General features: G+C 41.6%; 1 protein-coding gene across 5 annotated transcripts; it reads left to right on the top strand.

Moving 5' to 3' along the window:
- Positions 1 to 21,736: 21,736 nt before the first annotated feature.
- IPCEF1 (interaction protein for cytohesin exchange factors 1) lies at positions 21,737 to 60,603 on the top strand. 5 transcript variants are annotated; one of them, XM_074580457.1, is made up of 10 exons: positions 21,737 to 21,958; positions 22,103 to 22,139; positions 22,806 to 22,975; positions 32,113 to 32,186; positions 33,995 to 34,066; positions 37,042 to 37,103; positions 40,742 to 40,827; positions 46,237 to 46,603; positions 55,793 to 55,983; positions 59,464 to 60,603. In XM_074580457.1, exons 1-10 carry the CDS (start codon positions 21,863 to 21,865, stop codon positions 59,662 to 59,664), a joined length of 1,356 nt encoding a protein of 451 aa, XP_074436558.1. In that variant the 5' UTR covers positions 21,737 to 21,862; the 3' UTR covers positions 59,665 to 60,603. The 5 variants fall into 5 exon arrangements, with proteins under 5 accessions (XP_074436558.1, XP_074436557.1, XP_074436559.1 ...); XM_074580456.1 differs by having other exon boundaries at positions 46,234 to 46,603; XM_074580458.1 differs by lacking the exons at positions 21,737 to 21,958; positions 22,103 to 22,139 and adding an exon at positions 22,225 to 22,336 and having other exon boundaries at positions 46,234 to 46,603.
- The last annotated feature ends 7,094 nt before the right edge of the window (positions 60,604 to 67,697 follow it).

The following is a 67,697-nucleotide window of genomic DNA, read 5'->3' as shown; positions in this document are numbered from 1 at the left end:
TTGCCATCTGGGAACGTTTCTAATTTTTTAGTCCCTTCCCCTACCCCATTTCCACTTGGCTTGGTTCTGGTATTAATAGTTCTGGCAGGCACGGCTTTTAGCACTCGCTTTGATGCCTGGCTTCTGGTTTGTGTAGTCATGACTTGTAAAAGACATCAGTTTCCTCTTGGGCAATTTCAGCGTTGCAACCAATTTCTGTAAGAGTTTCCTCTCTGCTTTGTGAGGTGTGGGAGTTGACAGGGCAAGTGTGGCTGTTCATCAGAATTCCTTGCTGGTAAGGTTGTGGCTCATTTCTTTCCTCTTAAGTGGCAAACAGTAGTTGTTTCTGTCTAATGACATCTACTTTCCTTTTTTTATTATTTTTAAATATGGTTTTAGCTGATGAGAAACAACGCTTACTTGGTACAATAAAGGAAGTTCATGCTGGCAAGTAATTGCCCTTTTTTAAAGATCTTATGCTTCCCCTTTTTTTCCCCCCACCTTTAGGTTAAAAATTGCAAATGGATTACTTAAAAATATTGAAATCATTAGAAATAATGGAGTGTATTTGTGAAGACAAGTGACAGTGTGTATGTATGTGAATGATTCCTATTTTGGACAAGTTTAATTCAGTTATGTTTTAAGATTCATCAAAGGAGAAGGTGACAGTCTAGTCATGACTGTTTCATGTAAAGCAGATATTTGTGAATACAAGTGCGTAATATGGAAATGGAAGCAATTCCTTTATTGATTTTAGGTTCCTAGACAAAAATGTGCAAATCCAGTATCGTGTAAAAACTATTTAAGGTGCAATATGGGGGTTGACTGTAATGTGCTGTGGTGACAACACTGAGCAGACTGATTTCTAGTTTTAATGTGAAAAGAATTTTAGAATACATTAATGTTTTTTGTCACAGATATGAATTTGTGTGAGTAAAGACAAAGTACTACGTGAATGGGCTTATCTATACCATGAACAAAAGGACAGTCAGAATTAAAATCTCCTGTCCTTTGCACCAAAACAGAAAACCCCAAATCCTGACTGCATCTCTGGACTCAAGTTTTCTTCAACAAAATGTGTCTCTGGTGAAAGCTGAGATTAACAGCTTGTTTCATCATTCACTTGCTTCCAACAAGTTCTTTTTGGGGTGTAGGGTAATATCTTTCTTTACTGGGCTCCGTCCTATTAATTAGATTTCTTGGAAGGTTTATTATCCCTGCTCAGGAAGCGCAGCTCAGTTCAGCAGGATTTTCCTGTCTGCTAGTTATGCCAACACTTATTGGTTTGTGACAATTTATAAAGGGGAGAGAAATTTGTTTTGTAACGTCTCATGAAATGGCCCTTCTGTACCTTCCCCTGTGGTGAAATTTTTACACTTTCTAGAGGCAAAAAGTGCCTCTCTGGGAAGGAGAGACTTCCACGGTGCCCCTCTCTTGGCGTTGACTCTGGTGTCCCAGCTGCACATGATTTGATCAGCCCTGAGCATGGGGGAAGCTGCGTGCCCCGGGCCAGGAACGCTGAAGCTCCCTGCTTTCAAATGCTGCATCGCTTGGACTTTGCCCTGCGTGCTGCTTCTCCGCTGCCCCCGAGAGAGAGGTCTTCTCCCCGAAGCGGGGAGAGTGGGTCCTCACATGCTGCATTCCAACACCTGCTTTCCATCGGGAAGTCATAGTGGTTTTGTAGGTGGGAAAGGTGAAAGGGCACATCAAAAGGTATACTGTATGCAAAAGTGTGCTTCGCAACAGCATCTGTACCAGAGCCAGGAAGAAACAGGGTGGTGGAAAGTTCTCTTTCACTCTATAAATGGCAAGAACCATTAATGGCAGACTGTTGACTTTCACATGAATTTTGGTGCAAGCTGCTTGCTACTTGTCCCCATGCATACTGGGAGACATGATTTCTTGTGGAGCTGCCTGGTGGCCAGAAAGCAGCATTTGCATCTCAATTTTTTGTGTGTGTTTCCCAGCGAGGGTGCAGCAGCCGGGTGCTGTGTGCTCAGCATGGCACGTTCTCCACCAGTGTCCGTGCAGTTGCTGTGAGGTAGCATCAAACCGTCATGGGCTGAAGAGCTTTCACAGTTGACAAGGTGTTCTCTGTTTTATTCTTGTTAATTCCAGATGTTTCCCCTTGCCCCCTGCGTCCATCCTTCCACACTCCCACACAATCTAGCTAAACTAGGCTTGGTTGTGGGTGAACAGGATGAGGACTGATTTGGATAAAGTCACAACGGTAGGACACTGCACGGACAACAGTATTGTGCACTTGCTTGATTCAGTGGTACGGATGTGCAGCCTGCTGCTCATCAGCTTGTCATGTGGAGGTTCTAGCAGGTTCTCAGTTGGTGGTGGATCCTCAGGCGGGAGCAGTAACCCAGAGAGGGGGCTATGTTGCTAAACGACAGATCGAATAGTTTTACTATTTTGTGGATGGAACTGTCTTCAAGGGATCACTCAACCGCCTGCTAACACACGTGGAACTGCTTATGGCCCTGGAGAAAGTGTCCTGCCTAATGCAGCACTTATTGCTAATGAAATCATGCTGAATCTGGTTACACAATCACTGAATGGGGAGGTGGGCACTCGGGTAATGCTGTGTGTGAAACCAGACCTATTGCCCCTTTCTGCAGCTCAATTTCCCTTTCAGCTGAAGCAGAGCCGCGTTCCTATCTTTTAAGGGTTTTTCTGAAAAGCCATACATGCAGTTAAAGGCATAACTCATCAAAGTGCGTATGTGTGTGCGCTGTGTTTGTGCCTTAGTGACATACGTTTCTAAAAATATTTCCTTTCTGCACCCTCCTATACCCTCTAATTGTTCACTTCTCTCTCCTTTCATCAAGTTACATGCTGGCTACCCTCCAGTGTCTGCCGCTTTTGCTTTTGCTATGGGGCATCTCTGGCACATGTCCCACGAATAGACTGAATTCTTCTGCCGCGATGAGTGTGTCTGTCCTTCTTTAGCTCTCTCCTGCGCCTCTGGCTCAGCTGAATCATGCTTTCTCTGTGCATACACTTTCAGTTGTCCTTGTGTTCTTGTCTCTTTCCTCTCCAAACAGGTCTTGCTGACTGCTTCCAAGGAGAGGGATGGAATCCACAAAGCGACATGGCCTTGCCTCACCTACTACTTTTTTAACTGCTTCTCCTGCAGATATGGCTTCCTTATCTGGGCAGAGCTCTTCCTTCAGCTTCCTTGCCTTGCTTTTCCCCAGAACCTCCTCTAGTCTTTCTCCCTTTTCTCAGCTAGTATGTTTTTATTTCTTGTATTAAATATAACCAAGCAACAAAAGTCTCTGTTCTCTGCTGTCATTTTTATCCTGGCACCTCTGATTTTATCTGAAAATCTCTCCTTAAAACCTTACTGCCTGTGATTCTGTCTGCCGATGGTTCTCCACCTGTTTTCTGAGACACACTTACAAATTGCTTTTCAGAAGGTCCTGGTATACTCCAAACTACTGGCTATGGTCTACTAAAATCCTGTCCTTGGATCCATTTTTTTGTCTGCACCTTATGTCCAAGTAATTTTATTTACAAACATCAGTGTGGCTTCTCCCCCTATGAAGGGCAGGTATATTCCTATAACTCAGTTTTACTTTTTTTTTCTTTTTTTGACCAAATGTAGAGTTTGGCCAGTCTCTGTGATATGTCTCAGCCTTTAGTTGGACCCAGCCTGATCAACTTCTGCCTCTCCGAAGTCATCGTTGCTCACTACTGACAATGAAATTATGGTCCAAGTGCCTTCTTCAATTCTCTGTGTCTTTATTTCCAAGCTATATTTAAATTTTGCACACACTTTCAAATGCCTTCACTCTCCTCCCTCACAGAAATAAATTGTCATCCAAGTTGTCATTATCTCATGTCACATTTCCTGAAATCTCCTATTCTCTGGCTTTGACAAAAGCAATTTCAACCAGTTTACATCAATTCAGAAACCAACTGCAAGGATAATTGTCTTGCTGTGCTTCTTTGTTGAGTCTCTCAGCCTATCTGTTTACACTTCTGGGCAGCATCAAACATATTGAGCCTTAGCTCTGATTTTTGAACTCCCTGGGATCCCTCCCTCCCTGGGATCTCTTTCTTACTTTTACGAACATTTGAAAACATCATATCGTTATTTTTCAGAGCCACTTGCTATGGCACCAGCAGAGACCTTGACAATGTCTGTCCTCAGGCATGCTGAGACCCAACATATGATGCTGATGACTCTTGTCTCGCTGCTCTCTTGGACTCTGCATCCTCCTGTTGTATCCTGTCTCAAACTGGAAGCCGCCAGGAGCAGAGTTACCTTCTCTATTCTTCCATGTTCCACAGTACTTGACACATGGTCTGTCATAATGGCAATAAACATACTGCGCAATCCTTATTGCTAATACTTCAGAAAAGTTTCTTCAACAATATTTTGGGTGGTAATGCTGTAAATCATTTTACATAGTTCCCCGCTTTTTTACGTTGTGTAGCTGCTTCGTTGTCCTCTTTCCTTCTTGCAAGGTCTCAGGAGAACTCGTGCTCTTATTCTTGGTGCATCCAAGTCTATAAATTTCTTCCAGGAACAGCTTCTGGATACAAGCACCATCAAAATACCGTACCAGCTGAGTCATATTAATTGTGCTTATTTTCTTTTAATCTAAAGCAAATGCTGCAACTGCTAGGCAATTCAGTTTAGCTTAAATCTCTTTTGTAGTTAGTTAATATGTCTCAGCCGACACATAGTAACTTGCTTATGTGTCTGAGCTTTCTGTAGCTCTCTAATACGGTCTTTAAATGATTTGTGTGGATCTCACAAAGTGCAAGGAGAATGGAGATGATGTCAGTCACATTTTCTCAGAAAGCAACAGTATGAAGATGTTTAGTAAGTAGGAAGCAGCACTCCCCAAACTTGTTATTGAACATCTCTTCAGTTAAGAACAAAATAGGGAATTGGGAGGGGAGAGAAGAGGGGGTGGAATAGGGAAACAGGAATTATTGTTGTTGTTGTTATTATTATTATGTACTAGCAATTTAGTGCACTGGAGGAGTTCTTTTCAGGTATGATTTTTGTCTTGTGTCTCCATCTGGAGTCTTGTGCATTACCAGCACACTTAAAGCACTTCTCCTGCTGAGATGAAGATTGAAGCTTTACTCTAAAGTGACACATAGTATGTGCCATTGCAGGGGTAAGCAAGATCCTTCAGCAGTTTTCTGTCTTCTGGATGCGTTCTCTGTGCCCGGCATAAACTGTATTTCCAGTAAAGATGTGTTGCAGAGATACAAACCTAGAAAAACAGTGAATCACAGCAACTTAACTGTGGTCTTGGGTTCTTGCCCCACAGAGGAGACATTTTCATCTTGTTTTGGTTAGTTGCTGAGTCTGTAGGGCTTTCTCCAGTTCCTCCACTTTGATAACTTCTGATGAGACCTACTTTCAGATAGTAGTTGCATTCTGGCCTGTTTGCCTCCTGATGGAAACCTTAGGACAGCTTTAGACACAGCTACTCAGCATGCTTAACTATTTTGCTCCTACTTTTGGGCCATAATAGTGCTTTATACTATATCACATTATATTATATTTGGGCCCTATAGTGTTGCCTGTGGAAGTGGAAGGACGTCGCGTGCTTAGTTAAAGTTTGTATCTTTTCTCCACTGCTGCTTCCTCCTTCTTTCACTTTTAATGAAGTGACACAGTAGGAACATATTGGTTGCACATGCAACACATTATAAAATGTGCTGAAAACTTGACTGACATCCAGTTTGAACAGCTGTTCGACCTTCTGACCTGACTTATAAAGCCCTGTGGAGTTTCAGCTGTGGCTACCTTGCATTCAACATTTCAGTTTTCTTTTATCCTAATATTTGTGTGAGCTCACTTTCTTCTGCAAAGAATTGGGGCTTAAACTCTGGAGTGGCAGACCTGCCCAAACCAAACACAAACATTTTGAGAGTGAGTGCTCTGGAACAGTTTGATTTTCTTGTTTGGAGTAGCTTGGAATTTTTCTTCCTCATTCATCTCACTAAATCACAGATTGATGGTCAAAAGTCTGTCCACTTCAAGAGAAGTGGATTTCTTGCACCAACCTTCTTAGGAATTTGAATGCATTTTATATTATTACTCAATTATATGTAAGTTATAAAATTGAAATTTAAGGACTGTAATGGAATTGAAAAATAAATATTTTTAAATCAGGACATAATGAACTTTAGACGTTTTAGACATGATACTGGGGCTTGATTCCAATTAATGTTTTTGTCATCCTATGTTGTGCTATAAATCTCAGGAAAAAGAAAGCTTACTGGAAAAAGGAAATAATATTGTGAGAAAATACAGCTGAAAAAAAAAGTATTTTTGTCTAATTAGTCAGTTATTAGACTGTTTATCTAAATTGTGTTTTTTGATAAAAACAATTAACTTCATTTTTTTCGTGATAATAAAGCTTGACTTTTCCTTCAAAGCTCTATATTTTTTAACAAAGTTGTTATATTTCCTATTTTAAAATCTCTGGGTTTTGGGAGGAGAGCAAAAAAAATTTTTTTAAAAATTAAAACATTGCATTCTCTGAGATTCTCTGTGGAAGAGAAGTACAAAGTAGAACTAATGATAGCTTGAAGATGAGAAATCACCATGATTATGGTGTTCTTAGTGAATAAAACTCACATTAGTTGATGGGATTTAAAATTGTCATGTTGGCACGTTAAAGTCATTGAAGTGTGATGCTTATCTCGTTCACATTTAGACTTTCTTCAAGATATTTCTTCATCACTGAAAAAAATGGACAATAAAAGCTCTTGCCCAGAAAGACGAAGTGCTTACTGGTATTGAGCTGGACTTTTGCATCCAGATGTTCCCCTCAGAGCTCTATGAGCTCACTGAGGCGTTTCTGGTCATGCCCACGTGTCTGAAAAGGACCGTCACCCATCATGAGATAGTAATTCAGTTGTGTTCTGCCACAGATGTGCCTAGAGGAGTTGTATCCAAATCTTTTGATGATCTCTCAATCTTTCCAATCTTTTCCATGACTTTAACAAGACAGGAGTATCATAATCTTGTTGTGCTTGACAATGCTTGCAAAACAGATGTGCTAAATTATATCTGGTCAGAAGGCATGAGAAGCTATCTAGCTGCCAACAGAAACAGGATGCATCATGGCACTTATTTGACTAAAGCCTGAGAGATCAGCTAGGAAGACAAATACACCATTCCTTCCCTGTGTCAGAAAAAGTGTGTGTTGCAAGTTGTGTCACGGAGTGAGCTGATTTAAATTGAGACAATTTAAATTATGGATGTTTCAAATCCCTATGTTAGCCTCAGACTCTTTAACTGGTATAAATTACAGCTCTGCTGCAATGGGAAATACCAAGCGTGGGGTTGCTTTTCTCCAAGCATTTACTGCTCGTTAATTATCTGTACTACCATGAGGGTTTTGTTGCCAACTTCTCTTGTTGCCAAAATAGCACATGGCATGAGAGGGAAAACTGAAGTAACAATTACAAATAACTTATTTAAACAGGATCATAAAACTAAGAGTAACTGAGTTACTAAGAGTAACATAAAACTAAAACTACTGAGTCTGCAATTACTGTAAGCTATACACTACCATTAAATGGTTGATAATACTAATTTTATTTTGTCTTTATGAATATCTTTTATCATTGGGAAGTCTTAAAGTTATTTTGTCTATTTGTTTTTCTTATGTAAAACTTGAAATATATTTGTATGAGAATTAAGTTAAAAAATGGAGGTACTCTATATTGGAACACACTCGTCTACGTATAAAAGGACCTAAACAGCTGGGTACTGGTTTGGGAAAAAAAACCCCAAACAACTGAGAAGAGAGAGAATCTCTCCTTAGAAGAAAAAGGAGAGAGACAGACAGAGACTTAACATTGTATAAAGTATTGGGAGAGCCATAATATGGTGGAAGTTAGGGGAAAATGTTTGGTGAAATACAGCTTACGACATTAAAAAAAATCCAGACCTGAGAAAACCTGGAAATAGTTCCTGTGAAAGAACAAGTTCGCTTTCTAGTTTTATGTAAATAGTTTTACCATATTACCTTCTCCTCTAAAGAAATGCTCACTGCTTTCCTTTCAGATTTTACTACAACGAGGGCAAGCCTAGAGGAAAGGAGTAAGGAAAAGCGTTCATATAAGAAGAAAGAGCCTGATGTAGTCAGAGCTGCATTTGCAGGAGCAACAAATAGTCATCTTTAATGATTTATTTCTGTGTGCAGATGTTCTGGCAAAGGCTATAGTGTTTAAGAAGCAAGAATTGTAGTAAATCCTGAATGCCTAGAGGTGCTGATGGCTGCAGAAAAGTATTGCAGCAATCTTTTGCAAACAGTAACAGTTTTTTCTAAGTTTTATTTCATCTCCCAGGGTGAACCAGCTTGTAATGATACCCATCTTGGATGAGACGCCCTTTTCATGCCGGTGGGAGGCTATCTTCCAGCAGATATTTCTTACTACTCTCTTTTTGTGTGGTGTAGCAGGCTTTCTTCCCTTGCTTATTGCAAACATAAGTTAAAGTAAAGACTGCTGGTAGCAATTTGCCCAGATAATAAGAGTTAACATGATAAGAAGAAAACCAAATCTACTGCTGAAATAGTCTAGAAGCAGGGAAACCATTAATGAGTGACCTGAATTCCCAGGGCAAAATGTTTCTAAGAGCTATGTTTCTATCATCGTTTGAACAATCAGCCATTGGAATAATCTCCCCAGGGAAGTGGCGGATTCCCCAACATCGGAAACTTTTAAGATTTGGCTGGACAGGGTGCTGGGCCATCTTGTCTAGACCAGGCTTCTGACAAGAAAGTTTGGACCAGATGATCCTTGAGGTCCTTTCCAACCTGGTATTTGATGATTCTATGATCATATCTTTGAGTCTTTATCCTAGAGGTGATTTTTTTGCTTCTCAGCAGTCCGTATCTGGTCTAACTCAGACCAGCACAGGGCTCCCAGTTACCTGCCCAGCTTGCTGGTCTGCCTGTCCTGGACCTTGGAGAAACTTGATATTATATACTAGCACATGGACCTGGGTGTTGATTTGAGGGATGGGTGCTGGTTAAATTTCTCTGGAAAAGCTCTGATGTGAGTACTCTGGTTTTCTCCGTTCTCTTGTTCCTGGGGAAATGACTTTCACCCATGGGGAAAAGAAGACCACATGCAAATCTTTATGGATGACCAGGCTTCATTATAGCACAGGAGCAGTTTCACCTTCCTGGTGCGACCTGCCAGGGCAGTTTTGCTACACCTCGCCCCACTGAAATTGCTCTATTGCAGAGGTGATGTTTCTGTACAGTACATGTATTTCGTGTACTGTGAAGGGTGAAAGAAAGATAAACTCTTCAATGCTCCTGATCTTTTAAAGAAGAACCAAACAGGACTCTCAAGGCTTCTGTTTCTTGTGAACTATGCAAATGTGGAGTGCAAGTCTTTGACGGAAGAAGCAGCAAGTCCCCAGCCACTTCTTCCTTACTTCGTCCTCATAATCACCAGTATAATGATTTTTCTTTACTTTTAAAAAGCTCTTCTCTTGACATTTTTCTGGAAGTGTGAATGCTGGCCTTTTGTATAGAGCAGTTGATATAATGAACATTGTCTGGGTGGAAGAAAGGAGGAGAGGATTCACATCTAAGCTTCAGAGAGCGCAAACAGTAGCAAATTTTTGTGGCCTTCTGTTCTCAAATGCAGGAGCCAAAAGTGTGCTCCTGTTATCCTGAATGTATTGCATTGGAGTTGTGGCCAGATGTAACAAGATTGAATGTCCTTGTTGCATCTCTCGTCAGGCTGGCGGCTCGGGAAATATTGCTTGGGTAACTCTGGTATTTTGGACATAGGAGAAAACTCCATCTGTGGTGTCCTGGAGGGCAACTGTAAACATAAGGAAGGACTGCTTGGCTTCTGCTCTAGCCTTGGGTCTCCTGCCTCAAATCAAATTATTGCTGTCCATGAGATGGCTTGGGCAATGTGTGGGTGGGGGCTGAGCCCCCCTGGGCAGCGGGAGGCCCTTCCCCGCCCAGGGGTCTCCTGCATCAGAGGCGGGTTTTCATCCCTATGGCCACTGAAGGGGAAATAGTAAAAATTATCCAAAAGGAAAATGCCACTATGTGTGCTGAGGGAAGTGCCACAGAGCCAGTTTGTCCTTGAAATGGCGCAGGGCAGAGCTGGAAGTTGGCGTGTGCCAGGCAGCCTCCCCATGTCAGCGCTATCTGGCAGAAATTTTAGCTTCGGAATTCTGGTTCATTTTGATGACAATACCTTTTCTCTGTCTTTTTTCCTCTGAACCTTGTCCTCCAAATTCACAAAAAGTTTTGCAGCGGCTTATTGTCATGATGAAGTTTTTAAATTTTTACCTTCCATTGGATGCATAAAACCTTCTGAAATGCCCTGACAGCAAATGTTTGTCAGAACTGTCTTCCAGTGAGGATGTCTCCGTTCCTGTCACTGCGATGATCCACGTTTACGATTAGTGCAGGAGTTTTGTGCCTTTGTGCTGGGGGGAAACATCCCCCTCGTTCTCTCTTTACATTTGCTGAATGGCTGATCTGAAAAAATAGAGGAGGGAATGATGCTCACTCTCATCTTATCTGTATCTTTTTGCAAGGGCCTTCCTTCAAGAGAAACCCCTTAGATTCTTGTCTCAGGAGGGACTATAGGTTTCAAGCTTTTTTTTTCCGTGGCTCCCCTCTGTGTTTCATCTTCTGTGCATATTTGGAAGAGAACAGAAGATCAGGGAAGTGCCTCTTTAGACGTGGAGTGTTCCCTTACCCCTTAACTGAGCTAACTCTTCATCCTTTTCTGCAGCCAACTTAACTTTGCCTGCTTTTGTTGCCTGCCACAGTGAAAGATCCAGCTAAGATGCAGTAGGAATTGCAATATTGCACTTAATGTTACTGGAAATTCTTCCTTGGCCTTCAAACATCGCAACACTAGGAATCAGCTCAACACTATAAGGAATCTGCGTGCAAAGTCACATTTGGGGCAGACACGCTACACTAAGCACCCCATTTTGATTTCTCATTTTCGTCTGTGAGGCCACAGAGGCAGCTGGAGCATCTCTCTCCTGTTGAACCCCTTCTTTCTTTCCAGCTCCCCTCCTCTTGAAGGCGGTGAGCGTGGGCTCCTGCAACTGCTTGCTCAGAGCTGTCGACGCCTGTGATCTGCGGCTCTTAGGCTTCCTGGCTGGACCGACAGGACCTGGCTGTGATCCAAGCAGGGCGATGTCTCCAGACCCTTTCTGCCTCCGAGACGGGAGCGGTGAACTTTGTTCCAGTTTTTCCTGGCCCTCCCCCAAATGGAGTCAAAAGTTGTCTTTTTGAATTGCTCGCAGGGGCGGGGATTGAATAATTTCAAATGCATTTGAAAATAAGGTTATAACCAATGGTATTATAATGCGGCAAATGTGGTTTCTTGCTGTGAGGCCTGTGATAAGAACCCTTTCAGCTTTTCAAAGGGTAATTTTTATTTAGCATGCTTGAATTTATTCATTGTGGCCAAAGCTGAAGGTATACTCTGAAAATTATGATGATACTTCCTGTTTCCAGTGCTAAGGGTAAATCTGTAGTTACATGTGCAATTGGAAACGTGAAGTCATGGACACTAGAGTGGGTGGGACACAACTTCACCAGGCTGGAACGGTCCATGAACTTCCGCGAAAAGTTTCTTAATGTCTGTTTGTCATTGCTTATGTCTAACTTTGCTGGTGAGCCAGTAAATGAGAGAAAACCTGCAGATCAAGAAACTCCTTGTACAAGATGGTCAATTTAGATAGCTAATTAACCAGTTAAGTAACTGACTAGATCTGATTAATTAGTGGTTAATGGTAAGGTTCTGTCAGATTAAATTGATCTCTGGTAACCCAAAGGACAATTATGAGTTTACAATCACTGTGATTATTTTTTCCCCAGCATTGTTTCAAGAACCCCAGTTAGAGGTAATGTGGTAATTTGGGACGGTTATATAAGGCTGTCTCCTTGCCACAGGACAGTGCATCAAGCGCTGCTACAATTTGGGGCAATGCTATTCCTAATGCTTGGTAAGTGAGATATGTGATTAAGTAATCATTGATTTTTTTTTTTTTTTTTTTTAGGGAAATTTTTGTAGCACTATCACTAGTTTCATATCGCCTGTCAATTCATTGCCCATTGAAGTGCAGATGGTTGCAGGCAGACAAATAAACACAAAGCAAACAGAGATGTTAAAGCTGGTGACCAGTGTGAGAAATGTAAATAGAAGGAAGGCAAAAAGCTTATTTTCCAGGTTGTCTTACAGCTCTGACTTGGTGCTTGGTAAAGCAGAAATTTTTTTTTGAGTCTTCTGTGTCAATGCCATCTGAACAGGAACTGAGCTACGCAGATTTTGGGTGCTTTTGCAACACAAATAGTTTGAGTCATGTTACATATCTCAAATATTTTGCTCAGAAGCAGTAAGGCATATGCCCACTCTGGATGTCATCTGAGGGATGCCTGGAAGGCATGTCTGGCAAGCTTACACCAATATCATCGCAGATCAATGTACTCACTGGTAGCTTGTGACTGGTAAGACACAGCGTCAGGCCTTGTGGATTTTGACTTCCACAAGAGGAATATTACTAATGAATTAAGATTGCTTTTTTGCAATTAAAATCATTGGAACCTCAGTGTTTTTTTTCCCCTTTTTTTCTGCCCTTAACATTGCCTTTGATCTTTAACAGAGATATTTCTATTTATTTCAGAAGAGATGATGTAGTCAAATGGAAGTGATTGCAAGATATTTCTGATAAGTCATTTGCTGTGTTTCCACATCTGTTGCATCAGCTCTTACTCATGTACCTATTTGTTTATTACTCTTCTTGAAAGAACAGGAGTGAAGCGGGACTAATAAAGCTATGCAAATCGATATTTATAGTTCAGTTGTTGAATAAAAATTAAAAAAACCCTCAAAAAATTGAAATAGATATCTTTTTGCTGAAACCACATTTGACATGTTGTATACAATTCAGAATGAAATTGAGTGAGTTGTTTTGGGCACCTCCAAGCAAAGACAAAGAAATCTAGGTATGGTTTACAAACTGATAATGTAAATCCATTCCCTTTGCTTTTATCGAGTAGATCCATTACATTTTATTCTCCAGGAAGTGAGAGATTCAAGTTTGTTTTCTCCTTTATAAAGCTGCTTGGAGTAAGAGAGGTTTCACTGTGCCTTGTTTTATTTTCTCTCTTTGGTTTATTCCGCTTTGCAATTTTAGTGGATTGAACATCCATCACAGCAGACTGCTATCCTGGTGCACATTTTCCATATAGGTGCCTTAATCTGTAGGCTGGAGGTTTTCCCTCTCCTTCTGTTCCTAGATCTTACCTCCTTGCAAATGGAGAGGCTTAGGAAGAGGGCCGGAATCCACACCTTGGTGTTTAGTGTACACCTTTGGGGGTGAGACCCTGCTTCAAATTCAAAGTCCACCTAGGTCAGGACGAGGATATACACATGGGTGTCTCCAATCTGTAATATAGTTCCCTGAGTGCTACGAAATGAGATGGTCTGGGCCAAGTCTTCTGCTGCAGCTGTTCCAGTTAGGAATTGGGACACCCTCCTGGTGGTATGAACCCAAGTGTTGTCTCCTACTAACCTCTCGCTGACATGCCAAGCTCCGGAGCTCAGGCGTAACTTTCATGGGCTGGGAAGCTCTTCTGCCAGAAAAACCACCAGCCCTGAGTACACTCCTGGGCTGCCGTGGTGTGACCACCTACCATCACACAGAGGGCACGTGAAGGGCACAGCTCAGCCAGGGATGCTAACTGCAGTGTCTGGGATGGGAATACTGGGGAGTGGGGGGCTATAGTTCCCAGAGACAGCCCTTGCAGATTCATGCTGAACCATCCAGTAAGGTGGGTATAGACTAGCTCTACTTGAGTAGCTACATTTATCCAACTCCTTCTCCTAATTCACCTGTCTGTTTAGAAAGGATAGATGATTTTCGCACAATGCATCTGCAGAAAATTGAAAAGAAACATTTATTTTACTGTAGTGCAGAGATAAACAGGTTATGCCCTTCTGAAATGTTGGTTTTGCAACAGTTGAGTACACTTGAGTGGACGTAAAAATCCTAATGCTATTTCACAGTGTGACTAATCTCACTCAGGTTGGGTTTACTTAAGAGAAATAAACTCAGGTTATGTGTATGAGAGTTATTTCTGCAGTGAACTTGTGATTTTTTTTTTTTTTTTAATACCTTTCTTTACACAGGGAATAGTAAATTATACTCTTAAATAGAATGAGACAGAAGTCAATGCTGCTTTTGAAAATTGGATGTTGGCTCAAAGATTGCTTATCCAGTGTCTGGAAACTAAACAAAAGTCTGAGTTCAAGTCACTGAGAAGATTCTGCTGAAATCCATTTCAACTCCTTTGGCACAAAGCATGCAGGCGGAAATATTTCCTTGGCAGTTAACTAACATTTCTCTTGCCCCTGGTACCGTGGCTGATTCAAATCTGTGCAGTTCCTATAATTACACCCCACCCTCTCCAAACCCAAAGGACACATGAAATGAAGAAATGACAGGAAAAAGGCCACAAGTCACAATAATTACTATCATTTGTTCTGTTATTCCCTTGCTTTCTGGCTCAGTGTTTGAGGCTTGACGTTAATTTGCTTGTATAACTAAAGGTGTTTCCTCTGCTTGTTTATACTAGCTATGATTTCTAAACATCCTTGGAATTATTTGCCATAATGTCTCTCCTCATCATGATATTACTTCAATTTGAGCCACTTATAGATAGTGCTTCTTTCTATTTTGGAAGAGAAACTGCTGGGAGCCAGAAAAATATGTGTTTGTTTGCCTTTCTATTTTTGGTTTGAAATTGCTGGAAGCCAGTAGGTGGGTTTTTATTTTCTGTTTTAAGATTTTATTTTCAAACTAAAACAAATATTATGTATGAGGATTGGCACGTATCTTAAATTACTGGTTTTAGTAACAGGAAAAAGTTCTGTTAGAAATTCTTCTGAAGTGTGGCTCTATTTCTGGAAATCCTTTCTTGCTCACTTCAACAGTGTCTTGTATCCTCTCCCATTTCACTGAATGATTCTTTCATACGCAGAGGGGTGAGTTTTATAGGAACTGTGCTGGGACTAAAAAGTTGGTGTGTCGTCTTTCATCTTGTACACTGCACTGAGTCTTTCATCATCCAGCCAAAGGAAAATCATGTAAGGAGTTGACTATTTGTTGTGTATGCCAAATTAAGTCACCTGAACTGTCATCTAAATGGATAACTGCTAATTTTGTTTGTCTTTGGAAAATAAACCCTAGAATCTGCTGTTGGACTGCACATATTTTGCTCTCCAAAAGGAAAAACTGCAATTCACTATAGAATCTCCAGTATGAGATCCCATCCTGCTCGGGAGAGTGGGCATATTAGCTAATTAGAATTCTCAGAAAACACCGGGGAATAGCTCAGCCAAATTTAAATCAAAATCTTATAGATTTCTTTCAAAGTAAACCCCAAAACAAATGAAAAGCGCCGCCCCCCGTTTTACTTGTTTATTCTCTATTAATTTCCTAAACCCCTCCCCCTCTCCCCTAAACTCCAAACCACATCCATGAGTTTTATTCTGTTTATTTCTTACAAAAGCTTGGATAACTTTGAATTAGTGTTCTTTAGCACTGATTGACTTCTAAATCGGTAAAATCAGGTCACATAACATAGCATTATCTTTGGAAAAGATCTTTTTTGAGGGGGTGGGTAGAGTGGGAAGGGTAAAGTTAGCAGGTCAAAAGTGTATTAAGACATCTTTTTTTACTCTACTGCCCAGACTTATGTTATATGAAAATATAATGCAGAACTTAAGTAAACAGAACTTTCTCTTTTTACAGCTTTCCCACTAAACTTTGAAACCATTCATGGAAGCTGATGGCAACGCTCTTGTAAGTATAATTGAAGTTATGCCAGAGTTACTGGTCAGCTGAAGAGGCATGTTGAGGTTCTGTCCTTGTAATCACAGAAAACTGTGGATAACAGCAATATCAATAAATATCAATATCAATAAATATCAATATCAATAAAGGACATTGTAGAGAGGTTGGTGCTGGTCTCTTCTCACAGGTAATTAGTGATAGAAAAAGGGAATAGCTTCAAGCTGCAGCAGGGTAGGTTTAGGCTGGACATTAGGAAAAAATTCTTCACAGAAAGAGTGGCCAGACATTGGAATGGGCTGCCCAGGGAGGTGGTGGAGTCACCATCCCTGGATGTGTTTAAGATTCATTTAGATGTGGTGTTAAGGAATACGGTGTAAGGGAGAACTTTGTAGAGTGGAGTTGGTTGGACTCGATGAGCCCAAGGGTCTTTTCCAACCTAAATGATCCTATGATTCTATGATCTAAACAAGGTGTTGCTTATGGGCAGGCTAAAGCTACCACAGGCTGCCCTGGTTCTACTCTAAGGGTGAAATGAAGTCTATTGTGTGGGCCTGATGCCACTTTCGAGTCCTACCCTTCAACAGATGAGAAAGCAGTAACTTAGGACTCATAAACTTAGCAAAGGATTTTTTTAGCCACACACCTATCTAAACCTTGAGAAGCTTGAGGAAAATACAGCTCTGTAGAAGATGAACTATTGATTATATCAGCCTTTGGTGCTTTCTCAGACTCACGCATTGTGACATGAGACATGAAGCCTGGTCTTTAGTATTAGCCCAGCGCCGCTGCTTTTGCTTGTAGAATGATTTTTTTCTTTCCCCCTAAACAGCCTCATACCCTCATTTCGTCCAATTTTTTTTTCTCCGGGAGAGTCTGCAGGCTGCAAGTCCCTCAGTCTCTAGGCAGAACCATCCCCTGGGGTGATCCTCAACTGCTCCTGGCAGCTCCCCAAGGGGATGCTGCCCACCCTAGTTTGGTTGCCGGCAATGATTGCTCAAGGCTACCCATTTGGAAGAGAGGGTGGAAACATGTAGCCTCCATGATATATATTTGCAAATCCTTGCTGTCAGGCAAGGACAAGGTAAGGGGAGCCACAAGGGTGTGGGCCTGAGGAAGCTCTAGCAGCTGCTAATGAGTGTGAATAGCTGCCCTTGACCTAGGGTGCCTGGAGTCTTTGATGAAGCTGCCTCTGTTTAGGGAGGGTCAAGCACCCTTTAACTGTGCTCTGGAGGGACCTACCTAAGATCTAGACCCAGAGGGTGGAAAACAGACCCATCAGTTTGTGCATCAGGGTGTGAAGGAGTGCAGTAAGGGGCCCTCAGTTGAAACTGTGCTGCTGTAACAGTCATAAGTCTGGTGGTAACAGGGCAGTTTCCCCAACATACGTCGCAGCAGCTGTCCCTGCCAGGGCAGAAGCTTCCACGCAGACTGAGCTTGAGATGGTGGGTGCAGGCCTCCAAGTCCCAGGCTGCAAAAATTCTTGAGACCTCTCTCTGAGGCCAGGAGAGATGTTCCTCTGCCCTGCAGGAGGTGTGCCATCTTGGAGGAGCTGTGCTGCCAAGTGGAGGAGATACAGGAGAAAGTAAACAGGCTGTGCAGCATCAGAAAAGGTGAAAGGGAGATAGGGTCTTCTCTGAGACACAACAGCTTGAAGACCCTCAGTCCCCACCTGCAATGGAGAAGTAGGTAGTGTCTACCCCCACTGTCAAAGTAAGCAAAACCTCTGGAGAAGGGGAAGGATGGAAGTCGATGACTTCTAGTACCAAAAGGAAGACTCCTGCCCCACCTAAGAACTTGCAGCTGCAAAATAGGTTGACTGCCCTCAAAATTGAAGAGGAGCCAGATATACCTACTGCCAAAGGACCTCGTTCACCTAACTGTAAACCATACAAGGCTACCAGTAAGAAATGGTGTGTTGTCGCAATGAGCAACACCCTGCTGCTGGGGACACAGGCACTCATCTGTATGCCTGACCAACTGTCTAGAGCAGTTTGCTGCCTGGCAAGGGTCAGGATCCAGGATGTTGTGGAGGGACAGCCAAAGCTTGTCCAGGCATCTGACTTCTACCACCTGCTGTTATTCCACATGAGCACAAATGATACTGCTGGGGAAATCAGTATACGCTGGGTTTGCCCAGCTGGAAAGCATCTTTGCAGAAAAGGACCTGGGAGTCTTGGTGGACATCAAGTTGAACATGAGCCAACGATGTGTCCTTACTGCAAAGAAGGCAAATTGTATCCTTGGCTGCATTACACAAAGTATTGCCAGCAGGTCAAGGGGAGGTGATCTTTCCCCTTTATTCAGTGCTGGTGAAGCTACACCTGGAGCACTGTCCAGTTCTGGGTTCCTCAGTACAAGAGAGACATGGACATACTGGAGGGAGTCTAATGAAGAGCCATATAAGGATGATTAAGGGACTGGAACATCTAATATATGAGGAAAGGCTGCATGAGCCGGGACTGTTTATCTTGGAGAACAGGCTCAGGGGGATCTTATTAATGCGTTTAAATACCTGAAGGGAGGGTGCCAAGAAGACAGAGCTGTGCTCTTTACAGTGGTTCCCAGTGACAGGACCAGAGGCAATGGTCACAAACTGAAACACAGGAGGTTCCCTTTGAACATCAGGAAACACTTTTTTATTGTGAGGGTGACCGAGCGCTGGCACAGGTTGCCCAGGGGTGCTGTCGATAAATATCTCCATCCTTGGAGATATTCAAAAGCTGCCTGGACATGGTCCTGGACAACAGGCTGTAGGTGTCCTTGTTTGAGTGGGGCGGTTGGACTAGATGACCACCAGAAGTCCCTTCCAGCCTCAACAATACTGTGATTCTGTGGAAAAAGGGGACCTCTAAACTGACAGAAGTCTGTCACTGAACTTGTCACTCCTCTCATAGGTTTTTGCTCACTGGTGGAGGCTGCCTGGCACAGAAGTTCAGCCATGCTCAGCCCTCAGGTCTCAGTAAACTGATGAGTAAACCAAAACCTGCCAAAAAAGATTAAAACCTACCCTGTATTGCCAGCCTTGCACAAAAATGACGACCCTCCTAAAGTTGCAAGTAACTGTAACATTTTGCATTTATTTCAGAGCTTTCTGAGGATTATTGCTCTTGGATTTTCCCTGGTAACAACAAGAGCTAGAAATAGATCAGATTTTTTTGGTTATTTTTTCAGTTGAACCTGTGATAATGAAATAAGTCATTTGTCATCACGAAATTGAGCTTTGTAAAAAAACATCCACCATGTCTGCATAGTAAAATCATGACATTTGGTTCAGTTTCAGATTGTTCCAGTGACTATGTGTGGTAGTTACAGTATATTCACATCTGAAACTGCTGTTATGCCCCCGGTCAGTACCATTGGTTTTACTGGTAATAACTCTGCCTTCCACAGTATTGTCTTTGTTCTCTGCTAGTGTTAATGTGTCCTATTAGGGGTGAAACTTAAAAGCATCTTAATCAATGTTCACCCAGGCTCACTGAAATGAAAGATTGTTGACTCTCATAAGCCAGTTTTTAGAGGAGGAAATTCTATTTAACTTCTTGAGGAAAGGTTTGCCACTGGAAACTTGCTAAAGTTCTGTGTTCTTGTGGAAAACTGAATCCAAATCTGGCTGGTGAGGCATTTTATGACTTTTTAGATTCATTTAAATATAGGTTTTCTATTGGTTTAAGATGAACGCCATTTCAATGAAAACTGTTTGTTTATTTCATAAAATATCTGACTCCAAATGCTGCTGCTTTGGAGAAAGAGGTTGTTTTTGTTTATTCATAAATCAACAAAATTTGTGAAGACAATTTTGTGAATAACACCAGATTTCATTGCCGCAGTCTAGGTCTCGGGCAGAGCAAAACAGATATTTTTTATAAAATTATGCTGGGCTTCTGAACAGCACTAAAAACATTTAAAATTGCTGCATTCCAGGCTTAGGATTAATTTGTTGAAAATTTACCTCAGCTTTCAGGAATACTGGGAAAGAAAACCAGAAATGCATCTTATTTCATGAAATCTCACTCAGCGATGATTTTATTACAGATTTATCACTGATTTTATCCAGGCAAGCTAAACACAGTCCTGTTCCCCAGTCCACAGGGCTGGGGAAACCGCCCTTCCTTCCCCCATTAATTTCCCAACTCCTCCCATAAAATATGAAGAGATGGGGATTCATCACCCTTGTCAACTTGTAGCAGGATACCATCGTTGCAGCTGAATAAGAAATGCACATTTGTAAATTCTTTTTGTTACTCCCAGCTCTTACTAGGTAATCGATTTCTTCCTCAGCCTGTATATAAAGGGGGCCCTAACAGATGATTTACATTATATGGATATTAACCCTTTCTTTAAAGATGAGCCACAGACCATGTTATTTTGCTTTAGATGATCAATAAGGTTAGTGGAAAGATCTCTCCTTCTTCCTTGGTTGTTTACAGAGAGCCACATCCTGTCTCAGCATCGCCCTTATGGTTGCACGAGTTTATGTTAAAGATGAAATGACCCCACTGTAGCATCATGGCAAAGATGTGACGTTGCCCCACTACCTAGTTTATGTGCAAAGAGAGCTGCTTCATATTTGTTTTTCTTAATACCACTTTGGATAGCTCTGAAGGAAGGTAATTAGTGTGACTGCATGACCCATTGGTTCATTGAGGCTGTGTGTTATTTCCATGTGTCCTAAATAGGGCATTGCTTTCTTTGGAATGAAGACACGAAGGGCGGCCTGTGTAGGATGGGGAAATTGCAGAGCCTCCGATAGAGATGATGTGTTTTCTCATTGCTTTTCTTTGTCTGTTGTCATGGAGAATAGTCTGAGAGAGAGAAAGGCAGTGGTAGAATTAAAAAAAAAAAAAAAAGAAAAAAGGAAAAAAGAATACATGATGATTAAGCAGGAGTCTGGGATTATTCATTCCTGGTAAAGCCTCCCACAGGTGTGTTGTTCAGGTCATCTCAAATAGGCACCAGATAAGCACACGACTGCGATATGCAGTTCTGCAGTCTGATACGTGCTGCAAAGATCACTGGTTGGAGAAAGTTCTAGCTCTTGTAAATGCTGGTGGCAGTGGCCTCTTCTATTACTGTTTCCAGATGGTGTAGCTTTACTCATCTTAAATTCGCCTGTGAGAAGAGCCATCAAATCCTTCAAGAAAAACATGAAATAGAGTTTTGTTTTCCTGAAAAGGCGGCTGGCTAGGCAGAGGGGCTGCATTAGAGATGTTCATAGCGTAGCTCTGCAGTGGATCAGGTAGCTACTGGCTTTGCATAGCAACGTCGTGGCCCAGCATATTAAATCATACGTCACCTTATCCAGCATTTGTCATCCAGAGGCTTCAAAACCTTCCTAAAAATAGAAAAAGGTGAATGCTTTTATTCCCATGCTGGAGATGGAAAAGTGGAGGCAAAGAGAAGTCAACTGCTTTGTCCACAATTGCACGACCAACCAGCCTGTCTGGGGAGAATTTACTCCAAAAGCCAGACCTTGCCTTTCTAATGACCTCTTTTTTGGTTGTGGTCTTCTGGTTTAGTTTCATTTTCTATGTGTTTATGTGGGACGGACAATATGGACTGCAAAAGAGTAAATATAATTCACTTGTGTTACTTTTGCAGTGACTAAAACTCTCATATATGGCCTGGCAAACTTCTGTCATATTTATGTTTTATGGTTTGGATAATCTGCCAGGTTTGTGTGATTGTTTTTTTTTTTTTATTTTTTTTGTTTTTTAAGACATATTATGAAAATCTTACATAGTGCGAAATACATTCTCTGCACTAAATTAAAAAAGAGGAGGGGAAAATCCAATTTTTTTTCTTTTTCAGGATTTCTTAGAACGAGCTAAATGACAATCAGACCCCTGGCATGTATCTTTAATCTCCCCACGTTTGCAAATCCCCCTCAAGGGGTGTAACGAAGCATTAAAACGTTGTAGTCCAACTTCTATTTTTTAACTTCTGAACAACACAGAATACAATTCAGGCAAACACATAGCAAAGTAGAAGCTGCCTGTGGGTGTGAAACAGGAAGCACTAGTAGATAGACTCATGTATAATAGAGTTACGTTTGCTCTTGCTCAACTAAGATATACATCAATTTTAATTAACACGTTTTATGCTTCAGCTACTAACGTCCCTTCAGCAGTGAGTGGGTTATGTGTTTCCATCCTGCATATACCACCAGCATCACCACCGCGTCCTTCTCTAGCTTCCCCCTCCCCTTTCTACACAAATGTTGCAACACAATCTGAAATTTCCTCTTTTCTTTCCTTCCTGCATTTCTTACAGGTTCCCTTGCGTCAGAAGACAAAAAAGAAAAGTCAAGGTAATGAGAGATTGTTTTTTCTTTTCTCTTCTGTGTTCCTCTTTTGTTATTTTCTTAGTATGTCTTATTCTTGGGAGGGTGAGGATTTTATACTGCTACTCAGCTGGTGGAAGGCTGCTTTTTAACTCCACTCATTCTTGCACCGATTCTGAGAAAACAAATGACAACGGGCTGTTCCTTTGGACTAAATCCTTGTGGTATGTTAATTGAATCAAAGCTGGAAATCAATGAGGTAGAATCAGCTGCCTGCACATACGCACACACTAGCGGTTTTCATGTACTTGGCATAATAGTTTTCTCTAGCTGACTTAAATAGATGTATTCTTTTCAGTGCAGCTGTGTGAAGGGAAATATATGCATGCTTCTCTTAAAAGGATAAAAAATTATTTTTAATTTACAAAAACTTGTATATGGTTATCTTAGCATTAGTTAGTGTCTGCGTTATCTATAGCTTACTATTTTGTTTCTGCACATCAGAATGCCTTTCAAATGAGTGTGTCACTGTCACAGCCATTATAAAACTGAGCGACTTCTAAGTATATTTTAAGATATGCTTGGATGACTTGCTGAGATTGCTAAGTAAGGTTGATTTCTTTAATTGGCAGCAGCATCTTTCCTGGTAATGCACTTTCAAACAAGCAGAACACTGTATTTTTAATGGCACAGGGTTCTTTATAATGAGCCGACGGAGGATATCGTGTAAGGAGCTGGGGCAAGCCGATTGCCAAGGATGGCTCTACAAAAAGAAGGAAAAAGGAGCTTTCATTGGCAACAAATGGAAAAAGTTCTGGTGTGTGCTGAAGGAGTCATCGCTGTATTGGTACAGCAGTCAGCTGGTGAGTACAGCGTCCACCCAGCTCCGGGTGCCGGACAAACAGTATCTGCTGGGACCGAGGGAAGGGGAGCTGGGGGTCACAATTTAGATGCACCCCGGAGATGTACCAACAACTGGGTTTGTTTCTCAGCCCTGACATTTCTTGTAATTTGGGAAGCGTCTATGTGAATGTGAAACATGCAGAAAACTGTGCATTTTCTAGCTCAGCAAGTACTTGTGAAATGTTAACTTGCTGTCTGGTCTGCCCTTTAAAGAGCTGCTCTTTGCAGGCACTGGTGGCATTTGAATTTGGGAAAGGTTTTCCTGGGTTGGGCAATTTGCAGACACTTGCTACCAAGCCTCAAAACAGAAACGCTTCTTCTAATTAGTTTGATTTTCAGAAGTCTCTCACTAGCTTCTCTCTCCATCCCCTTTCACACTAAGATTAATCTGTTTATTTGTTTGTGGTTTTTTTTTTTAATTTCATCTCTTTTTCCTTTCTATCCCCCACCCCCCACCTCCCCCCACCCCTCCCCCGCCCCAGTTGGCACTGGCAGGGTTGCAGATATGAACACTATTAGTCGGTGATATGTTTACTGCTGGTCTTGCTGATGTCTCATCCAGAGCATTGTATTTAAAGGTTCTCACATTCTGCTGATTTTTAACTTCCTGCTCTGATGAGTTGACCCTAAAAGTCAAATCTGCAGGAGGACGCAGTGTTTCAAATTCAAGGTCCAGCTTTCTATTCAGAGGATGAGCTTTCTTCAGGACAGCCGGTATAGATAGCATTTCCCTTCTAGCCGATCCAGCCCAAGTAGCCTACTGCACTTACAGTGCGAGTGGGAAATAGTCTGAGACAAAGAACAGCAGGTCCTGAATTCCTGAAATCCATTGAAGAAACCAGAAATTAAAAGCTGTAAAAGGTTGGGGCGAGAGGGAAAGATGTAATGAGAAATACAGAGCAAGCCTTTTAATGAAAGGTTATGGCTGAGTTCAAAAAAGCAGTGAGTTCTAGGGAACAGCTGGTTTTATTCCTGGCTGTTTGTTACAGCTTGGCAGAGAGGGTGTCTTGCCCATCCTAGGAAGATTGCGACATAACATATTCTCTTCACTTTGCTCTCTTGCGCTGCTACCTCTAAAAAAAAACCAAACTCCTATCACGTTCAAATGATGGACTGTCAGAGCCCAGAATTGGGATGTGCAGAACATTAGGGGACGCAAGCAACAACATAGATGGAAACTCAAATTCTTCCATGTGGAATTGTGGATGGGCATCAGGTTTCCTAAATACAAATGGGCTGCTCTGGAAGTCAGCATGTCACAGGCTCAGGAAAGGGTGAAAGATTAAAGAAACCTTTATTAATTCTTAGAGCATTTAAAGAAATTAAATGCAATCTGGGTTGTTTCCACTTTTTTATTTATATTGCAGTGATCTCCATTTAAATTCTTGCTAACTGTTTCAGGGAACAAATGGAATAGTTTAAACCATAAAAAAAACCCCTCAAACCCTAAACAAAACTTTACTCATGTAAAGAGCATTTCACATTCTCCCTTCAGTTGTGGGTATAGTGTTGGGGTTTTTTAAACAGAATAAAAACTTTGGCTGACATTTGAAGATGGTACTAGCTATTCTTTTTTGGGGGAAAAGTGAAAACACCTCTGCTGATCTTGCACTGTTGTTTTTTGTGGTGTTGTGGTAGTCTGATTTAGCTTCCTCTCAAGACCAAGTCAAATACCTGCATGAGAGAAAGAGAAAAAAAAGAAATAGGAAAAGTATAATAAATAAATAAAAGGCTTTATTTTCCCAATGCTTACAATATCTCTGCTTGAAAGACATGGCCTGGCAGATAGACTCATCAGCAGCATTAATACCCTGCAAATCCTTATTAACATCAGATGTTCTAATCACTGCTTGCAGCTGTACTTCTAGCCAAGCAGTGTTAAGAAAGGTGAGCTGGCTGGCTGATGTGCCTTTTAGACTTGGGAACTGTCGGAAAGGAATTATTCTGAGGAGTAATTAAGCTGGGGAGGAAATAAAACAAAGCAAGATAAGGTAAAGTTTGCCTTCCGGGAAGAGAGGAGGGGGGAGGTGCAAAGTCCTCCACTTCCTTTAGTTGTTGTGGCCTCACTGAATTCCACTCTTGGGATCCAGAGAAGCCACAGTCATGCTGATCCCAGTGCTACTTGGACAGCATTTGTCATTTGGGTGAACTCATCCTTTTAGTCTATGCCTGCTTTTCGGCTGTCACTGACTGCCCCAAAATGAACAAGGCTGAAGAATGGGTGGCATCCTCATTCCGACTTATATCATACGCTCTAAAGAGCTCATGCAGCTTCAAAATACTGTTGGCTTATGTCAGCCCTGACTTCTCACCTATCACAGTTCTTGTAAAGATGCTAGCTGGTAGCACCTCTTTGCTTTCAACTTCTGCTGACTCTCACACACTATTTTACGTTAAAAATCTGAGGTTTCTTTGGACAACTTAAAGTGCAGCCTCTGCATAACCGTAGATTCAGGCAATGTTTGCAGAATGGCAGTAACTACAGGGTGTGGGAAGGAGAGGAGGTGTCCTTTGCTAAGGTCTGCTTACTTAAATTGATGAGACTTAAATATGACCAGAGCCATGCTCAGGGTTATATCTGAGATGATCTCGACCTGCTGTGTTTTCACCGGTATTTTCACCTCTAGATTGATGAAGCAGAAATAGCAGGGACATAATCACTGGCTTGTTTGATATTTCTTTTACTTCTGTATCTGGTCCATCTTTAATACTGCCTGTGCTTCCACTGCTTTCAGTAGAGTTAATCCTTAGTCCCAACAGGGCACCCAAGGCGACGATCTTAAATTCATAGTTGTGTTGAAAGAGGAGGACCCCTCCTCCTCTTGTCCGCAAGGCTTCCCATGACAGGCTCTCTTTGAGGCTGAAGTGAAAGATGGTGGTGGAGGAGCAGGCCTGAGGTCAAAGGAACTGGGACATGCTGGTTGCCTGTAGCTCTGCCTGACCACTTTCGTTCTTGTGAGAAATGAACGTGTTTCCTTCAAGGCTGTGTGGAAACCGCAGTCAACCAGACACTGGCAACTGTAGCATAGCAACGGGGTGCTGGACCTAACCTTTTTTTCTAATGGAAATGGAGAAAGTAGGGAGTGGGTGGAATTTGTACAGGAACGTGCTTTGTCCTGGATTTGGGTAGGTAACCTCAGCTGACATTGTGTTCTCGGTGAAGTCTGTCCTTGGGCATCTCCAAAGCTCTGGATGTTTCTGTTGCTCTGATTTAATTTGCCTTCAAGCTACTCTTGTTCTGGGTCTTTCACATGAGGCAGATCAGGGGAGGTGATACAGGACATTTGTGGTGATATTTGCAGACGGTAGTTCCTTCAATTTGACATAAAATATGTTGTGAAAGCCACAGCTCAAAAGAGAACAAAATAATAAAATACTGAGAAGGGTCAGCAACAGCAGATTAGACGCCGTGAGAGTCAAGCTTCTCCTTTACTGAAAGAAAACCAGAGCACATAGGCAAATCCAAATTAGCTTTTGACTGGCTAGCTGAGGTACTGAGACTGGTGGAGTTAGGGTCCCGGTGGTCTCAGCAGGCTTGGGTAGACTGCCCTGAAAACTCTTCCCATGTACGCTTGCTCTTTCTACAAAACATGGATACCACTTGAGGCAGATAGATAAACTTTTTTTGGAGCATGGAAGCACCCCCAGTCTGAGGAGGGGAAGCTGTTTGGACTAGGAAGAAACAAAGAAGGGTTGGTTTGCAATGGAAACATAGAAAATGTCAGAGAATGGATCTGAGCAGTCAGACTTTCTGTGTGCATTCAGGAATACCAGACTCCTTGGACAACCGCTCTTTGTTAGCGTTTGGTTCCCTCTTTCGAGTGGGAGGGAGCTCTCTGTAGGGCGCTGCCGTGAAGACGAGTGTTTAAAGAGGACAGTGTGTGATCCTGCCTGCCCCTTCAGCAGTTTTAGTTCTCACACGGAAACCCCGGAGGGAACCAGTACTCCTGCATAGGAAGAGGGGTGGAGGGGGAAGATCGTCACGCGTAATCCCAGGCTCCTGGATCCTTGCGCTCATTGCGACTGTGTTGGATAGTGTTGGCTGGAAAGGGACAGAGGACTAAATGGTCTAAAGGTCTTGTGGGCCTTAAGGATAGCTCGGCTGGTTTTTCAAGTAGAGTTGAAATACAGTTTTGCAGGATGTGTTAACAACGGTTGTCATGGGGATTCGGCTGAAAAGAAATATAAATATAAAATGAAAGGGTTGCAGGCTGTGATCTACTGTCACTGTTTATCTTTGATTTTTTTTTTTTTCCCCATTCACTGCATTTAAATTGGTCCTCACTTCAACAGCTTTGCCAGGAGCTGTATAATTGCAGTCTTTTAAAAGAGAAACCTTTCACCTTTGAGTTATAGTAGCTGCTTACGAGAATGATAAAAAGTCATTGATGTCGTCTGACTGCGCTGAGGGCTTTGGGGACCTGTGGTCCAATATCTTACACAAATTATTCACAGTTCTATAGGTTGCCTCACTGGTGTACTTGTCAGAGAGAAAAAAGACTAAAAAGTCTTGAGGACTGAACCGCTCCTCCAACATCCACAGGGTCTTCTGGGGCAGCGCTGAAACGCTGTGATGAAGCCACGAGAAGTACCTTGAATTGCAGATTGCAGATGTTCCACAATAACTAGATACTTTCACTTTACAGCACTATATTTTAAAATTCTTCTGTGACACTTTCTGCATTCACTTTAAATACTGAAAAATGTCTCTCAAATCATTTACTAAATCTTTTAAAGCCACAAAATATAGACAAGGTATTGAGGCAAGCTAAAAAGGACATTAGCCTCTTTCAGTGAATTCATGCATTATTTTTTCATAAATATTCTTTAATTTTTTTGAGTGAAAAGCTTTTTCTGTGAAAAAATGGTTACTTTCTTTTTTGCCCCAAGCATTTGCAAAGACTGTTATTATTATTGAAATTATTTTCCGGCAATTTGGCATACCAAAAAGTGCAGATTTATATGTGTTAGGCTAACCTGCATAAAACCCACAAGAGATAACAGCTTAGTCCTTTAAACATCCTGATTAAATAGGAAACACATCAAGGTTCTTTTAATTTGAGGTTTTTGGGGCTATTTTACAACTTCGCAGTAAAATCTGAAGGAAGTTTGAGTGAAATGTGTGAGTTAAATAATAACATGTTTAAAGATAACATTTTGGAGAAAAGAAAACATTTAGAACTTCTATACATGTTTAATATTTTAAAATGTCATTTTTATTCCAAGATTGACCAAAAAGATGACTTCCACATGTTCTGTTCATAGTGTTTATTTGGAATTCTATTTGCTGATTGATTGTAATAATGCTCATAAGGTTTTACTGTTATGATTTGGTTTCCTTTTTTCCCTTTCTTTTTTCTAATTATGGAAGTACATACCCATCAAACCCCTCTTTTCTGTTATATAGGTGGCACATCTGAGATGTGTACCAATAGTGCATTAAAACAAAAAATTGACACCGTTATCCTTCTTCCTTTCACTCATACATAAAATGAAACATTAAACTTTTCTTATAAATGAAAAAATGTGAAATCACTGACAGAATTAATATAAAACCTGAATGCATTGAACATAATCTTTTGCCAACTGCAACATGTCAAATACCGCATAAGAAGCCTGAAGATTTCTCTGTTGTAAAACTGGTAAATGTAAATTACTGAAATCAAAGCCTACAGACCTACTTTCATTCGCAATTTAGAGAGTACTCCTCTAATTTACATACTCATTGGATATGTCAGTAGTTCAAGTTCCACCTCTGCATGAGTGGGAGCACCCCAGGTGAGTGCCCCCACACTGGCTTACAGGGTGCTGGTAATTCACTAGTCCAATACAAAATCCGAATGCTCAAATGTTTGTGTAAGTTGACAGTAGAGGCAGTGACTTACCTAATGGACTTAGTTGCATGGTCTTAATCTCCTCATCAGTGCTTGTGCAGCACCCTGAGCAATTTATGGGCTGCAACCTAGACCAATGGCTACCGCGCCAATAGATAAAGCGGGCTGAGCTGTGATTGCATTCGTAACACATAAGGCCAACCTGCCCCAGACCCTAGTCACCCACTCACTCACCTGATGGCTTACCTAGCTCAGGCCATGGATTTGTTGGTGTGTGGGTGGGAGGGTACCTGGGTATATTTCTTCACATGGGATCTTCTGGATCTCTTTTTTTTTTTTTTTTAACTCTGTTTATTGATTCATACTACAGAGAAACAACTGGCATTGTATATATTTCTCATCCAGAAGTGTGCATAATGATGGCCTTGATACCTCATGAACTGCTTTTTTGAGGTTGGTCTCTGGTGTTCTTAGACTGGTCTTGGGAACCAAACAGGAATGCTAGTGTTTTCACTGCACCTGGTCTAGTAAGTGACCACTATTTTTGGCACAGAAGTGCAGGGTAGTACATTCTCTATCTTTAGTACAATGCAGCCCATGAATAGAGCTCCTCCTTTACTCAGTCCTACTCATTCACTCATCCCTATATACTTGGTGTAGTATGGATCTGGTATGGAAATACTAGCTTAAGGTGTAAAAAATTGATTGAAATACAGATAAAAAAAAAAAGATTTTTAAAAAAATCTTGTCACTTTTTTTCTTTAGTTAATTGCTATTTTATCTCAAAGAGTTTAGTCTCACTAAATTCCAAACCTGTGGAACGGAAAAAAAGATCCCCAAGCCAGGCTCTAAACAATTTTGACAGATACAACTATAATCAGAGAAAGTTAAAAATCCACAATAGCAAATAAGCATTTCTTGGTACAAATGAAGCCACGTTGCAAAATCAAAGGTTTTTTTCAGCCCAGATGCTGATATTGTGTCTTCTGTCCTGAAACAAAATAACAAATAAATCCCCCCTTCCCTTCCCTTCCCTTCCCTTCCCTTCCCTTCCCTTCCCTTCCCTTCCCTTCCCTTCCCTTCCCTTCCCTTCCCTTCCCTTCCCTTCCCTTCCCTTCCCTTCCCTTCCCTTCCCTTCCCTTCCCTTCCCTTCCCTTCCCTTCCCTTCCCTTCCCTTCCCTTCCCTTCCCTTCCCTTCCCTTCCCTTCCCTTCCCTCTCCCTCTCCCTCTCCCTCTCCCTCTCCCTCTCCCTCTCCCTCTCCCTCTCCCTCTCCCTCTCCCTCTCCCTCTCCCTCTCCCTCTCCCTCTCCCTCTCCCTCTCCCTCTCCCTCTCCCTCTCCCTCTCCCTTTCTTTTCCTTTCTTCCCACTCCCCCTTTATTCTTTTGGTCCTGGAGCAGGCAAAGCTATTTACTGGTGAAAATGCAAAATATAAACCTCTCATATGGATATTTAATACATGTAAACTGCGAAATGATGGTTATGCCATGATTTATCGTATATCAAAGAACAGATAGGCAGAGGTGCAGGGAAGACATCCACTGAAATATCCATTCTGTATCCGTATTTCGGTTCTCAGAGATTCGTACTTCCAAGCATTAAAGCTCAAAGACTTGTCTCGATGAACATCTTTTTATAGTCTCTTCATATTCATGCATAATGCGACTTGAGATGCTGTCAGTCATCTTCATTTATCTTCTGTCTTTGTAATTGTTGTGTGTATTTTACCTGCTTTAACTGAATGTACGTTTTCAGAATGTTAATGTGCCCAGGTCTGAGGGCTGGGAGCAACAAAAAAGTGATTCAGGAATGAACACTTTCTGCATTTTGGAAAGTACAGTTTTTCCTGACACTATATGCTACAGACTTTTGCCTACGTTATTGCTCCCGTTAGGAGGAGTCTTTTCTTATTGCGGCTGATCGGGTGAACGTAGGTAGATGTAGTAAAGGAAGATGTTTCAGCTGCAGGCAGCAAGAGCAGGGATTTGAGGCTAACCGGTCACTTCAGTTTCGCTGGTGCCACTCTCTGAGGCAGAGCCCAGCTGACCCGGAACAGAGGCGCCAATGCTCTGTAAACCCTCACACCCAGAAAGGGGTGACTGCATCTAAACAGTGTACTGTAAATGTCTGCCTGGCTTTTGCTACCTCCTGTGCCACACCTGCAAAGTTCTGGGAGGAGCGATAGCTGAGTAGCCAAAGCCATCTGAGGCTGGTTTGCAGTGTTTAACAACAGAGCTCAGCTGCGTGGGACCATCCCCTTGGACCATTTCATCTCCTGGCATGGGAGCAGCCCATATTGCCTCTGCCTTGCTCACGTACAGGCCTATATAGGTGACCCTATGGAACAGCCCATGACCCTACAAAATGGTCCATGTTGCACTTACCCAGGGGAGACCCTCCTCCATCTGTACCTAGGATCATTTTGGGTCACTTCTGAATTCCTGTCCCTATAGACATGTATTTTTCAAATATCCATAGATCACTATGGGTGGTGCTGTTGCACATCTGTGTAACACACAAGCATGCTGTATAATGGAACAAACGCTCCTTTGAGATTGTATATAACATCCAGACCTGAATGGATGATATAACCCTTACTCGTCCTCTTTTATGTCATCCCTCTCTTTTGAGAAGCTTCTGCTTTTAGAGCTGAGGTTCAGTAGGCTCGTTTTCTGTGGTCTATGCACAAAGCCTGGCTGGTCTCTTTGTCAAAAGAATTTATATGATCACTGATGGCTGCAAAGGAATTGGGTTCATCCACCTTCACGCTGTTTTCAATCCTGGTTCGATCCAAACCTAAATTTTGCCCTTAACAATTTCAGACTCTGAACTAGACTTTTGACTTAACCATGGATCTTAGATAAGGGTGCTCGGATACAAACGCTTCGAGGCGAGGAGGATAAGCAATCTATCTCAGCACTATTGTAGGAGTTGAGGATCCTTCCACTTTCAGGCACTTTGCTGTTTGGAAGCATACAACAAATCCTGTGCTCACGCTCTGCTACTTGCAGACAGGAGTGGTGGCTTTCTAGCATCCAGGACTTGCACAAATAGTAGCCGGTATAAGAATATTTCTTGTTCACAACTGTCAGCCAAAACATCGGGTGTTCATCTGTCCCCATGGTGATAAGCATATATTTTCACATTACAAAAAGCTGTCAAAAACAAGCACTTGCACATTAAATATCACTGAGCATTGGAGTTTGGTAGTTCACCATTTGGTTGATGTGGTGATTTTAATTTTTTTTTAATTTATTTATTTCAGGCTGAAAAAGCAGAAGGATTCATCAGACTTCCAGACTTCAGTGTGGACCGAGCAATTGAATGCAAAAAAAAGCAGTAAGTTTATCTCTTGCTCCCAGTTTTGCATGATTTTTACTACGTTGCAAGGAATTGAATCTCAGTAGTGCCTGACAATGAAGCTGTGGGGAGCTCTTCTGTGTTGTATAAATAATGAGATATCAACTGAGCTACTGAAAGAAAACCATATTGCAAAAATATTTTTGAAAATTCTCTGTCAGATGTGGTCTGTTAAAACTACAAATAAAAAAGTCGATCAGTATGTCAAATGCTTTTTTTTTTTTCTTCTCTCTGTTCACTGATTACGAGTAAGTTGTAGTCTATCTTAGATACCTTCTCTTATGTGGGGAGGTCAACAGTGGTGCAAGTAATGCTGCTTCCCTCTGACTTGAGATTATTCTTTAGGCTGCTGTGGAGCAACTTTGTTTAGCAGGGTGTAAATTTCAAAATATTCCCTTCAAACTCCATATGCAGTACTGACTTCCAGCTGCTTTTGAGTACACTTCAAAGGTTTGGAGGGGTGTTGCTGCTGTTCAAAGTTATAAAGCTCAGCATGGTTTTTATTCTGTCCCTCAAGAGAAAGCCTTCATTCTTCTGTTTGGATCTCACGCAGACATTAGCTGTAGGTGTTCCTGAGACTAACCGTGGGCTTGACTCCTCCAAAGAAAGAGGGCAGTTAATTTGAATATGGGGAGCTCCATTTTGTTTTCTCAGAGGAAAGATTGAGTCACACAGTACAGGACCACGAGAAAATGTTGCCCTTCGCTTCTGCAGCTGTTGGCCTTCAATGACTGTGAGGAAAACACATGCTCATCACTTATTTGGGGTGGGGTAAATTGGGATAACTTTGAGGAGTGACCGGGGCTGCTGGGCCCCAGTCAAATAGCATGTGCTTCCACGGGACAGTCAGTCACCTAATGAGGAACAAAAGAGGGAAGCCACACAGCCTCAGGATCGGAGACTGTGTTTTAGGAAAAAAAAAACCCACTCTAAAAAGTCTTACTGATGGGTATTCAACTAAAGCATAGTCTGGGGCTGAGATCAACAAGGGAGTCAGGGAACTATCCCAATTTTCTTTGTTTCACCTGCCTAGGTGCCTCTTTGGTGCTTCCTAAAACTTGTCTTGGAAAACACAGTGACAAGTCAGTCCCTGATCACCCGCTGCATGCTGCTTGTGATTTTATGGAATCACAGAATGGTTCGCGTTGGAAGGGACCTTAAAGATCATCTAGTTCCAACCCCCTGCCATGGGCAGGGACACCTCCCACTAGACCAGGCTGCTCAAAGCCCCATCCAACCTGGCCTTGAACACTTCCAGGGATGGGGCATCCACAGCTTCCCTGGGCAACCTGTTCCAGTGCCTCAGCACCCTCACATGTTACTGTATTATATCTCCCTTCTCTTAACAACCAGTTTTCCATGCTGCAGGGTCTTAGCCTGATTAATCACTCATGGAAGCTGTTCCATACCGTGGGTCACCCCTGGTGCTTTCTCTGAACATTTTCCAGGTTCACTATGCTCTTCTGAGCTGGGGGAAGCAAAGCTGGACCCACTATTTGAGATGTGGGCACACAACTGAATTATGTAATGGCATAATGAAGGTCTTTGTTTTATTCTTCATTCTTTCCTTTTTAGTTCTGTAGTTTATACCCTCTGAATTATGCGTGGCCTAGGAAATGAGCTAAAAATAGACTGGAGTTTTAAGAAAAGAGCTATGTGGATGGATAAGCTGGTCTGGATTAATATAGTGGAGTGAATAAATATTTTAAATAATTCATTCAGCCATTTTTTCTTTTCTTATGTAAACTAGTTTTCTTCATATCTCTTCTATTTTTCTTTTCTTACAGTGCTATTAAGATCAGCCACCCACAGATCAAGACATTTTATTTTGCGGCAGAAAATGTTCTGGAAATGAACACGTAAGTAGGAGCGACTGGACATGTTTCATCCTGTCTCACGCCTGAGAACACCCTTTGAAAGTTCATTCTCTCACTGTCAAGCAGTTGTTGACAAAGTTATTCGGGGAATTACTGAATCTATTTTGTTTTCTGGTCATTGTAGAGGGGGAAAATACTGGTATTTGTTCACTAATGACAGTTGAAATCAGAATCGCATTATTAATCTGATTTTGATGCTGATCTTCCCAACATTTGCTGGTATAAATCCCTTTCCATTAGAGAGGCGCAGGGGTTTGATAGCAAGTTCATCACTTTGGGAGAAGTGAGGAAAGAAAGGAAAGAGAGAGAAAAGCTTAATATAGTTTTGTCTCAGAGCTCATCTAGGACTGGAATATAATACTATCTGCTTTCAGAGTACCGTATCAGTTAACAAGAAGGGTTAAAGAGATAGAACGGTTTCTTTAACGTAAGTAAACATTTACTTCACTGCCAAACTATGATGCAGTTAAATGATCCTCATGACAGATCAGAAATTTTCTTTCCAAAAATGTCCATAAGAACAATACATTCATGCAGTTTTTAATGCAAGAAGTAAAAATGGATATGAAATGGCCATTTTAGAAACCACTGAGGTATCAGAAGTAGATATTACTTGCTATTGATCCAGTTTTGTCTGATACAGATACTTCTCATGTCTTCTTCGTCTTTTCACTTCAGATTGCAGTCTGTTCACAATGCCATTGCGTTAAATGGCCAAATACCGGATACAAAGCAGTGCAATTATAAAGGGAAGAGAGCTCCTATGGTAGTCAGGTCAGGATTTTAAACATGGCTCTGCTGGTGACCTTTGTGAGATTCTTCACAGGGCATTGACTGTTCTTTCCCTCTATAAACAGGAGACCTCATTCATATTTACCACAACAGAAAGGGATAGAGCTTGAGAAGAATGTGTGTGACCTTCCGAAAGGGCTATAGATACAGAATTGTACGTTACTACAATAGTGTACATACGTTTATATTCATAAATCTGTAATCTATAGATGCATGCAAGTAAATATAGATGGAAAGAACATGTTGCCCTTTGCAACTTGGAGCAGGACAGAGCATACTGGTGGGGAGATAACCATACGTTTCTGTATTGCTGCGTTTCCTACCAGAGCTCCTGAATGGAGTGAGAAATTCTTAAGGCAGATGTGCTGAGGATGACTGAGAATGAGGGACTGCTGGACAGGAATATTTCTGTAGAGAGTGTTACCCTGGTTGAAAGAGAAGAGAGGGAAGGATGTGGGGAGAAAGAAAAGGAAAATTAGAGCTAATGGAGGATGTTAGTGAGTGCTAACAGCCAGTTTGGAGCCCAGCTGGAAATTCTCAGTGTTTTAATGACACTTTTGAAATGTTTAGTCTCATGTGAGTGATTCAAATCTATGCAGGTGTCCCAACTCTTATGCCTCCAGAATGATTTTCTTCAAACTCCACTTCTCAAGTAAATTTAATTTTGGCTTAAAGCTAAGTAGCCTAGTGTTAGAGCAGCTTGTACTATACTGCACTAATACTAAGTCCTCACTGTTGTAACTGATGATGTTTTCCTTGGCAAAGTATAAAATACATGCATTTAATACATAAAGTACATGCATACTCACGCATATGTCAAAACAGACTAAAAGACATCTGTTCTCTTGGCTGCAGTCCCATAAATACATACGCATGTGAGTGGTTCCACTGAACTCACCGGGGCATTTGCGTGTGTCGAGTTACTGGTGTGCATTAATGCTTGACAGATCATGACCTTTCATAACTCTTCATGCGTATATATCTATTAAATCAACAGTGGATTTATAAATGCGGTCATTTGCTTCATTAATTTAGCATGTATTTGCCATTGTCGTGCACACATGAAAAGTAAATGCGTGCTGGCTAGCTGCATGCCTTTGCTAGGCCTCTTGCACATGGTTACTGGTGATCTGTCTGACCTTGTGGTTAATTAAGTCCTGTATTTTTAGCAAACCTTTACTTTTGTTTATATTTTTTTTTATTTAAAATATCATTCAGCTACAAGTAGCTGTTAGAAGAAAGTCAATAATCCACTCTTACAGAAATGACACTTTGTTTTCTTGAATTGTTATGTGGCTCTATTGTTCACACCGCAGCCCAAAAATCCAATTACTTTGACACTGATCTTACTAGCAAATTTACCGTTGCTTCAGTAGGATCAAGATCCGATACAATGTTCTTTCACAGTTATGAATCTTCATTCCTGCCCTTCAAACATTTCCTATTTAGGCCTTGAGTTTTAATCTGAAAGGCTTGAGATTTTTCCGTTGGTAGTTTCTTAAAACCTGGATAGATCTGAATGACCTACAGGCAAGCGCAATACACAGGAAGTATATCCAGGGATTGTTTCTAGCACTAGAAAAATGCAGCCACCTAGGAAGAGAAATGAAAAAAACCCTGTTAATAGCTTAAAGCAGCACAGGAAGTGGGACTTAGTAAAAACAAAAGTATATTGGGAGTTAAAGAAAACAGTATGTAATGGTCAGAAAGTCTAGTTTTAAATGGCTTAGGTTCTTAGACTGTGCTACAGTAGCTTTGACCAGGGCAGCTGACATCATCTTCTACGGCTCCTGTGCCTTTTGCTTCATCTCAGGTGAAAGATGACACCACAACAGCAGGACTAAGCCACTGACGTTGTGTTATAGCACACATACTTTTCCTTCAGCTTCCATGAATGCAACTCCTCGGTCATCAGTAGTGCTTTTTTCAGGATCAGGGAAAGATATCACAGGTAACTAGTCCTGCTTACGAGGGGGAATATTAGTATTCAGGAAACTGGTGCCTTTCTAGAGGATGCTCTAAGAAATAGAAGGGAACTTTGATATTTGATCTTCAGGTTAATGAAAATTAATGTAGTAACATAGAACACATTTGAAAGGGGCAAAACTCCATCCAAACAGCATGGCAGTATCCGTAACTCTGTATTCCCTCTGTTTCAAATGCAGGTGGCTAAGCAAGCTGGGGATGGCTGTAGACCCTCAGGCACCCAATGGGAAGAATGAGGATGGTATGCTCCTAACGGTGGTTTCAGTGTGTAACTACATCATGTTCTTCACAGTTTCTGCTTGGCCAAATTTTTGTTAGCTATTTTCTTCCTGTTAAATTGTCAACTTGGGTCTGTCTACCAACTTAGGTCAGAGAAACCACACTGACACAGGGCAGAGTAATCACAGAAAAAGAAATAATGGTGAGAAACTGTGCTGCTGAGAGACACTGGGTGATCTTGTGAGAGGTGTGTAACTGCTTTTGGTTGCTGGCTTGCTAAGCCTATCAAGTGTGAAGAGGAGCAGCTGTGCTATGCTGGGTTTTGAGTGGGTAAAGTATATTACAGGAGTAATGATACAGTCGAGAGTTTGCTAGCTTGGAAACATCTTGTGCAGTGGAGACCTGTACTGTCTCCTCCATTTCTGGGGGTTTCAACAACATCAGTGTTGGTGAGGTGGGGGTGGCAGTGGTGTACTGAAGCCTACAATTTCCTCCAGAGCCAAGCACAAGTGTTCATTGTGGAACGAGTAATTTTAAAAGTTCCTTAGAAATCTATTGTTTTAATTTGTGCCCTGACCTCAAAGAACTTTTTGATACGCGGCTGCTTGCACTTGAATCACAAATCTGGGTAGAGCAAGTCACCTGTTAGAGTGCTTGGAAAAGCTGCTGGTGAGGACAGGCGTGATGGGAGCTGGTTTAGAACAAGAAGTGCTGTAGGTAGGGTTATATTAGCAAGCCAAGGATGGACTCGGACCTGAGGAATATGTATAATCTTCTGGGTTTTTGACCCTCCATTTTTAGAGCATTGGTACCCACTGCTTTTTTTAGAACTGCTCAGATTGTGGAGGAGCTGGAAACTGGTATTTGTAGTAGAATGAACACTTAGGTGATGCAGCCTGTTTTGTCTAAGCACTGAAATGCTCCTCCCTGCATCCCTTCTGCTGTTTCCCAGAATAAGGTCGTAGTTCATGTCCAGGCTTTGGACACGTAACACCATTATTGTCTAGTCTGATCTGGCTCTGTTTATACTCTGGCTCTATTTATACTCTGCCATTAGAAGGAACTTTGGGGCTGGTAAACATATATACCACTGATTTCCGGAGGTTCACCAGGTCTCATCAATTTCTTTGTTTTCAATTCATGGTTCCTCATTATTTCTTGTCAGGAAACTTGTTAATTTCCATACCCCCAAATTCCTCCAAAATGCCTGTGTCCTCTTTGAACCCAATGTTGTATCAAACCAGTCTGAGATGATTAGGATAAAAGGCTATATTGAGTATTAGGCTGTGCAGCAAGAACTGCGTGGTAAATGTGCTTGGCGATGAAGTGTCCAAACATGTTGCCCGTGTTTTCCCAAAGGAGGAGTTTGATGGAATGTGAGGTTGGTTGAAATGCTATACATGAGAACAAATTATTTTTTTATAGCCTCAAATTATGTCATATAGATCGTGTTGGCTGAGTCGAGAATTATAAAACAATTCAAAATGAGCCAGCCCACTAACCTTAATTTAGAAAAAATGACAGAAAGATAAAAAACAATCCACTCAATAACGTAGCAGCAGGTTATCTAGTTACCCTGAAATAAACATAATATAGCCAAGATTTCTTCAGCTTCTGAAGCTGGTGGCCCATTTCCCCTTCAGAAAAAGGCACTCTGATCCTGGTGTCAAACACCTACTCGTCTTTCCGCGTGTGTTTTGTCACAGGTGCTCCAGCAGCTGCCTTAAGCGTGGGTTCAGCACCCCACTGACACGCATGGGTGGACGTGCCCTTGCAGAGGCAGTGCTGTGCTTCAGAAAAATGCTGTCATTACCCACAGTCACGTCTGTTCCTGCTGACCTGGTTCTCCCCTCTGTGTCACACACCATAACTCTTCGGGAGGGTCTTGGCTCTTGTTATGGCAGTTCTTGTATATTCGTGTACTTTCTATGCATTTTAACACCCCTCCCATTTGCCTATTTACAGTATCAGAAACAGCTGCTGATTCTTTTTCAGTCCTGTGTGCCCAAAAGGGGAGCAGTAGGAACAATAAGCTCTTTACTAAGAGTTATTCAAGAAGGCATTAATAGAGCCTTAGAATTTGATATAGGCCTTATTGCAGCCAGTCTCAGTCCTTTATGGTAAGATGTGCCAGCACATATTTCCAGTAAACAGAAGAGCAGCTATGCTGTTAAAAAACCCTGTAAGTCTGCAAACAGTGTGGGGAGAAAAAGTAATCAATCTCTTAAAGTTCCACTTTGTTAACATCTTAGAAACTTCTCTCTCATGTATAAAATTCTTCTCTATTAAAACTTTGTTCCCCTCGCATCGTGCTTATTAAAAGCCCCAAGTGACACGCACAAAAGGAAAGTGTGCGGTTATTAGTTTCGTTGAAAGATGAGATAATCACAGGTGATTTCCCAGAGACTGTGCTAACACACTGCTTTCTAGTGGTGTGAACCCATGAGGTACAGCTCTTGTAAAGTACTCCCAGAACACAAACAACCCTGGACCTCTTGGGGAGAGGGCCGGGGGGCTACTTCCATCGGAGAGACCCAGCGGCTGTTGGCCAGCATGAGCTGCTGCGTGCAGCCTGTAGATGGAGAGGCAGTGCAAAGAGCCCTGGCTCCCGTGGAGACCGCACCGGTGGCCTCGGCTCTTGTCACACTCGGCGCTCGCTCATGTTGTCCTCATTAAGCTCCAACTATGTCTTTGCAACCTTTCACGTCCCCAGCTCAGTTGGGTGGGGGTGAGCGCCGTCACTCTTCACGCGTGGTGGAGGGCAGGATGCAAGCACTCGCTGCCACCAAGGTTGGATGGTTGACGTGTGCTGGGACGTTTAGCAGAGGGAAATGACCTTGCCCAGGGGTTACAGCCAGGCCCTGGGGATAGGAACCAGGAACTTACTGTCTCCCTTTTTCTGTGTCTTGTTTTATCAATGATTATCACTTCATTTAATCCGCTTTTAAAAAGCACCTGAGAAAACGCTTTTACCTGCTACACAGGTAGTTGAAAGAAATAACAACATGACTGCCCCTCTGCTGCATGTCAATAGATACTGAGGCTCTATCAGCTTACTTTCTATTAAAAAAAAATAATAAACGAGTGGGGTGTGTAGTCCTAGAGTACTGTGGTACTGTGTTTACTTTTAGTCCTAGCTCTGCACATGTACTGCCACGTTGCATGGTGTGCCTATGCGAGTTACCATGTGGTGACAGAAGACTCTCACGAGGCTGCTCTGTGGTTTCCAAAGCAGCATGCGAGCAATCTGTTTCCTCCAAAATTGTAGCCAAAAAACGAGCGCTCCAGGAAAATTTACTGGTTACAGAGATTAAGGGACAGCATCTGCTACTTGGGGCAGGTCTCCCTATCATACTACAAATGATACAGCCTTTCTTCTAAAGGCTGAAAAGGGAGGAAAAAAACACCACGTCAAACCTATTTGTGAAGCTATCTAGAGCAATGCCACCTAGTGTTTCCTGCCATGGAAAAAAGAAAACGTGTTGCCATGAAGTAGTGTAGCATTACTGCAAGCGGGTTAATTTTCACTGTAGGAGAGGCTGACTTGTTACAGCGTGGTCCTCAGCCCAGAACATCCTACTTGGTGATCTTTGGTTACCATAGTGCTTCAGGGAATAGATGAGTGTTGGTCTAACGCTTTGATTTTGCTCATTTTTTCAGAATGCTACAGTGAAAGTGAACACGATGATCCAGAAATAACAGACACGCCACCTCCCCCCTACACAGTCCAGCCACCTCCGCCTTCGGTAAGTAATTATCGTGCTTCTAGTTGCTAGCCAGTTAGAAGAAAACTTTCTTGAGGTGGTGGACCTTTGAGGAATAACCTAAAACAGTGGCTGGAAACGTTCACCCTGTGTGCCTGTGGGATGAGGATGGGCTGACTGTCCCGTGGCAGAGCACACTGTTATTGCAGCCTGCGCTGCTGCGAGCCTTCCACTGCAGAGAGCAGCTCCCTCAAATGGAGGTGTATTTGTCTTGCTGGAGAAAGGGAAGTGTCACTCCACCTTGTAGGCACGCTGTGTCTTTTCTTCACAAGGTTTTTAACACACTGCTATAACCCTGTTTTTCATGCTATTCTTTTTTTTTTTTTTTTTTTTTTTAATCATTCCCAAGTCATCTTTCTTTTTGTGACCCTGGTAGCATCATCCAACAGATTTGTATTCATTTATTTGAGTGAGCTGTTCTTTAGACTGCTGAATTTGAAGCTGCTTTTGTGGCAGTGAAGAGAAGTGAAGGGAAAGAGGCCTCTTCTTACAGTGATAAAATCGCTTCTTTTCTTCTACCTCTGAAAAATAGACTATAAAAAAAGAAAATAAGCATCCTCCCAAAATCTAAACTATTTTTCTCTCTTGTAGAGTATTTGTCCAGAATATTCCTTCCTGCTTCGCTTCATTTCATGAATTAGAATGAGCACTATGCACCCTCATGTATCTAATCAAATTGACTTGCCTAATTATCAGCCACTTGTCACCCTATTAATTTTGTTTCTACGTTGTTGCTTTTCCTAGTGACCTCATCTCCCCTTACATGTGCTTTAAAATGCAAGGTTTATTTAATTCTGTGTTTAGAAATGAGCAATCTGGTTTGGGATGGTAATTCAGCTGAAACAAGGAATCCTGAGTTCAAGCCTTTCCCTTCCCCAGCTGAAGGTTAACATCGAGGGGTATGCAGTAATACTTATTCATATACTAAATCATATTCAATACTAAATCATCTCATTGCATCTCATGGAAGGGAAGTGTCTGCTGCCTCATTGGTGTGCTACGGGTTCCTGTATGTCACGCTGAAATGACATCCAGTAGCTGGGGTGGGCACAGAGGCAGCAAAGCAGGAACAAATTTGAAATATACAGATGAGCTGGAGAAGCTTCCGTGGTCACAGGCAATAAAAAAAGGCGATGCCGTGCACAGGGTTGCCTGCCTGGCAATCTTTAATTAGCGCGCATAAAGCCGAGAGCGTATGTCACACTGTCACACACTTGCCCCCTTCAGTTTCGGTCAGATAAGTCAGTCTTCGCTTCCGCTCCTGAGACAGTCGTGTAACGTTAATCACTGCAAAACAATCCACCTGGCACTCGGGGGTGCATGCTGTTCACTGCTGTGTAAAACGCGGTTCCTTATTGCCTGTATTAACTGGAAGTTAAATGTGGCTGGGTGACTATAAATATCAGAGAAAATAGGAACCTTGGCAACACGTCTCCACGAGTTATTCTGGGCCGAGGGCCGATAATGAAGCGTCTTGAATTTTATACCTCAGTGGCTTGCCTTTAAGAGGCTGTAGATGTCTTTTCCGTCTGCTCACCTCTGAAAGAATGCCTGCATTTTTCAAGATGATGAGTTTTAAGCAGGTGCTGTTTTTTAGTTTTCTGTTTTTCTGGCTTCCGGCTGCTTGTCCGTCTGTTGCTGCAGAGGCGATCTCCGGTTGTCTCCTTCCCATATGCTCTTCTTGAGTGCTGGCCTCCACGTTTTAGCAGGGGATGCGTGGGAGGCAGGCAATGGTGCAGGTGCCGAGGGGTCCTGCTTCCTCAGCCTTTCTCTTAAAGGTTATCTTCCCTCCAGCCTATACCTCTCTCAGCTGATTTCTCTTCTCCTCATCCACAGCCTAAAATCCCTTCCCCCGTGGAGAAAGGCGAGTGTCTCCTGAGCAAAGTTGTCATCTTTTCACCCCAGAAGTGGCCACTGGAATAAGCTCCAGCTGCCATGTGTCTGCCCTATGCTCAGCTTGCTTACGTGGTGGGTAGGAACAGTTGGGTACCAACGCAGCTGAGTCTGACTGCGAGTCAGAGTCGTCTTTTAAACACCCGATTTAATGCCCCTTTCCCTTCTGGACAAGTATTGGAGTAAGAAAACCAGTGGAAGGATTGGGAAAGCACAGCTTCAATTCTAGGAGTCAATTCTGGGAGCGGAGCACTTGGTTGTCTCAGGGAAGGCTGGTTAAACGTTGTGGAATTTTTGAACCAAGCAGTGAGATCCCAAACATGTGATGGGTTTGAGCAGATACTCTGTGGGTACACCACTTCTGGAAGGCCTTCTGCTTGAATCTTTTCAAATTGCTACTGGAAGAGACACTCATCCTGGGAACCCAGCCCAGCATCAAGAATGGCACGGGCATTGACTGGGGTTTATTTCTTTGTGTTATTTTTATCTTTTTTTCAAATTGCACTTCTTCCTCCTGAGTGCCAAAGGGATCTTGAAAAGAAGGAATTAGGAGCTATGGGCATTTTGGAAAATCAAACCAATACTGTTTTAAGCAGAAACACCTCCAAACTTCTTGAGATCAACTCTAGACTGAAAACTATTAGTCTGGAAACTAATAGCCATCCAGGTACAGGTTCTGCTACGTTTAAGAGCAGCAAATATTTTGCTGTACTTTTAGCACAAAGTTTTCATTTGCTGTTCTGTTCTCTGCTGACTCAAAACATTTTAAAACTTGAAAAAGAAAAAAGTAGCGATCATAAGCTTTCTATGTTTATGCATGCTTTTGGGTACTGTGGAAGAAAAAAACAAGTGAGGAACAAATAAATTTTAACATCTGTAGGACAAAAGTTAAACTGACCATCTGTATTAATTTCTCCACACGTGAATGGATTTACAGTTCAAAAACCATCAGCTATGTTGAGACAATAGATTGCAGCAGTCCCAAAAGAGCAGTTGAGGTGTTTCATGGCGATAATTTTTCTCTAAAAAATGCCTAGAGACTCACTGATCTCCAGTGGAATACTTATGATCTGCCGGCTCAAGTATCTGCTTTTTAAAATGTCCTCAAATGTAGATTTATTATTATACGGATGATTGCAAAACTTCCAAAGGAACCACTTGAGTAAGTTAGGTAAACATTTGTCATGCTGAAGAAGAAAACCCACAACACATATGTAGAGAAAGAGAAACACATTCTGGAAGTCATCTTTATTCTCACCCACATTTTTTTATTTAACACACAATGAAAATGAAAACAAAAATATATTCCACTCAGCAAGGCACAGTTTTCATTTCAATGGCACTTTCTTTTGCATGGACGAATGCCAGAAAAATAGAGGTGAGATCTAACGTCTTCCTTTACTGTCTTTGAACAATTGAAATTAGACCGTGTCAGCAAGGGCTTTTACTGTTTGGTGCTTCTACTTGGCTGTACAAATGCTTCAAGAACTTGTCTTTGCGATAGGAGCTCTTAGATTAAATGCTTCACATCACCTGTGTTCCCAGGGGTGTTTTTATCATTCATACATGTAGTTTATGACAGCATCTCCTTGTCCTTTGCTTTGGATGCATTTGTGAAGGTTTCCTTTTTAAAATCAAAAATGCACCTGAAACACAATGTTGTACTTCTCATAATAGGAATATAAATTAAGTCCGGTCTCACAGTGTTGGAGGAATGGCTTTGAAAATTTACAAAAGTGAAGGAAGTGCTACAAACAAATTGTGACCCACAATCTGGAATTGGTCCTCCTCATCTTCTGAATTGATTAGTAGCTACATGATACAGCTAGATTAGAAACACAGAAAGGCAAATCTACTTTGTTTTCTTTTATGTTAAAAGGAAGTAGTATACATTACAGCAACACTGAATAGCAGAAGTTTATATATCATAATAAAAAAAAATTCACTCTTGGTTTCGTTTATATGAATACATCTTATTTCTAGTTTAGCAGGTTATAAATAAGTATTCCAGGCTAGTCCCTTTATTGTGTTTGCAGCTTATCCACGTCTCCCTAGCAACACCTTCTCAGTAATTTTCAGTACTTCCAGTTTAGTTATCATCTGTTTTAATCCTTACACAGATCTATTCTACATATGTACTGAGAACATAAACTTGTGGGAATAGTGGTCCATCAAGTCTGGTATTCTGATTCTGGCATTGGCCAGTAGCAGATGATTTGCAGAAGGAGTAAATTTCTGCACTAGCAGGTACAAGAAATCTGGCTTTTATATCATGATGATCTCGTCATGATTTCTGATCATCACTATAAGGCTTTCTCTCCCGTTTTCTTCCATTACTTTATTACTGTCAATTAATCCTCTTCTGGGTATTTTAATGTATATTTGTGTGTTTGTGTATGTATTATTTGTTTATTTGACTCTCTTGGCTCACCTTTTCAGTGGTGTTTGGTGGCTAAGAAGCAGACTAGTGCTAGTTGTTCTTGTGTGAGTTGCTTTTGGTGCTCAGATAATAGTACAACTCAATCGATGTAAATGCCTACAGTAGAGAAAGACCTGTGCATCTATTTGCTTGTCCGGGAAGGTAAATAGTGTTCAAAACTTTGTTCTTCCTCTCAACCTTTCTTTACATGGAATTGTGCATCTATCATACCCTCTCTCATTCAACTCTCAGCTCCTAATGATGACTCTTAGACAACTCTGAGACCTCTCTGGTTGTATGTGCTCTTGTTGAGGCAGGGTGACAAGTACAGTATGGAGGGCCTTAGGATATCTTAATGATTTCTGATGTGTTTCTAGTGAAGTTTGGATCCCTTTCCAGATTTGTGGGCTGAAGGATGAATCCGAGCAGGTGAATAAGAAGGCAAATCTTGTACCATTCCCCTGTTGCTGTCTTCTGCCCCATGACTGGCTGTTTTTCTTTCCTTCATTAACTTGCCATCATATTACCCATCAGCCTTCTTGCCTTGGTGAATGATTAGTCCCTTGAATAGACCAGATAAAATGGCTTTGTGTGCTGAGAGGATCAAGGTAGTTCAGTACTTGGGCCCATTTCTGTCTATCTGCGGTTATGGCATTGGTGGAGTTATTGAATGTTTCAAGACAACTTCATGTTCGACGGCTAATTCAGAGTTTCTCTGCTGCACTCTTGATTAGAGCATTAAAGTGAAGACAAAGTAAAGAGTGAATGTGAGTGTGAGACCTAGCATGGAAGGCTACATTCAACACTATTTTTCCTTGGTCTGTTGTTTGTAGGCATTGTCAGGTTTTTATCTGTTTTACCTCTGGCTTCCTTGTGGCTTAGTTTCTGAAGTCACCGCTCTGTAGGAGATTGGCTACCATACCTCAAGCTTGTTTGGATGAATAGTTAATCAGGTTTTATCAATTTTTGGTCAGTTAGCATTTCAGCTGCATATCTATAACATGTAGAACCTAGCAACAGGAATAACTTGGAAATAATTTTTTTTTTCTCCCTCCCCCCACCATGTTTCTGGAAAGCAGGATCAGCAGAAGTCATCTTTCACCTCGACTCTGTCAAGTGAAGCATCTTGTACTCTTTCCTCTCCTGAAAGCACTCTCATCTCCCAAGAGTCGTCTTCTTCCTTGACGTCCAAAGTGGTTTATTCCGAAAGGCAGTCCTGGCTTGACCTAGTTAACAGCTCTGCTGCAGAAGAGGGTGATCAGCCCTTAACTTTCTGTGTACAGATTCATTCTGATGAACCGCCAGAAGTAGACTGTGGAGAAGCATCAGAAAGCCAGGAAGTCCAGCTTTCCAAACCCAATGGTGGATCCCAAAACTCTTTTTTAGGTGTGGATACACATTGTCTAGCTGTGCCAGATGCGACAGGACAGAGATGGCTAGCCAAAGGTGAGCTAATGAGAGAGGAGATTTTTGTCTGCAGAGTCACACGATGTGGGAGTTGAGGGGTTTTCCTCAACTTCTTTTCCCCTTCCTTTATGTTCTTCACTGAAGAGTTTTTCCAGTGGGATATTTATAACAAACATCTTGTTTATTGTGCAGTAAGTATATAACCTAGTATCTAATTGGTAAGTACTTTTACAGCTTTTCTCAAATTTTACCTGTTTGTTAAGATCATAGCCTTGGTGTAAAATCCTAACACAGAAATTTTTTTATTAGCTTTCTTTATTTCAATACAGCTGTCTTTTATTAGTTAGAAATGAATCAAAATTTTAAGAAAGTGTGTCACAGAACTGATCCCCTAAGCAAAATAGCTTATATAGGAATTGTGGAACATGGGGTTACGTCAATACAATTTTGAAAATAAAAGCAATTGCGTTTACTTCCAGTACGTATTCCCTATTTGTTTCATTGAGCTTCATTGTAATCAAGGGGAAACAACTACAATCCTGAATCAGAAAGTCTATTAAGACTGGATTTTGTTTAAGCAAATAGGTATCTGCATAACTATCCTCCTACCAAAATGTACCGCTAAATTAAAAAGGTGGCACAGTTCCAGAATTTGGTCATTGTTACTGTTAATAATTCTCCTGCCGTAACGAGGCAATGTGTCTCTTGCCTTTTGAGCAAACCTTCTTCTTCCCGCATTCAAAGCGCTTGGAGCGTAAGAGGCGTTTCTGGGATACAATAAGCTGAAATGAGAATACTCAGCATGCTGCCTAGAAAGGTAATACATAAGGAAGCAACAATGTTCTTGTGCATCTGCTCTGCCCATGATTCCGAATCCTTTAAAGATTTGATGTGAGTACTTTGTTGCTGTTTCAGTACAATGCACAACAAAGGTGAAGCCAAAAGCTTAGGCTGAAGGTAATGCAAAGATGAAAAGAAACAGCACTGGACTCGTTGGGAACTTAGGGAATTTGTCTGTAGATGAACTTGGCACTGATTGAAAAATCATAGTATAAGGCAATTAGTTACATTGTCAGTCTCCCAGTTGTTTTACAAATATCAACAGCTAGCACCCCTTTAGTTTGCCACGTTTTTCTGATTTTACAAAAAAAAAAAAAGAAAGGAAGTTTAGCGAAGTACAAATTTTAGAAAAAGCAAAAATTAATTCAGAGTGTTTTGCACTCAGCTTCATTATCCTTTATCTTCTAGGCTGCTCTGCTAGAGACTTCTCTAGCAATGAAGATCAGTAAGAATTAAAACCAAGAGCGAACATATGTACTGTTTCTATGTGGTGGGAAAGAGTGGGTGCTTTCAGAGAGTTACTGGAATCCAATTCCCATAAATTCTGGCTTTGCAAGTAATGAAAATGCTGTGGCTGGCAGAAATGGAGTCCCTTAATGAAAATGTCACTAAGGTGTAGTAAATGCATTGTCTTCTGTAATTTCACCTTCTGGGTTAAGTAGTGCCTTTGGGAAACATTACTAGGTGCGTTCAGGTGGATTGTTAGAGTGTAGGTCATATATGGTATGGTGGCTTATAGATCCTGTTAAGAAGATTTACTGGTTGCTCTTCAGAAATCCTAACTTTTGCTTGGAATATGTTGCTCTGGTATTGTCTGCAGTCCTGCAATAATGTATGGGTTAATGCTTTCCGTTGTAACTGTAAGGGTGACGAGTACTTTTATGGATGGTCATAGAATTAGCATGACACCTTCATAATCATTTAAAGCATAGTTTGATAGGCTCAATAATACTAACCAATAAAAATGGAATTAAAATGTAAATCAAGGCACATTTTTGGGTATATTCCTGCCATTTGCAAGGTAGTTTAATTTTCCCAAAAATATTCCTGGAGAATTCTTCTGTTGGTCACTGCTCAGCTGATGGCTAACCCTGATCTCCTAACTTCCATCCTTCCCTCACTGGTGATCGCTGATGGAAATCCAGAAATAGATCATTTCAATGAGACAGTAACTATGGAAACTGTATAACCTCACTAGTTATTGTCTGCATCATAACCCGTTGTTGAGCAAGTAAGATGTACACGATACACACATTTTTCTTTCCTTTATCAGTCTGCATAGTATGGGGAGGGCATGGAGAGTCACGGCATGTGGGGCCCTCCCCTGCAATAGCCACTGAAAAAAGAACTGAAATAATTTGCAAGGAGATTAGTTAAGCTACTTCAATTTGAGAATGAGGTAGAAAAAAAGGATTAACGTAAAATAGCAATTCAGTTCCAAATGAGAATTGTCAAAAAGGATACAATTCTGGTTCTGTGGCTTATACCCCAAGAATTTCCCCTTCCAGCTAGTTGATAAGGATGTGCACAACTACTGTGAGACAAATTCAAATTGTGGGGTAAAAGCTAGCTGCAAAACCTTATGATTTACAAAAACTAGTAAGAAAACCCTTGTTATGTATGTCAGGCGAAACAAGAATGCATCCCTCAGTGCAGTCTGTATTATTTGCTTTACAACACTTCTGAATAGTGCATTTCTGACAGCTCTTCATGTTTCGAGGTAATGAGACAGCATCCAGTAAGGAGACATGTCCATCTTGCATTGGCATCTGTCCTGAAAGCGCGTGTCCCATGTGTGTGAAGCCGGCTCTGCTGTTATCAGAACAGCTATGTGCTCTTTGAATCCACTCCCCGCAGAGCCTTCACATGTATCGGTGCTCTCTCCTTCTCCTTGTGAGGATAGAAAAAACCAGTCCCACACTCTGCTTTGTGGCCACGTTCTGCTTCGTAACACCCCATGGGGAATTTTTGGTAGTAGCTGATAACAGCCTAGAGCTGAGGTGAAACTTTTCAAGAACTGAAGAGCACTTTTGTTGGCAAAAGTCAGAAATGGAGGCCAATATGAGAAAAGTTGGTACCCAGAAGGAAGAAAGAGTAGCTGTGGCTTTGCGGGGAGAGCTTATCATGAAAATACAAAAATAGCGAGGAAACCTCAGTGATGAGTTAAACAAGGAAAGAAAAGTTTCTCGGAGATAAATGGATGAATCTCTGTGAGAGAAACTACAGATTGGACTTAAATGATCAATGGATTATTTTTTCAATGAACATTATTTAATGAAATTTGCTAAGCAACCGTGTCTGGTGCAAGGAGCTGAGCTGTACCATATGGTATTTTTAACAACCTCTCCAGCTACTCTTTGCACTGTTATGACCATTCTCAGCCTTAATTCTCAGCACCAATTACTGGGGAGAGGTTATATACCAGAGGGTAATACAAGGTACAAAAAATGAGAATTTAACAGTTTTCTCTTTTGGAAGGAGATCAGCATTAGGTTTCCATTTACTTTGCGGGAATATTTAATACTTCCGTGTTGCAGCTTGCTACATGCACAGTGACAAAGGATTCAAAGCTGCCTGTGACACAAAGAAACTGAAAGGTACACAAGAAACGGTTGAGAATACAAACAACTATCTGACTACGTGCTCTATATCCAGAAGCTGGCCTTGCCCGATCTGGGATGGCTAGACACACTCTGCAGCCAAACTCCGTCCTTTGTATTTCTTCTGGTAACTCCTAGAACAAAAAGCATCTGACTATGACCCACCACCGCCATCATCAAAAACTATGACAACAAAAGGAAGCCGCAGAAACTGAGAGGTTACTATAAGAATGCAGGAATGTGTGTTTGTATTTATTTAGGGATCTTCTACTAGAGAAATAACATCCTTCTTCCTTACATTTTCTGAGGGTTTTATGGTCATGTGAAGTTAACGCGTCTTGGCAAGGAATTCTTAGGGTACCACTTCTGGTTTATTTATTTTTCCTTAGCTCACAGAAGCTGATAGAAGATCTGCTGTGTGCTGATATTTTGAAAAACCTGGAAAGCACTCCACTTGAATTCTATCTGTGTTGGTTTTGTGGGAAGGAGTTGGTTAAATAGGAGCTGGATGCAGTCAATTCCTTCTTTTCTCAGAACTGATATCCTCTTCCCCTCTGGAGCCTGCCTGTGCCAGTAATAGCCAGAACAGATCCTCTGGTGTGCTCTGGCCCCTTTGTTCCTTCTGCAGAAGTTACAGAAAATGGCTAGATTGTGGCTGAGACTATCCAAGAAGTATGTCTACGGTGAGAACAACTGTGTAGAGAAACAACTGTTTGAATGATTATTTTGCTATTGATCAAAAAGGCTTTAGAAATCATTGTGAAAGCTACGACGTTACGGTTTTCTGAATTCTCTGAAAAAGAGATACTTATTTGTGTTGTTTCCAGTTCAGTCACAGTTTGTTAAAATGGCATCCCTCACTGCTGAGTCCGCTCTACTCTTTAGTCAAGAGCATCTAACTGTTGGTGGTAACATAATTTTCTTGGTTTTTTCTCCCACTCTCTCCTACCTTTAGTTCTGCATTTGCCAGTAAGGAGTTTGCCTAAGCTATGCCCCGCTAATTCAAATATTTCATGTCTTTTCTGTTGTGGAGTTCTGTGGAAAATGTGATTTCCTTGTGCTGTCATCATATTCCCGTTGAAAAGTTACTACCATTACGGAGACTGGATGGGTGTGGGGTGGTGTGTGTAGGCAGGCAGGTAAGGGAAAAAGGGGTTTATAATTGTTTCTTCTCCTCTCCCCAGCCTGGGTCTATATGTTGTCCCATTGGCGTCAAAGGTTTTGGCAGAATCAGAAACAGGGGTGTTGGCACAGCCACAAGAAGCTCATAAGAGCAGCAAAGACATGAGGAAGAAGCAGGGTTTTTTTTCCTGGGATTAATACACAGTTGGAGAGCTGTGAGATCTCAGTTACAGAGTGGGAGAACAAGTGTTTACATTTCAGCTTAGAGTTAATAAGATATGTTCTGTTGGAGGTGGTTTTCAATGCAAAATCCCCATTCTGCCAAACATTGCCAGTTTCTATATCTTTACTGCTGAGAAACAATTAGCTTGATTTTTCACAGCTGCTTTTTGGAAAGTTCTGGAAAACTTCAGTTTTGTAGGCTTAAAGAGCATTAAAGTTGAGATTTCAGGCAGGCTCCTGTATTGCTGCTGCAAGGTGGGGAGTCTCAATACCTTAATGTCTCCCACCTGTGGCAAATTGGCCGACAGAACAGTGGAAGCTGAAAACTGAGGAGGTGAGGAGCTGGCGTGTTGAATCTCTGGCAGCTTGCTCTTGTCTGTGATATCTCCTATTAGTTAGAGGGAAATTCCAGACAAGTGGCATCAAGCCACAAAATTGTGTTTTACTTCTCCCGAAACAGATTTTGTCAGAAGTTCTGACTTGCCTGAAATATTATTTTAGTTTCCTCACCCCAACCTAGAAGGTCTCTTTCTCTTGAATGTTAAAATAGCTCAGGTCATGATTTCCCTTTTCCTTGGGTTAGCACTGGTTCTTTTCCACTTTCCCCACTGTGGAGTCTGACAAAGTTAAGAGCTATACAAGACTATACAATTTTTCCAGAAGTGCTATGAAGCTTTTAGCAGACCGCAAGGCCTGTGAGTGAAGGGCATTATGCAGGAGCCCAGGAAGACTGTTACTTACAGTGGCTTCACTCAACAGAATTGCTATAGTTAATACTGCCAAGGGAAGGGAAAAGTGCACAATGAGTGCATTACCCCGTGTGCATGTACACGCTCATAAATGCACACAATATGTAATATCCTTCCACTGTTGCCGTTTGTTCCTTACCACTAATCCTGCAGTAGCTCCTGGGAGAAAAATGAGTGTATTTTATCTTTAAAATGGGATGAGATAAAGAAGTGCTGTAGTAGAATTCCAGTTTCCTAACTTGCATTCCTGAGACAGAAAGTGCTTAGCTTGAGGAGTACTGGTGGAAGAGATAACTTGCAATATTATAGTTTGAATGTGCCTGATGTTAGCTGTGTGACCCGACTGGAAAGACTCACTTCAGAGCGGTGCTAGTGGGGCCCAACCTATCCATGTTATTAAGAATTTTTGTCAGTGGAGTATATCCATCATTGTAAACCTTCTGAGGTTAACAAAGCTCAGAGAAGGGCTGGTACATCTATCTTTGGGAAGCCAACACAGACAATCTGTTCATTTTTACACCAGTGCTTGTGTACTATGTGCTTTTTGCATAAATCTTTACTTTGCGATGCAAAGCAAATATTTTGTAACGATTCAGTGGTATGGTCTAGACAGGCCAGGTTTCACAGGAGACATCCAAATCCTGAAGCCTAAAAATATAGAACTGGTGAATGACTGTGCTTCTGTTAGAGACTTTGCCATCAGCAGGTCAGTGCTCTGACTCCAGGTGCAAGGGTATTAAGCAATCCGAAGTTCTGGGAAAATGGGCTGTGCATGTTTGAATCCAGAGGAAAAACTCCAGTCTGTGCTTACGCCTTGAGTCACATTGCTTTATATCTATTATCCAACCTTATTTGGTGTTTTGTGGGGAAAGCAAGCAAGAAAACTGTAGGTAGTGCTCCCTTCATTTACTTTCATGGCATTAAGAGGCTTGTGAAATACCATAACGCACCACTGTGCGAGTGAGGAGAAATATATTTTGTTATCACAGATCATTTTATTGGTCTTGTTAATTGATTGCTAGAAATAATGCCTCTCCCATCCCTCCATGACCTCTCCCCCTTTCAGATTTGTAGCCTCAATGTAATGTGTTCAGTGGGAGCTTCAAGCCTGCGACAGATGGGCCTTTGCTTTCTGAGCTTGGCACCAGGGAACTCAGGACGTTGAAGGTAAAAGTCCAGATAGGTATCAGACAGTCTGATCCCAATTCATAGAGGTTTGTTGGCAGATACACTCTTCATCAATAGCAACAGTATCTGCTTCTATACAAAAGCACAATATGAAGATACTGTTTTCGTTTTTTTTAGCTCTTGTGGGAGAAGTTCATTGCTCATCAGTGTAAAGAAAGGTGGCGACAAAATTACTATATGACTCATGCCTGGCTCTACACAGGCTGTAGGTTTCATTCACCCTTGTTTTCCAACTGTTTCCTGAAATCCCATTTATCTGCTTCACTGTCACTCCCTTGATCCGCCCAATCTGAAGAATCTAGCACATTCCCTTCCCTCTGAAATTACCTGACCCTGATCAATCCCTTGGGGGTAGGAGCGGTGGAAGAATAACAAATAGGAGAGGAGTTTGAGGTTGCAATCTTGAGAGAATGCGAGAGCTGAGTGCCGTTGCCGGTCAAGGGCATCATCTGGGAGCCTTTTGCTGGGCTTTTCTGACTTCAGCTCCCTCTTTTTTTTGTGTACTGACTACTTCTTTCCTCCTTACCTTCACCATCAAATACACAGAATATATCAGAGTACGTAGCATGGAAGGAGAGTGTTCAGTGAGGGCATTTTCTCATGCTTGCTGTTTTGTAAGCCTTTTAGGACACTGAGGAGCTTCATGTGTTAGCCTCAAAAGATATCTGGAGCAGGGATCTTATGTCCCCCATGGCTTGACTATTTTTTAAAGTTGCTGGACAGGATCAATGGAATTTTTTTTGTTCTTATATACTCTTTCTTTGATATCTGATAAAGGTCAATTTATCTGTCAAAGTGATACTGTGGACAGTCCTGATGGGTGATGTCTACAGTAGCGCTGAGCCAGTCCTGTGCAGGAGCTGGCTAATGAAACAAACAGCTGCTTCATCCCAAGAAAGTAAGCAGGAAGCTAGTTATAATTACGAGCCTCATGGCATGAACCGACAGTTTTCAGGAAATACTGCTGCCGTGTATTATGCCTTACACTTGCATTTTTTTTCTGTTTCCCGCAGCTTGTTAAATATACAACAGTTCTCCTTTTCTTCCCCCAGCACTGTACCAATGTTGGAAGCTATATTTAGTTCTTGTCAAGTTACAGCCGGCTTTTTATAATCACGAAGTAGTGAAAAAAAGGCCAGCAACACAGCAAAGGCAAATATTTGTAGCATATCATAAACCTTTCTTGTAACCTAAATATTTAGAAAGAACAGGGGTGTAGGAGGATGCTGTACTTTTTAAAACATGGGAAAGATAAGGAGCAGCCTCCCAAGTGTGCTGACATGTTGGAGAAGTCTTTTTGCTGTGGCATGAGTGAGCAAAAGGACTTCTTCCTTTTGTTCAGAACGCGTTTGGTAACTGAAGATGATTTAGAAAAGTCAATGTCTAACATTTCATTAAAAGAAGAAAGTGCCCAGGCAGTTTGACCGGCACATGGAGGACTGCAGTTGACAAGAACCATCACTGCTGTCCCCAGTGAAATAAAAAGAAATGTTACCCCAGTGGATCTTGAGGGACTCATTAGCACCCTGAAAACACCAATAACTTTTAAGATTTTCCTTTAGCAAACACTGAAGTAGAAAAGCTTGCAGTATGGACTGAGGGAGAAGTGAGTTGCGCAGTCTGTTCCTGAAAATGGCCTTCTGCCAAAACGCCCCTATATATGCCTGGTACATTTTTAGTTTCTGACTGCTCATTTTTAAGTTGTTTTATTCTGAAAAACGTCTTTGCTTCAATTTTTATCTTATTTTATGCTATTTCATGCTCAGCTGTTTGCTAGCTTTTCCTTTCATGTCTTCTCTGTCATGGAGGATGGTGCTGCAGCTTGGGAGCCATCAGGATAATTCAGGTGGAGATAATCAAGGCTTTGTTGTGGGGCACCACAAGAAAATTCTGTGCTGCAATCTGTGAAATTCATGAGTTAAACATCAGGTGCCCCAAGGGTTTCTGCTTTAATCTAGGGACACCTGGGTTTTCTAGGGACCTTCTTTTGGGACCCCTGAAGTGTTCCTCTGTTTCATTTAATTTCATTTCTCATTTTTTTTTTTAAACTGTAGTTTCAGTAATTAACAAAACCTGAATGGGTACACCAAATAGAATTTGACCTGTGAGTTGCCGGGTAGAAATGTAATTCACTGTGTGCAGCATGTAGGGAAAGGTGAAGGGGTGTAGATGCTATCAGAGCTGTTTTCATTCAGATGTAGCATTATTGACAGTTGTTCAAAGTCTGTGATATACTCAGAGCAATAAAGCAGCACTCTATCAGTGGGAATACATGCTTGTATGTGTTTCGATTTTGACCTAATTCTTAAATATATTTGAGTTTGGTCGCATGTCTTTTTCATGTGCATTATTACCCTATAAATTACCCTAAAAATTGCTTTTGGTTTTAACTCTCATACCATTACTTTTTGACTTGGCTAAGAGCCTTCCTGATGGCTGAACTTAACATTTGTGCTATCTGCTGCCATATTCACTTTCTCATACCCAATTTATTCTTTTCCTTGCAGATCAGGAAAAATGTGATGATGATGAGATGGAGCGACTTTACAAGTCATTAGAACAAGCAAGCCTGTCTCCCATTGGTGACCGTCGGCTGTCAACAAAGAAGGAGCTTAGGAAGTCATTTATCAAACGCAGCAAAAACCCTTCCATTAATGAGAAACTCCACAAAATTCGAATGCTGAACAGCACATTAAAGGTGAGGTTGCAGAGCAAGCCAAGAAAAAGCCTTAGAGAAAAAAACTGTTTGGCTGAAAAAAGAAGCAAACCTAAGGCTTCAGCCAAACTATAATTACATATTTACTTAAAGCCCCAGAGAATTGGGTTAAGGTTTTGAAATTGTTTTCTACTTCATTCTGAATACTGATCTGTGTTTTGTTGTTAAATCTGAACTGGAAGCAGAGGCTCAGAAGGGACTCTTCTTGCAGAAGTTCCAGCTCATTTGGAAAATTTAATAAAGCAAGCTTCTCCTAGTTAGCTGGAAAACGTGCAAGCTCAGCTGAATGCACTAAACAGGGGAGCCTTAAAAAAAGGAAGAGCAGACAAAGTACATTGATGATAAAGGACATGAAAATGACCCTGAGCCAAAAAAAGTTTTCCTTATGTGATTATTGGAGAATGTACAGGATGTGCCAAAGCTATTGTAAAGACCTCCTGTAACTAAAATATTTTTAATAACAAAAGCATCCTGCTTTTATGTTGGAAACATATCATGAACTGGAGGGGTGGAGGGGGTTTAGGGGACGTTCCATGAAAGGGCCAGTAAATCTGTCTGGAGTGTAGGGATTTATGGGGCTGTTTACTTGCCAGCATCATTTCAAGTGTCACGGGATTTCAAAGCCTGCTTCTGAATGGCACTGAGGGAAGCAGAAAGCTTAACCGTAATACTTAAACTGTAAGGAGAAGAAAGAATAAATGTAAACCTGGAGCTTCACTTGTCTCTTTTTGTATACATTAGAAGCAGGAATTGAATATCTTGTTTCAACTGCGTGTATTTGGCTTCAGGCGTTGTATGCTGGAGAAATGCATGAAAAACATCTGCTGTTAGCACAATCATTTATTTGATTATTAGTGGCAACGGGAGGCTTGGCTTTGGCGTTCCGGCCTGTGTTAAACTTCCTGAAGACGCAGTTGAAAAGACAAGCAGGAATACGGGCGTTCTCCCTGTTGCTGGGCTTCCAGGCTCCATATGAGACCTGGTGAAGTCTCTCCTCCTTATCAAAGAGTCTTCAGTGACATGGTACTGACTATAGCAGCATTCATCTGTGTCAGCAATAAGTGAGCCCATCATGTGACAGAAAGTTAGTTTAAAAAGCATACCTATTTTATGGGACAGGAAGCTAAATATAGAAACATACTGCAAAGTATTCCCCGATAGGAGCCTCCCTAATAAATCTAAATAGAGTTGTATCCTGTGGGGCAATCAATTTCATTAGCATGGACCTGAATGGAAGTCTAGAAGCCTTACTGCCAGACATAAGCAAGGACAGCTCTGCATTGATTCAGCACAGGAGTATCGTATAACTTGTGATTAGCAGTGTTTATAACCTTGGGCTTGTCTAACAACTGTATTTAATGTGGAAAAATCATTTTTAAAATGTTCATAATGAATAAATCGTGTTGATCTTTTTTTTTGCTTTCTTCTAACTAAGAAATTGGAGTATTGACAAGACAAATATAGCACAGACATTTTCTCACAGACACAAAGAGAGTTCTATACATGGTAGTGTTTAAGTTAGCCTGTCAGAGAGGTAAATGCCTGCAGTGGGAAAGTGCCATATTCTTTGCATCAGTGGGATTATGTGCTCGTAAAGCCAATTTTCTTAACGTATAACATGAGATAATGGGAAATCATCTATTGGAAATTTAAAAATCAAGAAAGGTTTTCATCTGACCACATTTACTCTGCTTTAATTAAAACCCTATTAGTTTGAGACAAGTGATTTATGCAAGATTCAGTGCAATTTTGACTCCACATCTTTAAGAACAGATTAATGTTGCTGTCACAATATATCATTAACAAAACATGCTTTGGATAGTTTGGAAGAGAGGGAAGCTGTGTGCAAATGTATCACAGGCTTAATGAATATGGGAAATAGATTTAGTGCTGCAGAAAAATTCCACAGCGTGGCTTTTTGACACCAAGTTTGTCTGCTGGGAATACTATTCTGTCCCTTCTGCCTCCCTGTTTCCTCTTCTCTTAGGATAACCGCTCATATCTCTGCATCGATGCCAGAAGCCCTCTTAGGAGGGCTAGTGCTGGTCTTGAGGGTAGGACCTGTGTAAATCAACAGTTGAACAAGCTTTTCTGTTTCAAAAGCAGCTTGGGCATCACAGAGATCAGAGTAGTTGATAGTTCATTAGACCAGTATTGGGATATGGATGTGTAAGCAGCCAATTGCTACTATTGGGAAGCATCACAAATGTCTGGGAATATTTTCAAGGCAGCCACTAGCACAGAGTGTTCTCAGGCTTGATGAAAGTCGTGGCAGCAGGAGAAGATGGTGAGAACTATTCCATTGCTTTCACACACAGACCGTGGGGAATGGAACCAGGAAAAAGCAGTACAGGTTTGTTAGTGCAGCATGGTGCCTCCATTAAGGAATTGTAGCTGATAACTGGGGCTTCTCTATCCTGTGATCCACTGCATGGTAGGCAATAAGGGCTGGAAAAGCAAAGTGGTTTGTTGTGTCAGAAAACGTGAGGACATCAACGTATATAAATACCTGAATGTAAGGTGCAAAGAGCAAGAAGCTAGGCTCTTTCCAGTGGTGCCCAGTGACAGCAGCAGAGGCAATAGGCACAAACTGAGACACAGGAAATTGCCTCTGAACATCAGGAAACGCTTTTTAACTGTGAGGGTGACTGAGCACTGGCACAGGTTGCCCAGAAAGGCTGTGGAGTCTCCATCCTTGGAGATATTAAAAAGCCATCTGGACGTGGTCCTAGGCAGCCTGCTCTGGGTGTCCCTGATTGAGCAGGGGCTTTGGACTAGATGACCTCCAGAAGTGCCTTCCAACCTCAACCATTCTATGATCGTGACTTAAAGGATCTCTGTATCCCTGTATCAGTGACTGTTCACGTCTTATGATTGAAGCAAGGTGCCTGCAATATACGGTCTGAGCTGCTCTTGTCTAAAAGTAGAGACCAGATTTATTAGTAGTAGCTGGCGGTAAATATATTAGCAGCCACATGTGCTCTAGCCACCTAGAAACTCTACTGCCAGTGCAGAGATTTTAATCAAAATTATTTTCTCTCTGGCTCCCAGAGAAGAGAGATTTATAATATGGTCAGGGAATAAGTATTTTTTGAAAAAGTTGGAATTGGTGTGAATTATAGAGGTAAGTGCTGCTGTGGTGTCTAGTTTCATGCAAGTACTAACGTGTTGTGAAACAGCATAACTGTCTAATTTTCACATGAATTCTCTGTCATGAAATTTTGCAAAGAATCCTATAAAATAAAAAATATTTACATGGAGTCGTAATCTTGCCTTCAACTGGGACGAATTTCTGCTATGGACTTTAATGATCTACATTCTAAAAATGGGAACAAGTTACCAGGAGGATGGATAATTGGCCAACTCCTTGGAACATGGTTCTCTAATGTTCCCAGACTGTTTTTGTTACGGACAATGAACTGGACAGTTTCTGTGGGAAATAACCACTTGTTCTCTTCCTAGTGTAAGGAACATGACCTGGCCACAATCAACCAGTTGCTAGAGGACCCAAAGTTGACGGCAATGAAGTACAGAGAGTGGAGGAACACAAACATCATGCTGGTCCAAGATATCTATCAGCAGCAAGAGGTCCAGGACGTGTCCACAGAGAATAGCGAGGAGCAAGAGACGACTCCACAGCCTATCGCTGAAAGTGCTATCTGAGGCCATGGTTCATGGCAAAATTTTTTCCCCACGGGACTTCACGTACAGGCACTTTAAACTGCTGCATTTTGAGGTTTGTTTCTTCCAAGCGTTCTCTGAAATGAAAACAACCCCTTCTCCAAAGCTTTAATTCCTTTTGCAAAACTTACTTCATGTCGAAAAAGCAAATCTCCCAAATTAAAAAAGCATGCTTGAACGTGGGCTGCATACCTAAGACGACTGTTTTTTGAAGCAGCAAAGAAATGTTTTTCCATCTTTGGAGAAGTAAATTAAATATTTCCAACTCCTGGAAGTCACAGAACTGTATAATATGAACCGTATGAATGTGAGATCCTTGGGGTTGTTTTGACCATGTAACTTACTGTTAAAGGAAGCTACAACAATGCCAACAGGACGTAGTCTACTCTCTACCTTTTTACTCTGTAAGGTAACCTGATGTATGCATTTTCATCTCTACATTCACCCACTTTCACCTCTCTACCAGTTTAAACAGAGACAAATAGATTAGTAATTACGCATGAGTTTATACTACAGACTGCTGTCAGGCACACAGTTTGGGCTCTGCCTGATGTTTTATGAGTTTCAAATTTATTTATGGACTAGACCAAGGTACTGTCTTTCTACATGAAGAAGAGAAGGTCTCTCAATGTTTGCTAACATGTAATTTACTTTTCAGTGAGGCAGCTAATGCTTCAACAAGTTTCAAATTTTCTTATGGACTTGGCAGAATTCCTTGGAAGATTATTTTCTTTTTCTTATTTTTGACAATTGTGACTGTATAAGGTACAAGTTCATCCCAGATTCCTACTCGGGAAGGTGATCAAGTTCACAAGGCAGAAGCTAAAAAATAATTAAATTCCTGATGTGGACCTAAAAGTGTAAAACATAGCTGCAAATATTTTTGTAAATATATGTCATTTTATGGCTTATATGAATGTGACTATGTACTGTATATATGTTTTATTTATATATTTATATATGCTGAATTTCCTAATGTAGACAGGCACACATGGACCAGACCCACCCAGATGAGAATGCTTACAGCTTGACTTGAAATGCCTCTTTGGTTTTTTTGTTCCATTATGAATCACAGTAATGGCTCTACAACTGAGACTACCCTGGGGTGTCTGCTGTAAGTTTTTCTTCTGGCTTTCTAGCTTTGAGTTTTAGATGAAGAAAATCTGTACTATTTAGGGCAGGAAAAGAAGTTTTCTATAAAATGCGGAATTTCCCTGTGGGCAAACAAAAATGCGTATGTTAAGAGGTTTTGCTGCAGGATTACAACTCTGTGGCTTCATTGTCCTCAGTACAACTTGGGTTTTTTGCCTTCGCATCTTATGCATGTGTACAAGTATGAGGAACTTTGCAGAGTGCTAAATTTTGAAAAACAAGAATTAGCTTACTGATCTCAAATGAATGCTGCTACAATAATAGTGGCAGTCTTCACTTCTGTTGGTTATTTCATAAAGATATGCCTTGTCATTAGTTTTCAACATAGTTTATATTTTAAAGCAAAATACACTATACAGATGCAGCCATATTCACCTGTCTTTATACACTGTATGTTTTATCATAGCTTGATTGAGAAAACAAAAATTAATAGTGTTAGTGGGAACACGTGAAGTCTTTTCCACCTGTGTAGCGACGTATGACTGTTGTTATTGTATTTTTAACACTCAGCAGCTTTCCTTTCAAAATAGAGACATGGAATTATCTCCCAATGCATCCAAAATTGGCAGTTAAGGCTGCGTTGAGTGTGAGAACTGAGGAGCAGACAGTAAGCTATAAAAAGGGGGAAACGGAAGGAAGAATGTAGGCTCCTTTGATACGGCTTTAATGGTAGAGGGCCAGGCAAAATGGGGGCTGGTTGAATGCAGAAGCAGGGCTAAGCTTGGGGATAACATCACTGCTTCAGGTATAAATGGGTTTAGAAGTATGAAGGTGAGGGCTGATATTGGGTCAGTTCTTAATAACTGGTGCTAGTCTTCCAGTGGGGAGCAAATGTTAGCTGCAACCTGGAAGTGGGTGACAATGACTAAGTGGGGAAGCAGGCATAAACCTCAGGTTGGTTAAAAAGCTATTGTTTTCAGGAAATTGTCATATGAGTGGTAATTTCATCACTTTAGTAATTCTAACTAGAAGTTGATAGAAATTAAGCAAACTCAGTACCCGTTGCAATTTGCTTTAGAGTAATCACTTCCTAAAAATTAAGCCCATTTTAAGATTTTTTTATCTTTCACCATTCCCCGAAGACCCTCTGGACTGTGGACATTTGCGAGTGTCCTGCTCCTGAATTAAATTCTTCAAAGCAGATACGTGGGTGGGAGCGGGATAACCCTTGCATTTGACATGATGTCAATTAACTGCCGTGCACACGCCGCTTAATCCATCTCAATTTTAACTACTTGGTGCTAAATGATTGATAAATAATGGAGAGCAAATTGAACTTTCTCTTGCAGGTGCAGGCCATTCAGTTTCTCATGAAACAAAGCATATAAAAACCATTTTTCTTCAAAAGCAGATTCACTTCGATCTTAAAAACAAACACGTGCTTAAGAGGCCTGTCGAACTGGGCCAGACTAGTCAGTGCCTTGCAGTTCTGAGCAAAGTCCTAATCGATGCCGTTTGCTGAAGTAGATTTGCACTATACAAAGGAAAGCACTATGTGGCCTGCACACTCTGTGTTGGCTCTTTTCACGCTGTGCTTGTATAAGCATATACAAAACAGGTTTCCCAAATACAGAGACAGACAAATGTCCTCCCACTGCCCAAACTCTGCTATTGGTTTTGATAAGAATGCCTAGCCTAAAACAGCTTTTAAATTACTCTCTTTCACCTGGTGAGTAGATAGTTATTGTTGAATCATTCATTTTTTGAAAACCTGCTGAGGATGGGCTGTATCACCGTCTTTGAAAATAACAGAAAACTGTTGAACTTCAATGCAGTTGTTTTAACAAATTTCTGTGTGTTCAAGAAAACAAATGTATGAGTTTTATGCAAGCGCGGTGCTGGGAGTCCATCTCCATTCTCTTCGGCTACTATTTAGGCCTGAAACAAATGGAAAGTTTGGAAAATGTGAAGTGGAAATTGTAGTAAACCAGGACTGATTATCCAGCACTGCTAATTAATGTGGCGGTTTTGACCTGGTGCTGGATTCATCACAAGGGGCTGCGCAGCCATGTGAAAGCCACAGTCAGAGAAAGAAGCGTGCACAAGCCGACAGCTACAACTAGTGGATGCAGTGGGGAGACACCGCGGCAGGAGGAACTTGGACAACTCTGTGCTCCGCTCGGTGATGCTTAGGGGAAACGGTATCTGTTGGTCTGAACATGGAAGGCCTGCGCTACTGATTCATAGTGTAGGGAAAGTGTGCATCCCTAGTGAATGTCTAAGTCTTTAACAATCTGCCTCATGGGACTTGTTTTCTGTATTTTTTTTTGGAGAAAATGTGTGGGTATGGATGTGTGCACATGCACGCTTATTCCTGTGTCAGTAAAGCCTTTTAGTATTGGCGCGACTGTTGGTCCAGCTATATGGATTTCAGAGTGACTAATGACAGTATCTAATTTCAGCTGTTTCTGCAGCCTGTCTCTGGTGGCTTTTCTAAAAATTGAATCTCTCTGTTTTGGTGGCATAGATCTCACAAGCTACAAGAATGAGCTGGGATCACATTTCCTTTCCTAAGACGGGAAAGGTTTCATGTGGGGACAGTGAATCGTTCTGCATCTAGTCCTGATCATTTACTCAATACTGGGTTTTACCTGAAGCAGAAATAAATAGGAATAAATGATGTGCTACAACCTTTTTTTTTTTCCCTGGATAATTTTCTTACTGGAGAAAACCTTCATATTGAGACAAAAAGCTGTTTTGGGACAGCCAGGGAGGGAGGGAAAAAAAAAGGGGTGGCATTTGATTTAAAGCTATGTAGAATTGCAGAACTTAAAGTGATTTCTAACTAGGAAAAATTATGGGCATGCTGTGACTATTGTGTGAGCCTGTAAGTTTACATGTCTATTACAGATATAATAAAAAAACTTCTATTTTTTAGCTCTTAAAGTAGCAAGAGAGTCCACGTAAGCATACTGCTATGTGAGGAACTCTATGCACTGTGGTTGAAATTTGGGGTTTGGGCTTTTTTTTATTTTTGTTTTGCTTTTTTGGTGGCACAAAAATGACCAATTGCAATGAGAGCCTGGGCTTACCTCATTTGTGAGAGGCATGTCTTTCTGTTCACAGGAAGCCAAAGTGGTTTTCTCGTAGTAGTAGAGCCAAAGTGGTATTTCCTGTTGTGTGTGGGGCATTTTGAAGCAGCAGACGCTTTAAGATGTCAGTCAGCATTTCCTTGACGGCTTTAAGATTTATCTCATTTTGGTCTGCTCCAAGCTGCCACGTTCTTGCGTTTTTAAGAACCAGCTTCATTATTCACTAAAACAAAAACTGAGGTGAAAAAAGAAAATGAAAAACAGAACAGAAAAGCTCTGAGCTAAAATGCGGCTGAAAGTCTTTCCTCTGTGCATAAGGGTAATGGGAGTTAAGCTTGCCAAAAGCTATGCATTTCAACACTGAAAAAAAGATTGTCAGGTGTTGAGGAGAGTACTACATTCCTTGAATTTGCTATGGGAGAAGTTCCAAGACCTGTCTGCTTTGGAAAAATGAATATTTTTCTAATTTATTTCTTCCTGGTAAAAATCCGAAGGGAGAGGCTTATAAGCTGGCAGAAAGTTAAAAATGAAATATGCGTGTAACCCGTTGACAGTTCATCAGCCTTGAGGTATTACCTTGAAATGATTGACTTTAGATGACTCAGCCTTTAACGCAGAAAATCCATTTCTTTGGGAAACCATTATAGCTACCACGGTGTCTGAGGTTTATGTACCCCATCCAGCACGCGTGAGGGCTATTTTGAGGATGTTGCTGTACGGCATTTCTATAGGGCAAATAGTTTACATCACATCATACCTTAGGAAACGTGAACTCTAATGCTCCTTGTGCCCTAGATGCCTTACGACCTGCCCAAATTATTCTGATTCCTGAAGTTGCTTATAACAGTTTTACCTCCTCCCACCTAAAAATAAAGAGGATATGAAAACCCCACTCTCATGTGAAGAGAAACTAGCGCTTATCTAGCAAATCTAGCAAAATAACTCACCTGACGAAATGCCATACGTGTATAATAATAGCAGTGTTCTTGTGCAAAGCATTCAAATGCTGAGGATTGGACAAAAGGAGGAATGGGGGTGTCTATTCCATTACCCTCTGTGTAGACAGGGAAAGCCATGCATAGAGCCGTATTTGCAAGGATATCTGTCAGGCAGGGGCACGGCCTGCAGCACCATGAAGGTATATGGAATGTCAATTTGGTATTTTATCTGCTAAATCTATTTTTATTTTTTTTTTTCCACTGGTTTCAAACTCAAAGCACAATGTTTGCACTCAGCGCTGCCTTTTTACTGCTTGTTGCCCACACATGTGACTTGATTTTAATGGAATGATACACACATCTTGCAGAATGAGAGCCTTATGTTTGCACTTGTCAATTAAACACTGAAATGAGAGAACATTTTGCTCAGCCTTTTTTTTACTTTTCACTGCGGATTTTTCAGTTTACTGCTATATAATAAGGATTTTCTGGCTCTTTAAACAAGCAAATTCCCCTTGGGACTAATATTACTATTAAGTTGAATAGTCTGGAACGAGTAAAAGTCAATGAATGGTTTGACTGAGGAATGCCTTCCACTAGTTGGCAATGTAATTTTTTTAAACTCTGCTGTTAAATTAGTTAATTCTCTTTAATTTGTTGTTGTAGCTACCCTTAGGGAAGGATGGCCTCTTCTGACAGGCATGGGACGTTGTTGGATTTTTTTTTTTTTTTATAGCCCAGAGAGCAGCCTGTTTCAATTCAAAGAGGTTTGGGGTCTTTGTCAAAGAGTTTCAGTTTAGCTGGACAGGCCAGCCAGATATCAGCACAGTGAAGGTGTGTTTCCTAAGAGATTATCTTGTCAAAGAGGTCAGCTGCCCTAAAAGGAGAATGTCCCTGTCCTCCTCTGTTCTTCCAATCTCCTACATGCTCCCACTGCTCTCCTCAGGCTAATCTGCTCATCATTTGGCAGCTCTGTCAGCTCGACTGAGTCAGGCAGCAAGGAACAGACCGAGCAAGTTGGATAGTTGTCTACTGCGATGGTGAATAAAATTGGCTTATGAAGAGGCTTAGTGCCTGCCGCAGCCCTCACAAGGGAGGCAGCTGGATTGTGTAGGCAGAAGCAGAAGGAAGAAGAGCAGCGTAAGTGGGAGGGAAGAGGGGGACCTCTTCCTTTTAGGAGCAGAGCATTAGCTTGACTCACCTTCCCGCACAGCTATAGCTCCACTTTCACCAAGTGATGATTTCCCTTTTTTACCCCTGCAAGACATGGTTGTGAAGACAACCTGCGGGAACAGTTTTTCTGCAGAGTTTACTGTGATCTCAGCCTATGCTCTTGCTTTCCGTGCCTCATGGATTGCCAAACATTTTGTTTCTGGGCCTGAAAGCCAAACACTACAAAAAACAATGCCATGTTTCCTTAGAATCCTTCCTGGCATGCTTGCTGTGGGGATGCTGGTGCAGGCACGAGAGAGGTAGTGGTTGGGGCTGGAGCACCATACATTTATGCTAGCGATGAAACTGCACCTCGCTGGCTTGGGCCGCCTCTTATTTTCCTCTGGCTTTTGATTTACACCCTCCTGTGGGAGCACAAAATATAACCAGTTCCAAAGTTTTATAAGAATAGAAATGAGTTGCTCATCATGATTTGGACATTTGTCTTTTGTCTACTTAAAAAAAAAATGCTAGTCTTCGCTGGGCTTCCAGACAGTCCCCGTGAGCTTGGAGGTCAGTATGTTCCCTGGCAACACAGAGGGCAAAAGCGTCATTCCTGGCATCTGACCCTATTTCATCACGCCACATTTTGGAAATGCTCAGCCATCATTCTTCTGACATTATCATGGGCTGTTTCTTGTTGCTGGAAGAAAGTACCTACTGTCAGGGGGAAATGTTTAAAACAGGAGATGTTTAAAATTGGCTGACAGAAGCCTTGGTAGTACATGGGATACTGTGCATAGTGACAAACTGCTCTGTTATTTTGAAGGGGAAATGTGTATCCTCCCTCTTTCCACTCCTGGGCAGAGCGGTGTCAGCCTCAGCCAGACACACAAGTTCTCCTTGTACTGCCGCTGGGAAGACACAGCTTCTTGCAAAAGGGTCTCAGCGTTTGTCTGATGGAGAAAAATGATCCCTTAGCACAGCCTGCTGGCTGCTGGCGAGACAGCAAGCCAGGGAGAAAATTACAGGTTTCCATGTAAAAAGGATAAATAGCCGTTACTGCTGTAGGAGTGATGGTCTCAGTCTATACCTGAGCAAGTTTTCTGGGGAGGCAACAGCATTTGCTGCAGGTGGGAAAATGGAGATGCTGTCTGGCACACGGGCCCTCTCCAGACCTGAAACAGAAGCAGTGAATTGAAACCAGGTACAGTTTGAGGAAAAAGATGCTCTGTGAGGAAAAGCAAGTTAATACCTGAGAGGCCAAGGCAGGTGCTAGGAAAGGAGAGATGGTAAATCTGGGGTCAAAAAGGGGTAACTATTGGCTGTGTAAAAATGAGGGCATGAGATCAGTGGAAACCCACAACCTGCCATACAACTGATGTCTCAGGATGGTTTTAATATCTGGTTATTCAACATCCATGAATTTCACTCAGTAACTTGTTAAAACTATTTTGTAGACCATGTAAGACCTAAAAGACAAGGGTTGAGAAGTCCGAGGTTGTTTTGTGGAAAATGCTCTCATGCCGGTGTTAAGGACCATGGCGTGCTTCTGTCCTTCATGAAACATCTGTGCAAGCCTTGTAAAACCAAAAGCCACGGTCATGGTGTGGCACAGAAGGACAGATGAAAATTCAGAAACATCTTCAATGTCCTCAGCCCTTGCAATGGCAGCCATGTCCTGGTAATCCACAGGCCTACCTGTGCTCTTGCGGACCTGTTGCTGAAGAAGGAGGTACGT

Source organism: Larus michahellis, chromosome 3, assembly GCF_964199755.1.
Source record: "Larus michahellis chromosome 3, bLarMic1.1, whole genome shotgun sequence".
Taxonomy (NCBI): domain Eukaryota; kingdom Metazoa; phylum Chordata; class Aves; order Charadriiformes; family Laridae; genus Larus; species Larus michahellis.
The sequence above is the reverse complement of the archived record's forward strand: the minus strand, read 5'-3'. Positions and strand labels throughout refer to the sequence as shown.

Excerpts from the sequence above, each read along its gene's own strand:
- IPCEF1 (XM_074580456.1), top strand. The coding sequence starts at position 21,863 with ATGTATAATAGAGTTACGTTTGCTCTTGCTCAACTAAGATATACATCA. Across the intron at positions 32,187-33,994 it reads ATTGAATGCAAAAAAAAGCA|TGCTATTAAGATCAGCCACC; the intron begins GTAAGTTTATCT and ends CTTTTCTTACAG. Across the intron at positions 34,067-37,041 it reads AATGTTCTGGAAATGAACAC|GTGGCTAAGCAAGCTGGGGA; the intron begins GTAAGTAGGAGC and ends TTTCAAATGCAG.